Below are 72,089 nucleotides of genomic sequence, written 5' to 3' on the forward strand. Positions count from 1 at the left end.
GTACCCCCACACCGCACGGACCCCCATGCCCGCTCCCCGCTGCACCCACAAGGACGGGGGAGCTGGGGGCGTAACAATAGTGCCCACAGACCCCCCGGCGCCCACACTTAGTCAGCACCTCCACGCCACTGGAGGAAACCCATGTAAATGTAAGAAGAACACACAAAGTCCACACAGATAGTACCTTGGTCAGGAATTGAACTCATGACCTCAGAGCTGCAAGGCAGTAATGCTAACCAGTACACTAACCAACCATTCCTACTATTAAATAACTATTTATAGATAAGAAATTATTCAGAGCTAATATATTTATATCTAATTTGCAGATTCTTCATATGTGTAAAAGGTTATGACATAGTTGCTGCATTATTTAGTATAAGTTTGTGAGTTGTGATGTGTTCTCGTTGGCAGAGAACGAGTCAATATTGCTGTGTACAGCTCTGCGGCTGTTGGAGCTTTTATCCTCTCAGTGCAGTAACTGCTGATAGCACAGACAAGCCAGATTGCTAAGGAGCATAAAGCATTACCTCCCCTGGAAGATCCTGTGCTGCTGCTGCTGAGATGTGCAAGATGTCTTTCAAGGCAAGTAATGTTAATCTTACATTCAGAGATGCTGAAATAGATGGTAACTCCTGAGATAAGGGTTCTCCTGGCTCACAGGCCTTGTTCTGGAATAGCACAGTACAGAAAGAAGCTCTTGCAGGCCTGGCTGGAGTCACAGTCACTTTTATTATGCTGCAGAAATGACCCAGCAAATATCTTTAGTGTTATTAAAAGAAAACACTGGGAACACTATTGTGCTATCACATAAATGGTTAGAACTGTCAGTTTTGAATACAGTAGTTGTAATGTAGGTGTTTCTTTGTGTTTGATTCATTAGACCAGCCAATAATCCTCTAGGAATAATAATACTAATGACTTATAGTTATGCTGTTTTTATATAATGTTATTTATGTTATTTTATTTATGTTATGCCATCATTTACTAGACATATATTTCATTATTTGTCCTTTGTTTACATGCGTCGGAGTTGTCTGTAATGATCAAAGCAAAGTTTGCAGCAACATCATCATGCAGAAATGTATTGCAGGCATTTAAGCACTCCTAAACTCTTTCTGCCTGTTATTTTTCTTATTGAGTCTGTTTCTTCTAGTGACTTTTTATGGAGAGCAATGTGAAGTATTCTGGGTACTTGTGTATTATCACAGTGCCCACTACGGCATTTGCGTAGTGGGCTTTTCACGGTAGTGAAATCGCATCGCATGACATATTGTATGGCATGCGATGCGATTTTAATATATAATGAATTCACTGCTCTGTGTCAGTGAATCCATTAAAAAGATAGGGTGCGATAAAAAATCGCATCGCATGCCATTATTGTATGACATGCGATGCGATGAGATATCGGTTCTGATGGAACTATAATAATGCCATTTAGGGGGACATTTACCAAAATGGATTCGTAGAAAAAAGGTGTATTCGTAGGGAGAAATACACCTTTTTTTTACGAATTTGTATTTTCGGGATTTACAATCCCAAAAATACAACAATTCGTATTCCTAAAGATGGAACATTCGTATTTGTAGTTACAAATACGAATGTCTACACCATCGATAGAATACGACAGAAATCACCATTCAAAAGAATGGTGGTTTCTGATTTACTAAGCAGCCGTATGGATAATACGGCTGCTTAGTGGTGTAAAACACCCACGCAAATACGACAGGAAAATAGAACACCATTTTCATGTCGTATTTGCGTTTTTGCCTGCACGGATCAGTCAGATCCGTGCAGGCTTCGGTGTAAAAAAATAGAAAAAAAAATAAATTAAAAAAAAAAACGGCGTGGGGTCCCCCCCACAGCCGAAACCAGCACCAGGCTGACAGAGCCTGGAGCCGGTAATTAAAAATCAGGGAACCCGACAAATAGGGGTTCCCCGATTTTTAACAACCAGCCCCAGGCTCCTGCTCTGGGGCTGGTTCCCAAAATACGGGGGACAAAATGACTAGGGGTCCCCCGTATTTCAAGAACCAGCCCCAGGCAAAACCAGCCAGCGGGTAATGCCACAGCCGGGGGGAGACTTTTTATGCAAGTCCCCCCGGCCAAAGCATTAACCCTACCGACCAGTCAGCCTGGCCAGGGGCCCTGGGGGAGTGGGGATATTCGCAGCCCAGCAATCAGGTAAATGCTGCCCCACCAGAGCCAAGGGGGAAATCCATTCGGAAACACTCAGTATAGATTTACTCAGTGCTGCGATGACCGTGGGTAGATCTGGGCTGCTGGTGACATCAGAGTCCCTCCCTCCTAACGGCTGGGCCCACCTGTATTTTTTAGTGGAACCTCTCAGAACACACCAGGGTGCCATCTCCAAATGCTGGCTGGCTGTCAATCATCTTGCGAATGGCCATCGATGGCTAGCCATTGCTGACTTTGTTTGCATGTGCGTTTTTTTGATAATCAGCAGGGCTACAATTGCGAATAGGAATGAATAGGCCCCCATGTCTTTATAGTACTTCGCCAAACTGTTGCTATAAACTTGGAAGCATCGCATTGTTCAAAATGTTTTGGTATGCTGAAGGAATAACGGATCCGATACGTAATCCCGGCGGTCGGGATCCCGGCGGTCGGAATCCCGACACTGGAATCCCGACCGCCGAAATCCCGACATGGGGGGGACGTGGATCGCCCCCCCTTGCGGGCTCGCTGCGCTCGCCACGCATTGGGCCCGGTGCCTCGCTACGCTCGGCACGCTATTTTATTCTCCCTCTATGGGTGTCGTGGACACCCACGGAGGGAGAAAGTTTCGGGATTTCGGCGGTCGGGATTCCAGTGTCGGGATTCTGAACGCCGGGATCCCGACCTCCGGCAAATTGACCGCATCCCGGAATAACATTGCCTTTACTGGAGATAAGGAACACAGCACCAACCCTGAAAAACAGACCATACCTTTATTCCACCTCCACCAATTGTCACAGTCGGCATAATGCAGTTAGGCAGGTAATGTTCCCCTGGCATCTGTCAAACCCAGATTTGCCCAACTGACTGCCAAACAGAGAAACGTGGTCCACAGACCAGGTTTCCACTGCACCACAGTCCAGTCTTGGTGTGATTTACACCACTCCATCTGACGCTTGGCATTGGACTTGGTGATGTGAGGCTTGCATGCAGCTCCTCGGCCTTGGTAGCCCATTCCAATATGCTCCCACTGCACTGTTTTTGGGCTTACAATAATGTCAGCGGAACTTCAGAACTCTTTATCTATGAACTCAACAGAGTGTTGGTGAGTTTAATGTACCATGTGCCTTAAAAGTCCTTGACCCCGCTCTATGATTTTATGTGGTCTATCACTTGGTGGCTGAGTTGCTGTGGTTTCAGAATGCTTCTACTTTCTAATAATATCACTTCCAGCTGACTGGAATATTTTATATACATCTGTGGCAATGGGTCGGATTGAAACACCTAACTAACACCTGTCTAAAATTGAACTAGGAGAACCACAACTACTATTCTGAACACTGCAGCCTCGCTGGCCAGGACTCAAAGAGGAGTATCCTATTAGCCACTGCTATTAGGTTCGCTGGGGGCTATACATATAGCCACAATAAATGGCATTTATCAGGGATTATGCTTGTGGTGCCCAAGGCACCCTTTTGCAGCAGACAAAAACATCCTATAATTTGATAGGCCGATAGGCTGTTTGTATTGGCCAAAAAATTATTGCTGCTAATTGAATACCCCCTGTGAGCATGAATCAGCCAGGAACCAGGAGCAGCAGCAACAGACAGGACAACATCTTGCGCATTAGCCCACCCCTTGTCTCTGTATTCTATTGGCTAGTTAACTTTCTGCCTGACATGCCTGATGTGGAACTGACATAAGCACAACAGAACTGTAAAGCTGAGAAAATGATTATTCTTGGAATGTAGAAGTTGTGCATTATAACTTTATATACTGTATATAATAACTTTTGAAACAGGAAAATCAGTTTTTGAAAAGGACTCTTTAGTCAGAATCTTAAAACAAAACTTTCTTGAGGTTACCCTCCTATTTTAGAAAAATCTTCTGCATGTCCCGGGCTCCGACCACAGGTGAGCTCCCGGTAGCGGCATTACAATAGCACCGCAGACCCCGGCGCCCACACCTATAAAGCGCCTCCCCGCCACCGCGGGGTGTGTGGGGCTATTGTTACGCCACTGATATATATATATATATATATATATATATATACACAGGGCTATTTTTCAGCAGGAACCAGCAGGAACTCAGTTCCTGAACCTCTAATTAAATATGACCTCATCAGGAACTGGGTTCCAGAATCTGTTCTGGCCTTTCCTTAAGATAAGTTTTATTTTAAAGTCCCCTGTGAGGGCCTCTGTTTCTAAATACAAAGTTCCTGGACCTATTTTTCCAGAAAAATAGCACTGTGTGTGTGTATATATATATATATATATATATATATATATATATATATATATATATATGGTACTTGTGTAGTTTCACGGCGCCTGCATGGCGCCGTGCGTCTGAGTCCCCTTGTGGGGCTCGCTTCGCTCGCCCATGCTGCGGGCTCGGTGGCTCGCTACGCTCGCCACGCTATTTAAAATCAACTCCATGCCAACATGGATAGTGGAGGTATGAACTATCCATGTTGGCATGGAGTTAAGTTACTTTTTTGGACATATTTTGTGGCGAGCGTACACCCGGAAGTAGCATGGCGCCATGCTGGCGCCGTGAAACTACACAAGTACCATATATATATATATATATATATATATATATATATATATATATATATACAAGTCTGTGGGGGCGGCACTCCACTGTGGTAGTCACAAATATGCAGTACTTGCTGAAAATCTGGTGCCCTCCGTTGTCAGGGATGCTGACCATATGCAGGGTTTGGGGGGACGGTGGCACTCAGCAACAAAGAAATACACCAGGCAGGATTAGTGAGCCAACGTTTCGAGGCGCGGCGGCCTCTTTATCACCTTGATAAAGAGGCCGCCGCGCCTCGAAACGTTGGCTCACTAATCCTGCCTGGTGTATTTCTTTGTTGCTGAGTGCCACTGTCCCCCCAAACCCTATATATATATATATATATATATATATATATATATATATATATGATTTGCTCATTACCTGCACTGGCACTCTTGGAATAATAAGGATCTACATTTTTAACTATCCAAACAATTACATTTCCAGACTGTCTGCCACAGGTGCTTTTCATTATATACTTAGTTATAACAGCAATTGCCCCTGTACTTTGCCAGGCAGCGGACTATTAAAATGCGTAGTTTTTTGTTAAAGTTCCATGTGTTGCACATATTGTTTAATATTAGAAGCCTGTTATGTAATAACACAGAAAAGGAGCATACCGTTTACAGACAATAAACAAATGTGTCCCTAAAAAAAAATTAACCCCACAATTCAATACACATTACAGCTTAAATGTAAGTAGTGAGAACTTGATCAACGTACTACTAGGGGCTGTTGGCCAAAGATGGAGATGAGTATGCAGACGAAGATGGTAGCTGAGTGTTTGAGTATAGGAGAGCTGTGAGTGAAATGTGAAAAGAAGAGGGCTTTGACCACAGGAGGGAAGAGGGCCCTGCCCTGTAGAGCTTACAATCTAATAGGAAGGGAAGAATGACTGCATGAGGTGCAAGCAAGAGGGAGGTGGCTAGTAAGTAGGCAGAGATGGTCAAAGGCATGTGGCAGGGGTTGAAGGACAAGCCTCAGAACTAAGTTACGCAGCACTCAAAGGGTTAAACACAGGGGAAACCTTAAAGTTAGAGCTCCAGAGTTCTCAGATTCTGGAAGACCAGCTTACCAGCTAAAGACCTTTCTATTGCAGTTTTATCGCAAATGTAATTCAAATTATAACTGACTGACTGAAGCTGAGTAAAAACCTAAAGATTTATCTATCCAATCTGTCTGGTGGGAACAAAAATCTGATAATATAGGGGAGCAAATGCCAATCAACCATTTGCTCCCAAATGTGTGCGCAGCTTGACTGATTGGTGTATTGATTGATTAATTGATTGTGCGATTGATTAAGTAGGCAAAAAAGGACAACAGTGATAATAGAAGTGACATCATTTGAAATAAAAAAAATGCTATGGTTATGTACAGTAAGGCAGCAAGAGTTAATTTGTTTCTTCACTTTAACAAACATCAAAGACAATGTACTCCGAGTGGAATCAATGTGCAATTATGGCTCTCACAAGTAAACATTTATCAGGTTTTAACATGTTTATTTAACTAGGTTTAACTTTTTTCAAGATACAGGTTTGGTGTTCTCACTGTCACGCAAATCCTTAGCTTGAGTTTTACTGGCTCAGGGGAGTCTGTCTGGTCCGCGTGAAGTGGAACTGGACCTGTTCAGATCTGTTATAAAAAATAAAAAAAACTTGGACGAGCATTTTACCTTCCAGTAAATTAAGCAAGGTTTATTTTATAGTGATGAATGTCTCATTCTGAAAGTAAGGCATTTAACATGAACAAATCTTAAAAACCACCCATTGTGTGCCAAAATATTTTTTCTATTGTTTTGCAAATCTATTGAATTAAATGTTTTCTTTTGCCTTTTAAATCAGGATGCCATGAAACTAATATGGCGCTATTATTTTACACAGAAGGAAACGCCCCTTGCCAACGCTGCTTTCTGGGCTGCTCGGAAAGGAAACCTGGCTCTACTCCAGCTGTTGTTAAACAGCGGCCGTGTCGATGTGGACTGCAGAGACAGTGTATGCCCTTCACTTGTGTATGCCAAGAATTCCAGATCGCTATCTACATCTCCAGTATGGCACAGTGGCCAGACAACAGGCCTGTTATTATTCGTCCGGTGTTAATATATAAAAATGGTTACAAAGGCGCAAAGATATAATAATACATTTTTGGTTTATATGTAAATGAATGTAATGAGCAATTGACAAAAGAGAATGGTAGAACCTATTGCAATAGGATGGCCATTAGTAGTTCTTTTATCCATGGTAAAGGAACACGTACTCACGTTCAGGGACATGTATCAACCCTCAGAGAGAGAGAAAAGGTGGAGAGAGCTAGAGTATTAGCCAATTAGCTCCTAACTGCTATTGAAAAATATCAGCTGGGAGCTTAATGGTTGGTACTTTATCTCTCTCAACAAAGTTTGATACATCTAATCCCTTAAATTACACGTTGATATGAGATTTATAGAGGCTTCCATATTCTAGACAAGGCTTCAGATGCTTAATTCTTTCAAATATTCATTGATTTAACTGATGTATTCCTGTTTCCAGTTCTATGAATAAAGCAGATTTATTAAAGCTTGGAGAGAATCAAAGTGGAGAAAGATAGACTACCAACCACTCAGTTCCTACTGTAGCTGTCATTTTTCAAACATAGGGGCAGATGTATTAAGCCTTAACAAGACATAAATTCAAGGATGATAAGGAGAGATAAACGCCCATCCAATCACATACTTAAGGAGCCCTCACATACTTAAGGAGCCCATACACGCTCCATTGTGGTCCGGCTCCGTTCTGTACTATTCAATACTCCCGCGCATCACATAGTACGGTACAAAATGTGCTGCATATACTTTTTGTACTAGCTACACATCGTATCGGATCGCAGTGCATGCACAAGGCATGCAATCCGATACGATGTGTACTTTAAAAGTACATAATGGAGCCGCAAAACGGAGCGTGTATGGGCTCCTTAACTGCCATGTTACAGGCTGTGTTTGAAAAAAGTCAGTAAGGAGCTGATTGGCTGGACGTTTATCTCTCCTTATCACCCTTGCATTTATCTCTTGTTAAGGCTTAATACATCTGCCCCAATGCTTGTAACATGACAGAAGCTGATTGGTTTGTAGTTTGGGGTTTATTCACTTAGTTTATACAAAGCAAGTGGATATTAATATTTTCACCTCCATTTGTTTAAATCACGGATATTTCCGGATTACTTCTCAGTCCTAATCTGGCATACTGTTCCCATAGGCTAATGTAAAGTCCTAAATTCATTAGATTTTAAAAATATAAATTGTTCATAGCTTGACTGGTGACCATCTTTCACTCTCTGCCTTATGGGAAAGACTGTGAAAGACTACCATTTGCAAAGAGTTATCCCTCCGACACTGTTCAGCATCTTCAGTCTTATATCTCCATAACTGTCCTGATTTTTACGAGTCAGTCCAATTTTTTGGGGAACTTCCCACTGACAGGATGTTTGCTAGCAAAGCAGCAGTGAATCGATGTTGTGCACATGTGGCAGCATCTGTTTACGAGAGACAGAGGGGTCAATGTACAAAAAATGGAAGTTCTATTGAAGATGGGATCTATTATCTTCTAGACGTGCTTAATAAATAAGAAGTAGAATCTGATTGGTTGCCATCTTCAATAGAACTCCCATCTTAGTAAATTTACCCCAGAAGGGAATGACCAAGAGCTCACAGCGCATGGCATGCCTTCACAATGACTTAAAATGGATGTGTGGATTGTGACAGTGAATCCATGCCTCCTTGCATTTGGGTGGTTATTGAAGGAAACTTCAGTGACCTCAATGTGCGTAACTTGCATTAAACACATAGGGCCAGATGCACTAAGCTTCATAAGTGATTAAATGGGGAGTGATAAACAGCCAGCCAATCAGCTCCTGCCTGACATTTTTCAAACACAGTCTGTGACATAGCAGGTAGGAGCTGATTGGTTGGTTGTTTATCACCAGTGGTGTAACTATAGTCCCGCAGCCCCCTGCAGTGACGCGGAGGCGCTAAGAAGGTGTGGGCGCCAGGGGGGTCTGCGGGGCTATAGTTATCCGCTGCTGTCTGCCCCTGCCCCTACCACCGGCCAGTACCTCTTGCCACCGGCGCTTCTGTCGGGTCCCGGCTCCTGTAGCTAATAAAAAGGGACAGTCAGAAAATGGCTGCCCCCATACAGCAGACCATTTTTAAGGTTGCTAGAGGAGGCCGCCGCCTATTCTAGCATCCTCAAAAACTGTCTGCATTATGGGGGCAGCCATTTTCTGAGTGTCACTTTTTATATACTGCTGCAGGAGCCGGGAGACTGAGAGCCGGGACCTGACAGAAGCGCCGGCGGCAGGAGGTACCGGCTGCAGGGGGAGGGGGGTTTGGTAACCACAAAGAGGGGGGGGGGCACTGTCCGAATTGCGGCAGGGGGGGGTGCAAATTGAATAGTTACGCTACTGTTTATCACACTCCATTTTATCACTTTTGAAGCTTAGTGCAAATTCGGGGTGGGTGCTGACGTTATGTGACGTCAGCTGCCCGCCCCGAGCAGGCATCAATACGCCTGCTTTGCAGGGGTACAACCAGCATTTTCATGGGCACACCCACCATTTTTTTTGTGGGCGTGCCCATTAAACGCTGGGTGTACCCCATAACGAATGGGTCTGAATAGGCCCCAATGTTTTAATTTACCCCTATTTTCACTCAGGAGAAATGAACGTACAAATCCTGCTGTACTTTTATGTTATGTGTTCAATGATTTCAAAATGAATATTTCAGTTAACAAAGTATGAAAATCCTGTGTTATCATTATGCCTATGGAAACATACTGTATGCAGGTCCATTTCCTGCGGTAACCATGACATTTTTCCTATGTGTAATATGTATATAAGATCCAAGTGCATTATAAATGCATAGTTGGTTTACATTTGATTCTCATCATGAATTATTTTCAGGCTTGTATTCCAGCTGCATGAGTTTTCCAAGCTCTCAGCAATATGGGCAGCTGTAGGGATCGCAGGATAGCTGGCATGCTCTCACAAACACCTTTTGGAAAGGAAAAGGAGATTGAAATGTTTTGGCTCATAACGTGTTTTGTGTGAGACTGTGAGTCACAAAATTTCTCTGCCATGGAAACTCTATCCACCCATCTAATCTCACATGTTCTTCTTATCTCATAAGTGGGGAGGCTTTGTTAGCTGTCTCTGTCCCTCAGAACTCTTCTAGTGCTTACAGCAGTGACAGCGAGGTCTCTTCCGAATAATCTCAGCTGCAGCACACAGCACAGTCATTTTATAGCCCATGAGGGCACCTCACAGGAAGTGAGTGGGTAGGAGGAAATCAATCCATATCTTCCTCTTAACGTCCCCCTAGAGGCTTTTAGGGAGGTCCATTACTGATAAATTATGTTTTTGTTGGAAACTGATTCCTATTCTATTTCTGGGACCAGCATTTCTTCCACAGACCCACATATTGAGATTTCTCACACCTACATGCAAAGTACAACATTCTATGCTGTTCCATTCTGTTCTTTGTTCTAATGCTTTTTAATTGTATCCCAGAGGGCACTGACATGTACAATGCCAAAAGACATCAAGTTAATGCAAACCGCCATACTACAATATGGCGCTGATTGTAGGATCAGCAAATAGCATGACTCCCAACTGTCCTGTCCTGTCTTTTTTGGGACTGACCCACTTCCCGCCCCGGGGCCAGCAGTGCCTCTTCTTAGAGGCAGAGGGGATGGGGGCATGGCCAGCAGCTTACACGTCACTGGCGATGCCCCCCAAAGTGATGGGAAAAGAGGGCGGGGCTTGTAAGATCCACCTGGTCATGCCCCTCTGACATAGGTCACACCCTTTTTTGGCCATGCAGGTGTCCCGATCAAGGGGACCATAAAGTTGGAAGGTATGAAATAGGGGCTTTAGGTGATGGGCATATATGATCAGACATTGGGGGTTATTCAGGGATGAACGCTGTTGTGCGAATTCGTATGACAATCGAGTTGTCAATGACTGTACATGAGCGATGCCAAACAGCTACAAAAATCATAATTTTTTTATCTCAATCCCTTTCAACTTGACTGACAGAAAGCCGGCATTTGTGGGGGGTAACTACTGCTTGCGGGGAATGCCAGGAAAATGCAGGCGTTTTCAGGGAGGATGTGTGATGCTCCAGCCTCGATCAGCTTGTCTGTATCACACACTTGCAGAAGGGTCAGGGTTAAGCACAGACTGCACACACTGTACAATATCATTCCATGGTGAGTACGTTGTGAATGGATTTGCAGCTGTATGACGATCGGCTACTCCCAGACTTGCACAGGGCAGGTTTTCACTCTGTCTGGGCACCACCACTATCTGATCGCAGGCCCCTGCAAAACCGCTCAGTAATCAAGTCTGAATAACCCCCTTTGTTTGATTTGACCATTCCATAAGTAATGTATCTGCAGTAAATTACTCAATAACCTACACAAATGTAAACATCTATAAGCGCTGCGGAATCTGTGTGCGCTATATAAGAAACTGTAAATAAATAAATAAATAAATAAGGGTATTTTAATGGTGTGTAGTCCACATGACCTCTATAGGGGGGGAATTCAATTGGTGTGTGCATCAGTGATCACAAGATGGCGCTGGACAGAGCAAATCAAGTGTTGCTTCATCGGTGGGCTGACATTAATGTTATATTGTTCCATCATTTTGACAGTCTGGTAACTCGTTGTCACAAACCTGGTTATTTGTTGCTCTGACTATCAGCCTATGCATGTTTTCTTAGAGCATTCACAGCTTGGATCAGTTCAGTCTGCACCTATGCTGTCAATCATGGTGTGTGAGACTGTGCTCAGCTCCAGTCCAGTTCCTGGTCATTCTCTGGTCAGGTCTGCAGTACTCTGCAGTTCTCCAGCTCCGGTACAGTACTTGGTCATTTTCGTCAGCTCTACAGTACTCTGCATTTCTCCAGCTCCCATCCAGGTCTTGGTCATTCTCCGGTCAGCGCTACAGTAATGCATCTGTTCTTCAGATCTGCTCAAGTTCCTGGTCAGGCTCCGGTCAGCTCTACAGTGCTCTGCAGTTCCTCAGTCTGGTCCACTCTGCCTGATATATTCCGGATCCTATCTTATTGCCAAATCAGCTATCTTAAGTTTTCCAGTGTTATTTCTGGCATCCTCGGATCCTGCCTTATTGCCAAGTCAGCTATCCTATGCTTACCTGTATTATTTATGGTATCTCTGGATTCTGCCTTATTGCCAAGTTGGCTAGTTTTAGTTTATCTCGTATTAGTCTGGTATTCTTTGGATCCAGACCTCCCAGAAAGAGAGTTACTTTCTTCCTCTATCCTAACTGTGGGTACTTCTAACGGGGGGCTTTGACCTGTTGTCCAGATGTAGCTAAGCCCAAACTCCCTTGCGGGGGGGTCACTGATGAATACCGCTGGGCAGTTAGACTCGAAGACCCCATCAAGGAGACTATTCACCACCCACATCAGGTTAGTTTATGTATAAGTCCTACTTATTGTCTGCCATGTTCCCAGCCTCTCGTATTCTATGGGCTCCAAGTCAGCAACCAGAGTATACCCACTGCGGTCACGACTTAGTTCACAACATCCACAGTTGTGATACTCTGTTCTATAATACTTTGTAGGGGCTATTTATATGCAGCAGTATGGAATACCTTTTTTGAAGCAATTTAGGTACTTGTGAGTTATCCGGGCGTCCGATTTTGTACTTACGATTTGCATGCGATTTGCATGCGATATCGCATACGATATCGCATACGATATCGGATACGATTTGCGATTTACATACGATTTACATGCGATTTAGCATGCGATTTGCATAAGATTTGCTATTCATTTCATTACCCCACTATCCCCAAAGTGTGTCTATCAACGTGAACCCGAAGCGTGGCGAGCGCAGCGAGCCCGCGAGGGGCGGCGGTACGCGTCCTCCGACCTTTTCATGCCCTACTATCCACTAGGGCGTGGAGTGAGAATAGAATAGTGTGGCGAGCGCAGCGAGCCACCGAGCCCGAAGCGTGGCGAGCGCAGCGAGCCCCGCGAGGGGACGCGGACACCTGTGAAGCCCGCAAGGGCACGCAGATACCTGTGAAGGTGTCCGCGTCCCCTCGCGGGGCTCGCTGCGCTCGCCACGCTTCGGGCTCGGTGGCTCGCTGCGCTCGCCACACTATTCTATTCTCACTCCACGCCCTAGTGGATAGTAGGGCATGAAAAGGTCGGAGGACGCGTACCGCCGCCCCTCGCGGGCTCGCTGCGCTCGCCACGCTTCGGGTTCACGTTGATAGACACACTTTGGGGATAGTGGGGTAATGAAATGAATAGCAAATCTTATGGAAATCGCATGCTAAATCGCATGCAAATCGCAAATCGCATGCGATATCGCATGCGATATCGCATGCGATCTACTACCAAAATCGGACGCCCAGATAACTCACAAGTACCGCAATTTACCAATAGTCGGGTACCAGAAAACATGTTCTGCAATACAGGACACATCCGTGACGTAGAATCACAGTTGGAAGAGAGCCTCGTTTTCTGTAATGCTGGGATCCCGTAGTAGTGGAGTCTTATCATAGCGCCACCTCTGACATGACCCTCCAGAATGAGCTACAGTACTGCGCATGCGTGGTGTCACCACATGGCTTCAAGCTCCGCCCTCCATAGTGGAAGGACATTCCCCTAAAAGTTTCAGAATGTTAATGGTGAGACTGTTATATACTACTGTGCCACCTCACCACTGCTTGCTAAACCACATGCTCTCCACAACCACTGATATATTGCCTACATTACTGTATTTGTGTGGTTAATAAACCAATTCTGATTGAGTTATTCACTGTGTGGACTGACATCATCACACACCGCTGCTGACTATATCAAAATGTAATGATCTGCCAATAGTCTCTATGTTGATAGTAAAGATAGCAAATGATGCATACTTGCCTACTCTGCCACAAGTGATGGGAGATTTACAATTTTCGTGCAGTTCCCCACATCCGGTTGGCAGTGTACACTTCAGTTTACTTGTGTAGCGGACAGGATGAGGAGATCATACATTGAATTTGGTGCAGTATGAGGGGGTGGGGCTAAATTATACATTTAGCCTGGCTACTCCCTGTGGGTGGCTCCATTTTGGGGGCGGTGCTTAATGATGTGTGGCTTGGACCTGACTCAGGCACTGGTAGGCAGCATTTTCCAGAGAGATTACAATTGTAGGCAAGTTTGACATGATGTCATAAAAATAGCAATTTTTTTATTTTCTCATTTTTCATTTTCTTTTTTACAGACTGGGGCTACAGCCTTGATGGTAGCGTCTTATGCTGGTCATATGGAGTGTGTACAGGAGCTGGTCTTACAGGGAGGAGATATCAATCTCCAGAGAGAGGTACCGTAAGTAGGTCCTATACACAGTATTGAAATATATAGCAATATACAGTATGGTACAGGTACACCACTGATTTTCCAGCAACCGTCGGTCCGGAACCTCTTTTAATCCGGACAATATTGCTTTGTCCGGATTAAAAGAGTTTAAGGACCTCTTTTAATCTGGACAAAGCAAAAGCCGGAACACTTTCTGCGCATGGGCCTTATTCTGGTTGGTGCGGCCGGGCCGTACGCGTACGTTCCGGGGTTTTTCATGATCTGCGCATGCGTACATTCGCTAATGCGCAGGCGCGAACACTCCACAACGCTTACGGACGGGTCTCTCCGTGCGAAAAAACCTGTACGCGAGAGTACGGGCATTGGGGGCGGCATTGGGGCGTGTTGAGGGGAGCGGCCGAAATAATGAGGGAAAATGGGTGTAAACATGGGCGTACACGGGGGTGTGCACCAAAAATGAACGGTGCTACTACCGCACGATCGACTAAAGCACCGTTCATTTCGGACACAAAACAGGCGGCCGCCAACCGCCACCTCAGACCACCCCTACAGATACCGCATGCCAGCGTGCGCCTGGGTTTGCTAATTTACGCTGATTACTACTCAAACACATACACCTGAATGTAATAACCAATGCTGCAGTCTATTAAGTCCAAACCATGATTTCACTACCTGCAAGCCACACACACAGCACGCAAACACATTGGAAGCTTATCTTTCTATACTTCTCGACATTTAAAGGTTTGTTTAATTTAACGTAAGAATCTTTTTTAGACCTGCTTATATATGCTAAGGTAGGTATTTGTTAAACAGTTATACACATTCACTACGTGCTTTCATAGACTTTACACAGAAGCACACTCAATCTACACAAGTCGACATGTGTCAACGTGTTCACTCTAATACAAACATAGGTTTTGTATTTATGATACAATAACATAAACCACATCTAACACCTACAAAGGATGTTTCAGCAATGTTTTAAGCCCATGCCCACTATTTTGCACATTAATTAATTCAATCAATTAATTAATTTTCATAATTATAGTTGAAAGGCAAGATTTGCAGGTCCATATATGTGAAGGGTATGCCAGCGTACACGGACGTACGCTCACTCTCACGAGCGGTGACATAAGCTGAGTTTTCTATTGAAAACAATAGGGACCCGTCCGTGCAAGCTGGCGTACGCTCAGATAGCTGCAAGAAGTCGGTGGGAAGACGGACGAGAGACGTCCGTAAACGGTGGCGTACGCTCAATTGTACGCCAGTTGTCGGAGTGTAAGGGCTGGTCCGTCCGTGTACGTTGGCGTACGCTCAATTGTACGCCACTCCCCTTCGACGTGGTTTCTGCCCGTACGTATGCGGCTGATTTGTGGGTGGACTTAACCCCAACGGCCGCGTACGGATAGCGTACGTTAATAGCGAACGTACGCACGTTTGGCCGCTACGATCAGAATAACCTCCCATGTGTGTAACACGCAATAGGCGCAAGTGTTAGTGAGTACAGCTTCTGCGGACACTGCAGGTGACACAGGAAGCATCATGGCGTCTGAGGTCAAATCAAGTACCGCACATCGGCGGAACACACAGCATGAGCAAGTGCCACTGGGTACAGCTTCCAAGGCCCCGCAGGTGACACAGGAGGCAGCAGTGGGGCTGATATGGCGTCCAAGGTCCCGGCAAGTACCTCACATGGGCGGAACACACAGCATGAGCAAGTGCCACTGAGTACAGCTTCCAAGGACACTGCAGGTGACACAGCAGGCAGCAGTGGGGCTAATATGGCGTCCAAGGTCACAGCAAGTACCGCACATGGGCGGAACACACAGCATAAACAAGTGCCACTGGGTACAACTTCCAAGGACACTGCAGGTGATACAGCAGGCAGCAGTGGGGCTGTTATGGCATCCGCAGACAGTTCAAGTGACAGTAGTGCTGCTATGCCTTCCAAGCACAGTCGTGGTACAGGTATAAAGCGTAACACACGAGTCTATATTGGTGCAGGCAGAAGTTGAGATATTACGAAAACTTGACCGTGGTGTGTCAGTGAAGAAGCTGTGTGATACATACAGTCTCGGTTCCTCAACAGTGTATGACATAAAAAAGCAAAGGGAGAAAATATTGCAGTTCATTGCAAAAAAATGAATCTAAGAAGCAAATGAGCATTAGGAAAACTATGAAAACTGGTACAAGCACTGAGCTTGATCGAGTGTTGCTGGAATGGTTTCGACAACCTCGGAATGATGGTGTAGACTTGTTGGGCATAATGGTACAGGAACAAACTAAGTTGTACCATAAAGCACTAAAACTTGACTATTATTGTGATTACACTGAAGGATTGCTGCATAGGTTTAAGACACGTCATGGAATTTCGAAGCGTAAAGTGTGAGGAGAAAAACGGTCTGCAGACCATGAAGCAGCTGAAGAGTATGTGGTTGAGTTTGCAAAGCTTGTGGCTGACAAAAACCTAGGGCTTTAAAAGGTGTTAAAGTAAATCCTGTAATTTATTGTGCAAATAAAAATGGATGGATTACCACCGAGTTAATGCTAGAGTGGTTTACAAAGTATTTTGAGGCAGAAGCCAGAGCACACTGCACATCTGTAGGCCTACCAGAGGACTGCAAAATCCTTCTTATCCTGGACAACGGTTCAGCGCACCTTAGAGCTGAACTGCTACGCAAAAATAATGTTTTTACAGCATACTTACCACCAAACTGTACATCTCTTATCCAACCACAGGTCAATTATCGCACACTTTTCATGAAACACATGCTAGATGTGGTGAATTCAGGAAAGCCTATTCAGTCATTTATTAAAGACTTTAACATAAAAGATGTACTTTGGTTTGTTGCAAGTGCCTGGGAGAATGTAAATCCGTTAACACTAAAGAATGGGTGGCATAAGTTGTGGCCTGCCATGGTGTTTGAAAATGCACTTGATGCCTTCACAGGATGTCGTCTAGCAAATGATAAAGAATGTGTTCTTGATTCTTGAATGTGTTCTTGATTTACTTGAATATGCAAAAAGATGTACTGGAACTGCTGCCAATGATTTATCAAGTAGGCTGCACGAAGAAAACCTGGCAGAGTGGATGGAGGTTGACGTTGAAATACCTGTTGTACGTTACTGGTTTTGAATCCTGAAAAAATCATTGAAAGTGATGATGGTGACAGTGGATAAGATGTAGTTGAAATCCCCACGGGTATTGACAAACTGATTGAGATGACAAGTGAGCTAATCAAAGGACTAGAACAACGTAACTTTGTGACAGAACAAGAACTAATGCATTTTGAATTGATGAAAGAAAAACTGTACAGGGAAAGGTCAAAACTTATGTAACAACCTCACCTGTCATGTCATGTTTAAGAAGCTATGTACGAATGTGCCTCATAGCAGAACATGTACTCTAACATCTCCAATTCCTCCAAGTTCTACAACAGGTCCCTATTCCCCAGGCATCCCAGATGCAACTGTCCCACCTGAAATACTTCAAGTCCAAGCTGATGATTAGGTTGGGCTGTGGGAGGTTTAGAGTTGGACTGTGGAGGTTTTATAGTTTGACTATGGAAGGTTTACAGTAGGTTGTAATAGGAGTTGGGCTGTGGAAGGTTTAGAGTTGGGCTGTGGAAGGTTTAGAGTTGGACTGTGGAAGGATTACAGTAGGCTATAATAGGAGTTGGGCTGTGGAAGGTTTACAGTAGGTTAGAATAGGAGTTGGACTGTGGAAGTTTTACAGTTGGACTGTGGAAGGTTTAGAGTAGGTTGTAATAAGAGTTGGGCTGTGGAAGGTTTACAGTTGGGCTGTGAAAGTTTTACAGTTGAACTGTGGAAGGTTTAAAGTTCAGCTGTGGAGGTATAGGGTAGGTTGTAGTGGGTGTTTGGCTGCAGGAGGGTTAGAGTTACTGTCATGTTGTAGGAGGCTTAGAGTACTGTACCTGTAGTGACTTTCATTCATACTGCACTGTTAATGTTTGTTCAAAATGTACCTGATACCTGTTTTGCTTATACAGCACGTAGTACACTGTAATAAACAGTTTTGCATACATTACTGTGTTTATTCATTCATTAATATTATGCTGTAGCATATACTTTACTATTTATTGCTTTAGAAATGTGATGAAGGTGTAAATATTAACATCCTTCGTTAATCTGGCAAAATCGATAATCCGGCACGGCACTGGAACCGGTGATGCTGGAAAATCAATGGTGCACCTGTATATGATAAAGTATATGGTTACATAAAGGTCAGCAAATCTATAGAGATGCCAATAATTTAATTAAGCCAAAAGCACAGTACAAAATACATCTCCCTAATTTCTTGTGTAGACTGCCCATTCTTCTTTCTTTCAAACATTTGCTCAAAACTCACATTTTCACTATAGCAGCAGCCCTCGGGACACACTCTATATATATTTCTCCTTATGCGTAAGACACTGACAGGGAACACATGTATCACGACTGGAATGCATCCTAAACTAGGTGACACGCACGGCCATCTTGAAATCATACCCAAACGTGGGGTTACACTTTATAGTGACGTTTTGAAGGCAACTGAGGTGGTGTACATCTAACAGGAGCCTTAACTAACACCTAAATATCCAAACCGCCGCATAATATAAGCGCAACATGCCTCTAAACACCGGAAGAGCCGTTGGAACGCACCGCAAACCGTGTGGAACGCACGGCCATCTTTGATTCCCTGAGAGCAGTAAGAAACAGCCTATCGGATGACCCGTTTTGGTCACATGGTACGCTGTATAATGACCACATTAGGTACCCGTACTGCTTGACACAGCTGTGCATTATGTAATTAGAATTGAAGTGCTTTATAAGGAACAAGTTGAACTAGTGTCAGTGTATCCTGACTCTTGTACTGTGAGGATGTCAATGCTGACCTGTCTTGACAAAGGCCACCTGGTGGCCGAAACGTAGACCTACAATTTCTGATTGGTAATGTACCCTGAATAAACTTTTCATAATTTTGGTGAGTGCCCTTATTGGAGTATCCAACCTTGCTATATATATATATATATATATATATATTTGAAGAGACGGAGTCGGCACTCTGGAAGAGATGATTAGTGCCTAGGTGCCCTCCAGTAATGGATATACAATGTCAATCCGGACAAAGAGGTGGCACTCAAAGGGCTTCAAGTAGATGTTTATCAATGTGAAAAATGCATAAAAGACAACGTTTCAAGGCCTACATGACCTGATGAAAAGGCCAATGTAGGCCTTGAAACATTGTCTTTTATGCATTTTTCACATCGATAAATATCTACTTGAAGCCCTTTGAGTGCCACCTCTTTGTCCGCAGGGAGCACACCAGCAGCCCACGGATTGACATTATATATATATATATATATATATATATATATATATATATATATATATATATAGGGAGATGTTCAGCCTGGCACTCCGCTATCAGTGACAACTGCCTCGGGTGCCTCCAGGTAGATAGGTATAGCAAGTAATCCAAGCAGGCAGTGGCACTCCGTAGGACTTGGTGAAAAAGGTTTATTACTAAGTGTCCGACGTTTCGGGGACTGAATACCCCTTATATATATATATATATATATATATATATATATATATATATATATATATATATATAGTTCATAAAAAGTTCATATAGTTCATAAAAATAAATGCTGCTGCTGGCAGGGGGGTGGGAGGGGGGCTGGCGCTGCGGCTGCTGGCTGGGTGGGAGGGAGGCTGCCGGGTGGGAGGGCGGGCTGCCGGGCGGGTGGGAGGACAGGCTGCCGCTCGGTGGTGATCGGTGCTGTACTTAACAGCACCGATCACCACCGATCTCTGTGTTACCGAGCGGCTTAGCCGCCGGTAACACAGAAAACGCTGCAATTGGCTGTTCACTTTTGAACAGCCAATCGCAGCGATCGCCGACCGGGGGGGGCACCCCTGCCCCCCCTGGGCGGCGAGGGGGGATGTCTGCTGTCAGGGACAGCAGACATCTCCAAACTGTCACCGCGTCTATAGACGCGGTGACAGTTTAAATCCATGACGTACATTTATGCCATGTGTCGGGAAGTACTTCCCGACCATGACGTAAATGTACGTCAAATGTCGGGAAGGGGTTAAATTATGACAACAATAGCAATTGTATATAATATCAGTAGAGCTGCCACCACATCATGCAGTTTAGTGGACAGAGAAGAGCAGCTGCACATGCCCAGTGTCCCGGCTTCTTATACCAGTTTTAATGTATGTGTGGATCTGAATCCTCGAACATTGCATTGGACCAGAGAGCAGCTGCCAGGAGGAAGAGATAGGAGCCTTACCATGAAGTGGGAGATTGTGAGCTTAGAAAGTGCAGTACTGGTTCTATTATGTTTGTGTCTTTATTTTTTATGATATGTTTAACCTTTTCCTGACCACTTATTTAAAAGTTTGAAACAGCCTATACTATAGACCATATATACTGTTAAATATTAATAGTGTATTCCATGCAGTATCATGCATTAACACTCCCTCAGACTCCCGTACTTACTGTGCTGCAGAGAGGAAGAGTTTGGATTACAGTTGGAAACCCCCCTCTAAAAATCCTGCGTTTGCCACTGCCACTAGGGGTCGCTTGACAGACCGAATTACTCCTTTATGAAAGTGAAAGCAATTTTTGCAGGGACACTGATCTGTTTGAAATTTGCTGGATATGGAGAGAGGGAGCAATGGCGGGGATTGGAGACAGTAGCAGATATGTACTAAACTGCCACAGCTCAAAGAGAAAGTAAAAACTGTTACAGCTTAAAGTGAAAGTACATTACAGAACTGTCATTTTGACAGGCTTATGGTACCTACTAATTAAAAGCCTGTCAAAATGACTAGCATCCTGGGATGCAGCATCGGATCACTCAGTCATCATTGTTTAATTAGTAGGTACCATAAGCCGCTCAATGATGACTGAGTGATCCGATGCTGCATCCCATGATGCGGGTCAGATCAGTACTGACGCCTACTGCTGCGTTACCATACAGCGCTATCACTGATTGAACCGCAATAATTGTAAATGTACATGGAAGTGCTGGATAATAAATCTTCCTATAAATCACCACCAAGTAGCTGCATGTTTGCATTCATTAAAAGAGGATAATTAAGTTTCTGCTGGCAAAGATTTACAATGTAAACAAAGTGGATGAACTGACGGAGCACACATGGCATGGTCCAATAACTAGTGTCTTATAGGGGTTTAATTGCCCCAATTAATGGTCATGACTGATAAACAATATGCATTAGTTTAGTGAATGTAAACTTTAAGTTAGATTTGCAATCAAATGTTTGTGTCTTATGAATGAAAATATTTGTATAGAAAATGTTACTGTATCTGTGGTATTATCTGGATAATACATTAGCCATCCCTAATGTATTGTTATATTTCTCTTGCAGTCCGGTGCCACCGCCCTTTTTTTTGCTGCCCAGCAAGGTCACAATAATATAGTGAAATTCCTCTTTTCCTCTGAATTTGGAGCATCTACAGAATTTACTACCAGAGTAAGGAGCATTTACTGTCCACTAAGATGTATACACTTGCTGCACATGTATATATTTACCCCTATCATCAACAAGATGATGATAGGTATAGCATTGATGCATTGTGTAGCTAGAGATAGAAAAATAAATACTTGCTTGCTGGGTTGGGGGATCTTTATTCAGGGCTGCAACCAGGGGGTGACGGTTGGGACTTCAACCCCGGGCCCAGGCCGAGAGGGGACCTGGGTGACAGCAGTGTGGATGGAGCAAAGCCAGCCACACACTGGCAGGCAGCTCCTAAGGGACAGATCAGCCGCAGTCATTTTATTTATTTATTTATTTACAGTTTCTTATATAGCGCAACAGATTCCGTTGCGCTTTACAACTGATGACAACATTGAAAGAACAAACTGGGTAAAACAGAGAGACATAGAGGTTGGAGGGCCCTGCTGCAAGCTTACAATCTATAGGGAAATAGGAGGGAAACACAAGGACAGGCATCAGTAATAGCATAGCAGTCCCACCAAGTTACAAGTCCAGAAGGGAAGCTATATAATATATAAGTGCCTCTGAGGGTTATGTGGGTGGTACCTAAAGGGCCCATTTATCAAGTAATATTTGCTGCTAAATTCCCGAAAACACTCGTTTTTGGGGGTTAACCACAAATATTAAGTATCACCTAAATGTATTAAAGGGGGGCCGCAGCAGGAATCTCTGATCCCTGCTGCGCCGCCGGCCGCATCCCCCATAGGTTTCTATGGAGGATGTGAAGCTGCACGATGTATCACATACTTGCCTACTTTTGAAAAGTAGTTTCAGGAAGATTATGGTTGGTAGCATAATTTTGCATAGCGCCTCATTGAGGGGGCGTGTCATGATCCACCCAAAGGGCGTGGCTACTTCCATTTATGGAGAAATTGTGGAAAAAGATTGTGAACGTGGCACCTAGAAGCGTGGGTGTGTAATTTAAAATGACTTATATCCAAATGTAGATGAGCCCCCAAAGCAGTTAGTAAGGGCTACTATACTTGGTAAAGTGCTGGGAAATGGTGCTGATGATTCAATGTAAATGTATCTATCTCTCATTCCTTTTTTCCCAAAAAATGTAACAGTGTAATGTAGGCTAGGGGAAATGAGGGAGATTGCTAGACTAATGAGGGAGAGAGGGAGATTGCTGCTAAGTCAGGGAGTCTCCTGCAGAATGCAGGAGGGAAGGCAACTATGATGTATCAACATCGGGCAGTCCGGCTTCGCACCCCTGGGCTATCGCCATTCTGATATGGCGATAGCCCATTGTAGCCTATGGCTACACATCGCACTGCCTGTGCGGTCAGCGGGGTTGCGGGGGGGTCAGCGCATTACTGCGCATGCACAGACCCCCCGGCTTCCGGGTCAGGGTTTCGCAGGGACGGGCTCCTTTCGGAGCCCTGTCCCTGCGCCTGACAGATGATAAATCCTGGCGGTATTGCAGGGTACCGCAATGCGATGTCTGGCGATGTCACCGTGCCGGCATCGCTCTCTAATGATAAATGCGCCCCTAAATATGATAGGCTTGCCTGAAGAGGTGAGTTTTCAAGGAACGCTTGAAAGTTTGGAGGCTTGATGAGAGTCTAATTGTGTGCGGGAGGGCATTCCACAGGGTGTGTGCAGCCCTATGAAAGTCCTGTAATATCAATTTATTGACAGCCTATTGGAGCTTGCGGACCAGCAGCCAATCAGGAGCTGCTACTAGGCAGGGGTTCCAAGTCTTTTTTTGAATCACGTCACCCTAGAATATCAGCAGCATTTTTTTATGGCACCCCTATGATAAAAATTCTTAAGTTAATATTTTTTTGACAAATTTATCAGTAAAGTAAATTGGACCTGCCTGTCATCCCGAGGGTCAGATATGTGGTGGTGTACAATTGTTCACATGTTTTAGGGTTGGCTGTCACTAGGACTTTGACCATAAATAATTTAGAATTTTTCTGGACCACAATCCAGAAGAACCCTGCAAGAGCTTTGCAGCACTGGTGGGTGCTTAGGCACACAGTTTGGGAACCACTGTTACCACTTTCACATCGCAAATTCCTGGTCGCATCCGCAATTTGGACATGGGTCCATTCTGGGAGCGACCCGGCATTTTGCAAGGTGTAGATCCCCTCACGACCTTGCAATAACCTTGGCCACTGATATCACACGGGGGCGGGCAAGGTGGCAGCGCGTTATCAGGGAGTATCGGGGGCTGCCTGCTCCCTATAGTGTATAAGGGATCTGGGTCGCTCAACCCTGGTCACCCGTTTACACTGCCCAGGAATCCGGGTCCGACCACGGTAAAACCCATCTTGTAACCGGGGTCGGAATGCTGGTATGCTGGACCCTGTTTTTCTTTTTTGGCTTGTTTTCACACCGCACAGAGACCCGGGTCGGACTCAGGATATTTTCGCGGTGTGAAAGGGGTATTTATATAGTTAAAGTGTCCCTGGATGTGTGCTGATTTAACATAGTGACCACAGTGGCTATTAATGATTGTCATTGTAGTACTGCATTCATACAAGTAAGACATTCCAGTGGTAAGAACTTTATATATATATCTATATATATCTATATATATATAGATATATATATAGATATATATAGATATAGATATATATCTATTTATATATATATATTTATATCGATAGTCCAAATCTGCCGGCACTCAATGATAGGTATAAGGATGAATAAACAGCGGGCCCCGGTGCCCAGAGAAAAGATCCGTACACAAACTCCAAAAGAATGGCACTCCAGAGGCAAAGGTACAATATATGAAAAAAGCGTGTATTAGAACATCAAGCTTTCGGGGTTTGATCCCCTTCGTCAGTGTATCCTGAAAACCCCGAAAGCTTGATGTTCTAATACACGCTTTTTTCATATATTGTACCTTTGCCTCTGGAGTGCCATTCTTTTGGAGTTTGTATATATTTATATCTATATATATATATAATCTCATGTGTTATGCATTTCCTAAACCTAATGCATTTCTTATTGCGTTTGAGATACTGGGATTCTCTATCACATGTGCAGATAGTAATGGTACATTAATATGGTATATAAACATCACCGTAATCTGATTATTATCATACATACAGTATGTTACACTATATTTCCCCCCCAGAACTATGGTGTTTGTACTCATACAGTGCATTGCTTTTATTATTCTTGTACATTATCATGCATGTACTATACGGGGCCCAGATCATGTCCTTGTGGTGGTTCTCCACGCCCCCTCTGGTGAAAGGCCACTCCCCTTTAGCGTGGGCTCTGCTTTCTCTGTAGGGTCCCTTATGTCCCCATACACTGTTCCTTATTGTGTAATATATACATTTGATCAATTTAGGGATTTGAAGCAACTATTTAATACTGTACCAAAATATATTGTAATGCGCATAGTCTGCTATCACAGCCGCGTATATTTAAGCCAATGCAATTTACAGGCTGCAGAAAGTCTATAAAAGTAAATAACAGGCTGCCTTGTTCTACAGCTTGGTAACAAGTCAATATGTTAATTGCTAAGTAGAGGGAATCCATTCGTGGCTGAATGTGCGATCAGTGAGAGCCTGGCACCCATTCAGAATAGTGCTGACTTGGCTCTTTGGCACGTTACGGTTTAATGCTCGCATTTATTTCCGGACAGTGAAAGGGCATCTGAGGCTGGATTTCAGGTACTAGCTGGAAGATATTTACTTTGTGCCCAGTGTTTTTATCCCTAAAAGAAACTGTTTTTATTTCTGTGGGAAACACGCCGCTGACTAAGTGCTTTAATCAGACTTTAAAGCTACACTCCATTATAATCTGAGGTTAATGTTGTCTGACAAGATCCAATAGCAATGAGCTATCTAAAACTCTCTCTGGCCCATATCAATGTGTGCATGCCATTAAGATGAAGCTGCCAGGGCTGTGTCACATAACGAGGCATTCAGAGGCAATTTAAGGCACAATAAATTGAAAATAATTCATTTAAATAATACTTATTGTCTTGCTGCAAAAGTTTCTATTAATTGTATGTGCACTGTGGGCATATGTGGGTATTCTGATCTCATTACTCTGAGGGCAGTATTCAATGAACATATTCACGGCGTGCAGCGAATCATGTTTAGGATTCGCTGTACAGTCGCCGTGTTCCGGAGCCTCACTGTCCCCCTGCTATCCCCGTATTCAATGAGGCAGGGGCTCGCTGGTGGAAGTCTCCCTGCCTGCCCCAGAATGTATGTGGAGGGGAGGAGGGCTCCCCAGGACCCAGGATTGGGAGCAGTGAATATATGAATATATGAATATCTAATGAGCGGCTCTCGGCTACCGGCCCCCGGCCCCCTGCTGGCTGCTATCTGTAAAAAAAAATTTTTTTATGATTGTGCGTTCAGATGTAGGCAAAAGTTTAGTGAGGGCATGCTTGTGCCTATCCGGGCTGCGCAGTACTGGACGTAAATGAAACGACTTATTTTTGAGGTGTGTATATGCAACTAGTACAGTCTAATGTCCTCATTAGTGATATATATACAGATAGTCGTGTACAATCTGCGCAGGCGTAACCGTCACATCTAGAGAGATTAATACAATTCTACATCTTTTCTAACAAGCTTCTCTTTGAGCGATGTGCGCCCTATTTTCCTTACAACTCTGCTTGAGGTCATGTAAGTCATTTTACCATTTTGAATTATTGATAGAATCTCCATACTCTTTTTTTTGCCTAGAAATACGCCTTAAAATATGAAGTTGAGTAATATTACTCCACAGAAAAAATATTCTAGTGAGACCTATGCCAGTACTATAATATGGAGTAAACACCGAACAGGCAATCATAGTGGTGTTTACAATTTAACACTTAATTCATAAGTTCAGTTCTGTGTGAAATATAAAGATGACTTTATTCCTTCCCCCTGGCGTTAGAGGCTTAGGCTGTCTGGGCTGCAGGAAATAACATTTCCAGTGTAGCTTTAGGAATTTTGTTAGTGTATGTGTAGAAATCTCATAGAATGTAATGCGTAAAACTGACTGAAGTACAGTGTATGTCGTCTGCATACTTGGGGGGCATTTTTATCTATTGTTGGGAGGTCTGACAGTCGGGATTCTGATGGTCAGTACTCCGACATCGGAATCTTGAATGTTTAAATGCCCATCAGTTGGGATCCCGACTCACAGGGGCTATTCCCCAATGACCTCCATAGAGGAGGAATAGAACCTGTGGCAAGAGAAGCATTCCCATGGTAATAAGCGTCCAACTCTAACTTCATAATGCGTCATTTCTAGTATGAGTAAAGGTATATCCAGTGCTGTCAGAGTGTTGTACAGTACCTCTGTGTTTATTTCTCCATAGGATGGAGGCACGGCACTGCTATCAGCCTGTCAGCATGGACATTATCGGGTGGTGGAAACTCTTCTGAAAAACGGAGCAAACATCCATGAGCAGCTTTATGTATGTATATTATTCTCGCAGCCAGTCATGATGGGAATTCTATTGAAGATGGGATGTTGCTAATCAGAATCAGCTTTATTGGCCAGGTATACTTGTGTATACTAGGAATTTGATTTGGATTGCTGTGCAACAGCCATTTATGTTACAGTTAAAACAGTGACAGTACAGATATACATAACACGTACAGGTATATGCTCGATGTGTCCTGGGGATTGTAGACATAGGGAACATATATTTGCTGAGCTGCACCGCGCCTAGGCACCCATCAGCGACGCCACTGGTCATTGCAACAGCCAGGTAGGTAACAATATAAGCAGAGACAGTACAGTTATCACACAGGGAACACCTACCCGCCGAGCTGCACAGTGCCTAGGCAGCCAACAACGGCGCCACTGGTCATTGCAAACAGCCAGGTAGGTAACAGTTAAGTAGGGACAGTACAGTTTTAGGTTGCTATGCAGTGTGCGAGACAGGGGAGACACAGGGATACATATGGCTGAGTGGCACAGTTCCTAGGCAGCCATTTGCGGCGCCACCTTGTTCATGCTGCTCAAAGACAGCAGTAAAAATAATAAATTTATTTATACAGCACTTTTCTTCCATAGCTGGCACACCCTGCTAGCTTGTTGCTGGCAGGGTGTGCAACCAGTGATGGTACAGCATACAGGCTTTGCATACAGTGGGGGTGGAGGTACATGGTACAAATCATGATAAAGAAACAGTAAACAAAAAAAGTAATACATAGCTTCCATCAGTTTAGAGGCTGGGAGAGATGGTAATTGGTGAAAAATAAAAGTAAAATGATGCAATGTGCACGTGTAAGTCCAAATCCAGTCAAACTCATGCTTCAGCTGACATGCTTTCGATGCAGGCTAAGATGGCAGGCAAGCCTTGAACAGGCTTCCAAATATTTCTAATTTAAAGGAAAGTTTGGGTCAGCTGGTACAGGGGGGGGGGGGGGGGGGGCTGGTGTTTAAAAAAAATTGCTCAACAAGCTAATTAATGGTGGGGGAAGTTGCAGGCTCCCAGTAACAAAACAATTTACAATGCAGACTGTTCTTTAAATGAAGAGCATCAGATGTTCAAAATGGGATTCATGTACCTGTAAAATAGGAGATGAGATGGTTTTAAAACTTCTCTCCAGTCAAACTCATGCTTCAGCTGTCTTCGTAGACGATAATAGATAGATTCTGATTGGTTGCCCATAGCAACATCCCATATTCAATAGAACGTTCATCTTAGTAAATAAATCCATAAGCCCTGTCATGACTACAGTATTTACCCACATATGCCTGGGGGTAGAGAACTGAGTATAAAGAGAATGGCTAGTTAGAAGTGTCTAATATAGGTAGTATTTGGAAGTTATATAGTATGAAAAAAAGTGGGATGGTAAAGGACAGTAATTGGGAGAAAATAATTGATAGGGATATTGTTAGCAATTATTTATATCTCAATATATAAGTTACTGTAGAACCTTACAGAAGTAATTATACACAGCTGCAATAACATGGGTTGTTGCTGGGTCTACCTGGGTCATGACTTGGAGGAAAGGGATCCTTGAAAAACTGGGTAGCTATCAGGGTGAGACCCAAGAGAACACGGGCAGTGTACATAGTAAATTGGGGTCAGGCTAAAAGTATAGAGATGATGTCATCTCCAGGTACCTGCAGAACAGAGGCACAGATGCAGTCTGAAAGGGGTCTACCCACCAATATGCTGGGCCCATAACAAAGTGGTGCTTGACCTTTTTTTTTTTAAACACATTTTATTGGTTGGAACACAGCCAAAGTGAACATAATCAGATACAGAGACAAAAATTGGTATAAGAAATATAAGCAATAAACAAGTCTGCATTACAATGATGGCGTGATCCAGAAAAAAGTATTTTTCGTATATATATAAAGAAGAGTGAAAAAAGAAAAGGTAGAGAGAGAGAGAGAGAGTGAGAGGAAGACCTCGCAAAGGCAAGGTGGCAGGTGCTTGACCTTTTTTTAATTAAATGACAGAAAAATCCCTGACATGGATCACCTGGGAGCAGGATGGTGAACACACGGGCACATTACCTGCTATTTTTTGTTTTTATGTTTTAAGGCTATGGGGGGAAATCTAGTATAGTGTGATATTCCATGCATACACAGTTTATCATTGCACAATGTGTGTATAAATACAATGTATGATTTCAGTTCCTCCCCACAAACAAACCTGCTGCCTGGGGGAGAGTTGTGTGACCTTATTTAACCAGAACACTTATTGCTTTAATAATAAACTGCAATATTAACATTCGCCCATAAAGGAAAGAACTTGGGTGAGGTGGGTATAGCGTGCCAACATGACTAAAAATCCACTTACACTTGTAGATAGCTTTATATTTAACTTGTAAACTCATACATTACATGCAGGAAATCTTGTACCAACATGAAAATATCGTTCACTGCTGGGTACAGCTGGGCTAGGAAATACCTAATCTCTATGTGCTGTCTGCCTAACCTTTATAGGGTTAATCCATTGTTAAATTTTATCTCTAATACAGTTGGTATTGTCCCAAAAAATATCCCTATTATACAATGACCCCATCAAGGCAGCAGGAAGGGCAGCCTCCTGTGCCATCACATATCTGTGTGTGCCATAATGGGGGCAGAACAGTACAGCTACCGATTGTAGTACACAATAGTTCCGCCCTCTTCCCAGTATCACCAAGTTCATTTGTAGATAGGTTTGCATTAGTCATTGATGAGCATGGTGCGTGTAGCTTCAGTGGGTGCAGCCTGAGGAGCTATCGCTATGGGGCCCAGAGGTTTAGAGGTTTAATCTAAGCTGAGCAAACTGAAATTTGATGATCATTGGTAGCATTGGAAACCTGGAAGTGAATTTACCCCAGCATTTCTCCATTGCTTGAGGGTGGATACAGTAGGGCCATGATTAGGATTTCCCCATGTTACTGCTTTTTAACAAATACAATTTTCCTGAGCAGCTTTCTTAAATGAGCTATCACCCAAGCTTCATTTCAATATAAATGGCATTAATGGAGTGCCCCTTTGTTTCAGCCATGCTGTACAGTGGTACGAGGGGGCGCTGGAAAAGTCCTTGGCCTAACCCACTTCTAGGGTTACCAACTCATCCCTTTAATCCGGGACACATATTAATTACACAGGTTCTGTGGCTGGCTTTTACCTGGTTTTAAACTGCCACACTTCAAGACTCCATTTCACCTGGTTTTAAACTGCCACAGAACCTGTGTAATTAATATGTGTCCCGAATTAAAGGGATGAGTTGGTCACCCTACCCACTTCCTGTAATTGTAGCATTACTTGGTCCTGCAGCTACTGTAGAAGGAGCATATTTGTTTTATTTTAGAATTTTAAGACTATGGGCCTAATTATCGAACGCATATGCACGGCCGCAATTAGTGAATTTAAAATTAGGAGGCCCATCCAGGAACAGGGCATTGTGTCCCTCCTGGGAGAGATCATGTTTGGAGGTGAGAAAATGGCCTTATGAGGGCGACGTATGACACAAAAATCCTTTAGGTGCTGTCACGGATAACAGAGGAGGACACTACCTGTGTGAGAATTTGACTTTACCTGAGCAGAGACGCGGAGTCTAACCGTGCCAGGGGTTTTCTGCCAGTGACCCCTCCAAGCGGGATTTGGGCTTTTGCGGCGCCTGGCACGTCGGTCATGGCCCTCTGCCCAGGCTTCTCGTACAGGCGCTGGTTACACTGGAAGTAGCAGTAGTCAGACAAGGGTTTAGCAGGTGCAGGTCACAGGTATAGCCGGGTTGGTAGCAAATAACAGATGGCTGGAGGTACACAAGGATTGAGCAGGTTCTTTGTCACAGGAATAGCCAGGTCAGTACCAGATATCAGGGAGCGTAGTGCAGACAAGGATCAGAAGGCTGGATACACACAGGTATAATGCTGAAATGGTGGGAGTACCTGAGACACTGGACACTGATAATACTATGCAGCACTGGATGACTTCAGGTATGAGCTTTGAACCAACAAGCAGTGAACAGAGACTGAATGAGCAAACTGAGAGTGGATCTCCCCAGGTACTGCAGACAAGTACTTAGCTGGAGTGCAGGGAATTACAGCAACTGCAATTCTGGGCCAGATAACAGAATCTTTAACTTGCACATGAGAGACAAGGAACAGCATGTAGCTCAGGGAAGTAACACCTTGCTTCTGGCACCAGTGGGAATTCTCACAGGGAGTATCAATCAGCTGTAGGTGTGTGATAGGCTGCTGAGATCAGCTGACAAGGTGATGTCAGAGTACCAGGTATTCACACAATATAACAGAGTGTGACAGGTGCGTTCACACTGACATAGTTCATAGCTACCCCGCAATACTGTACAGTCCCAGGATGATAAGAATTGTACTGCCACACTCCCCCGCACTTTCCACTTTAACCAGAAGGGGGCAGCATACAAAGTAGGCGAGTATGGGTTACACTCCCAAATTCTTTCACCTACAAAGACATCAAAGATGGTAGATTGGGTTCTGAAAGTATGTTTTCTTATTTCAGGATGGGGCGACTCCTCTCTTTCTTGCAGCACAGGGGGGCTATGTGGACGTTGTTCGATTATTGCTCACATTTGGTGCAAAGGTGAATCAGCCCCGGCAGGTAAACGTATAACTCCAGCCGCCGCTCTTATGCCTTACCGAGAGGCCAGTATAACCTGTCTGGCCTGTGTACTTTCCTGCTCCAATTCCTATCAGCATTTCTAAGTTTAATGTTTTACCGCAGCAGCTGTTTCTGTGTCAGCTATAAAAGCAGGCTGTATAGTAACAAGGCGTGCCAGAGATCCGGCGCTACTTCTGCTGCAAGTAACCATATATCTGAAACAGTGCTACAGTCACTGAGAAACATATCAAACATATAAAACAAGGGTGGTCGACAGTATCTAGCGCAAATAATCCAACAATCTCACATGTGGCTCCAAAAGGATGATTGGCATATACATCGACATATGAAGCTCACCCTTTTGCATACCCAAAAGTGTAGACATCACGGGTGACATTCTATGGGATGAGATTTGTGTTTTTTGGCGAAATTTGCGCAAAAAACGTCCGAAATCCCGTTTTCGCATATTTAATGAGATGCGAAAAACGGCAAAAATCGCAGATTTTGCCGCGAGATCGCACTTTTACAAAGGGGACGCGTATAACTTCACAGGTATACGCGTCCCCTCGCCACGCTTCGGGCTCGGTGGCTCGCTGCGCTCGCCACACTATATATTCTCAACTCCACGCCGACGTGGATAGTAGGGGAATGAAAAGGTCGGAGGACGCGCACCGCTGCCCCTCGCGGGCTTGCTGCGCTCGCCACGCTTCGGGTTGCCGTCTATCGTGGTGTGACGACGGGGCCATATATAATGTGAAATGGGTCATATTGGCCCATTTCACATTTTTTCCTATGTGAGATGGACTGAATCAAGTCCATCTCATCTTGTGCCATTATAATGGCACAAGACCGACGCGATGCTCCCGATTTCAATGTTAAAAAATATTTCGGGGGCATCGCGTCGGTCGCGTCGGGACCAATGTTAATGGTCCCGACCGACGCGATGCCCCCGATTTTTCCTTTGCCGGCAAAATGGACCTGATTTCAAAGGAAATCGGGTCCATCGCGGGGATCGTGTACCTTAACTTAAAGGTACATGATCCCAAAGATTGTGGCCGTGCTAGGAAACAAGTACCAAAAGTGCGATAATGGGCGAAAAACTGACGTGCGAAAAACTCTCATCCCATAGAATGTCACCCCACATGTATCAGGGTATCTTTATATCCTCATATTTGTATTGGTATGCAGTGAGGCAAAACGGGGAAAAAACTCCCATGGTGCAGTATAAAAAGTTTTAATGTACCAATAAACACATATGAAATGTAAAAAAGAGGGTATTCTCATAATAGATTTAAGGTGTGGATTCTATTACAGCAAGTACCTGGACAAGGTACCTGGGGTCAGCCCTGGACAGGGTACCTGGGGGAGTGGGGACCTCCCCCCAATAAAGGGGTCCCCTCCTCCCAGGCTTCAGCCGTCCAGAGCGGTGGATTCTGGGCTGATACGTGTAAAAAAAATTATAGTTTGCCAAGTCCCAGCATGCGGGCGAGGCCTGCTTGGATTTGTAGTTCACCTGAAAAAAGCTTCTTTTTTAAAACACGTATCAGCCCCGCGTCCACCGGCCACTGATGCCGGGGACAGCCCGGGCTTCAGCTCTGGATGGCTGAAGCCTGGGGGGGGAACCCCTTTATTGGGGGGGTGTCCCACTCCTCCAGGTACCCCATCCAGGGCTGACCAGCCACGGTGCATATTGTACAGCCGGGAGACCTTATGTAAAAAGTGTCCCCCGGCTGTGGCATGACACTGCGGGCTGTTGGAGCCCAGTGCTAGTTGCAAAATACGGGGGGAACCCGTTTTTTGGTCCCCCATATTTTTGGAACCAGGACTGGTTCAAGAGTCTGGGACTGGTTTCAGAAATATGGGAGACCCCAACACTTTTGTCCCCCGTATTTTTGAAACCAGGTCATGCTTAATGAGCCCGGGGCTAGTTACGCCATTTAAAAAAATAATAATTCTAAGCCAGAACTATGCACAGATCTGTGCTTGGTTCTGTCAAATTCGCCAGTCAGAACCAGGTCTATTTTTTGGGCGATTTTTGGTAACGTTTACCAAAAATTGCACCCTATTTCATTTGCGAGTTGCATACTTTACAATGGGAAAACATCTGGAGGCGAATTAAAGTGTGACCAAAAATCGCCAGGTCAAAATGTGCGATTTTCAGGTAGCACTAACAAGCAGAAATGAGAACACATAAATCGCTATCATTACACTGCATCTGTTACAATACTTTTAACGGCATGTTGTTAAAGTTTATGGAAATTATATATAATTATGAATAATTGTAGTTCACCAGTATATACATGACATTTGTTTAAAGTGTTGTAAAAAAGAAGAGAGAAATAGGTAAATACAAATAAGGGCTTTTAAAAATTATTTATTTGAAAATGCATAGTGCCATCTAGTGGGAATTCGGTTACATCAACTGTTCACTGTAAAATCTATTATTTTAAACTTATTTACATAGTGGCTAAATATTCAGTGTTGTAGTCTAGATATCTTCATTGTTATAGGGATATATTGATATAGGGAAGCTTGTAAAGACTGTATATGTTTGTACTGAGCAGACCAGTCATGCAGCTAAATACGGGAAGAATGAATACAGGTAACAGTAGCAGTATTGGCATCTGGCTGTAGAGACCGTAAGGGAGCGGGTTGGGATTGTTTGGTCGAATGCATTATGGTCGAATGTCATTACATCGAATCCATTAGGTCGAATTGCTAAAAGGTCGACATGATTCTAGGTCGACATGGGAAAAGGTCGAAATGATTCTAGGTCGAAAGGTCATTAGTTCGACAGGTCATTAGGTCGACAAGGTCATTAGGTCGACATTGTCTAGGTCGACATTCACAAAGTCGACATGGGGTTTTTCACTGTTTTTTACCTGAATGTCAACACAGTCGACATGGACACAGTTTAAAGTGCACTGCATCCCCTCGCATCGCTCGCTGCGCTCGCAATGCGTCGGGCACGGTGCCTCGCTACGCTCGGCACACTATTTTATTCTCCCACCACGCCCTAGTGGATGGTAGGGAATGAAATACCGCCTGTCAGCACATGTCGGCTCAAAAAACAGTGAAAAACCCCATGTCGACTTTGTGAATGTCGACCTAGACAATGTCGACCTAATGACCTTGTCGACCTAATGACCTGTCGAACTAATGACCTTTCGACCTAGAATCATTTCGACCTTTTCCCATGTCGACCTAGAATCATGTCGACCTTTTAGCAATTCGACCTAATGGATTCGATGTAATGACATTCGACCATAATGCATTCGACCAAATGACCGCATCCCAAGGGAGCAATGATGTTACCTTCATTGTTATTTTACAAGAATTGCCAACAGGTTAGGAGAAGGTGCAGTGTTCGGACAAGAGGCATTGGCCCTTATTCTGGTTGGTGCGGTCGAGCCGCATATGCGGCTCCGACCGCACCAGACGAATCCCCGCCCACGCTACGGATCGCCACGGCCGTCCGTACACGGACGGCTGGCGATCCGCACGAAAATGGTGGAGGCGTACGCCTCCACCATGGTGGGAGCTGCCCCCTGCATTCGATGGTCGACGACCATCGAAGGCAGGGCCGCACGCCGCGGCAGCTCCCGCAAGCTGAGACCACACGGACGATTGTCCGTGTGGTAGCTTGTATGGGGGCTGAAAGCTGACATCCGGCGACGTCAGCTTTCCGCCCCCATGAGTGGCGTCATGCCCTCATTACCATGCGTACGCCCCGCGTTTGCATGGGAACGCCCATGAAACGCGGGGCGTATACATAGGGAAATGAGGGACTGAAGCCCCTCACGCCCCTATACGCCCCCTTTGCGGCGTCTAATTTTTTTAAACGGAGATTTCCCCTGCACATGCGCAGAGTGACCTCTGCGCATGTGCAGAGAGAAAACATCGGCGGTACGGCCGCATGCGGGCCGTACCGCTTCAATCTGAATAAGGGCCATTGTTAGGAGAAGGGGCAGTGTCAGGACAAGGGGCAGTGTCAGGACAAGAGGTAGTGTTAGGACAAGGGGTAGTGTTCCAGAGAAGTGATAATTAAAGCATAAGCCTTGAAAAATGAAGACATAGGGATATGTGACATTTAAGGTACATACACACTGGGTGTTTTTGCCCAGCGTGTATGCCGACCGATGATGGAGAAAATTGCTGGGCTGAAAATCGCTCCATGCATACACACTGAGTGATTTCCACCCTACCAAACGACACTATGGAAAGCCGTCCACCCCGACGCTCTTCTGCTGGTAATACCTTGGCCGGTGATGATGCGGAGCGTGCATCGAAGTTCACTGCTCATCACTGGCCCATACACACTGGGTGGCTTTTCAGCTGAAGGCAGCTCAAACGGCAAAAGTGAGCTGCTTATGCTCAAAATCGCCTACTGTGTACGGGCCTTAAGTACTGCTGGAGTCTTCAAAGATAAAGACATAAACTTCACAGTGTAACTGGCTGCCTATCAGATGGTGTCAGCACTAGTGAAGAGGTTTTCAGGAATATCAGTCTAGAATTCACATAATGAACTATGTCTGAGCTACTTTAGTAAAGATAGGCTGCTGAGTTGTTACTGCTATTACATACCTCCACATTTCGCTGAGGGACACCTCATGTGCAGCCCTGCTGTACGCCCCCATTTTTTTCCACTGATGGGGGCATGGCCAGTGCTCTGTGAGCTGCTGGCCATGCCCCCTGCCTTTGTGCATCACAGTCTATTCCTTGCTGCTTCTAACATAACATCACTGACTCCCAGCTGCCACCGTAACGAGGGACAATCCAAGCTGCGAGTGGGACGTAGGACAGTCCCAAAAAAGGGGGACAGTTTGGAGGTATGATATTGCATACCTCCCAACTGTGGGAGTATGGCCAGCAGCACTGTGAACTGGCCATGCCATGTCCCTTTGCTTCGGGCATGGTGCCTCGCTTTGCTTGGCACACTATTAAATTATCCCTTCATGCCCTAGTGGGGCATGGAACCTTCGGCCCTCCAACTGTTGTTGAACTGCACATCCCAGCATGCCCTGCTACAGTTTTGCTATTTGGCCATACTAAAACTGCATGGCATGCTGGGATGTGTAGCTCAACAACAGCTGAAGGGCCGAACGTTCCCCAAACCCTGCCCTAGTCGATGGTAAGGTATGAAATACCACCTGTTTGGGGAGGGGGGGGACTGAAAAACTCATGTCATGTCCATTTACATGGAAAATCATCTGACAATCCCTGGAATCATGGGACTTCGCCGATATGTAGCAGTACATAAAATGTTTCTCTCAATTTAAAAAACGTACTTTGGGGTAAAATGCATAACAACCTGTAAGGGTATGCACCCACTACCCTAGAGCATGGAACCATTGGCATTTAAAGTTCCCTGACTCATTCAGTGACTGTTGTCCTTCTGTTTCCCTTTTTGCCCCTCACAAGCACCACTTGATTATCATCCTTGGTCAGCTCAGGAAGATGGCTAAAGGACCATCGGTAACCCCTAGCGACTGTTTCCCTTTCTGACTCAACCAATATAAGAATGCTTTCTTTGTGTGTGTTTTTTCTGCGTACAACGAGATTGACTCTGAACAACAGTATAGTGAAAAATATCATCATTAAAAAATGTACACTCCACTTATATTTAACAAACTCTATTTTGGAACCAACATTTCCTTTTTTGTGAATAGGAAATAACATAGACAACATGTTTTCTGCCACAGGACGGGACCACTGCTCTCTGGATAGCTGCACAGCTGGGATACAGTGAGCTGGTGAGAGTGATGCTGCTGAGAGGAGCTGATCGAGATGCTGCTCGCATTGTAAATACATGGTGACTTCAATATTAATCAGTGTCATTTCCTTACTTCCATGACTGTAGATCTTCACATTAACACAAAGTATTGCCGTGTGCTGTAATTAGTCCAGTTCCTGCACTTTCCATATTGCACTGTGTCTTAATAAGCACAGATCCTTTACTTTCGCTATTGCAGTTTGCCCTAATTAGACCAGGGGGGAGATTCTCTATCACAGAAATGCGGTAAAAACCCCGTTATCGGGGTTTTTACTGCATTTCTGTATGCTGTACTGTCCCTCCGCAGAGACAGCTCTGCGGAGGGAATCGCCAGCAAAAGCTGGCGATTCCCTGCAGAAGCCTATGGGCTTCTTACCGCAGCGCTGTTTGAGGGATCCGTCACGGATCCCTCCCAGCATGCCCTGCGGCCGGCGCCGGGGTCTGCGCATGCGCAGATGGACTCCCGGGTCACAGACTCGGAAGTCCAGTGCCGGCACCGCATCGCAAGGGACAGCTCTTACCGCAAGAGCTGTCCCTTGCGTTAATAACAGCATATGTTACAACATATGCCGTTATTAATAATGCGATGTCCGGCGAGGGGGGGCGTCGAATTTTACAACATCCCACCCCAAGTCCTTTAACTTTGTTATTGCAGTGTGCCATAATTAGTCCAGGTCCTTTACCATACCTCCCAACTATTCTTACCAGGACGGAGGGACAGCCGTGAAAATAGGGGGCGTAGTTTACCAGCAAGGGGGTGTGGCCTATAATATGCATCATTCTCGCGAGGCCACGCCTCATTTCCGCCGCTCTTGGGGCCTGACCTGCGGCTCTGTAAGCTGATGGCCAGCCCTCAGCCTGTCTGCTGCGGGAATGGACGCTGTGCGCATGAAAATGTCCATTTTATCAAGCTCCAATTTTGAGCCCAACAGTTAACGCTGTCTTTAGATGTTGTTAGCTATAGAGACTTATAGGCCACATTGTCTCATTACTGTTCATAAAGGAATGTAAAGTATCCCTCTCCAGGACCTTATGCTTGCTCATGTGTAGACGATGGCGCATTATAGAAGCCAGGAACAAATACCTTTAAATAAAATGATAGTGTTAACTAAAAATAGCCTGCCGCCCCTTTCAGGGTGACAAAGAGCCCAGGCTATGATCACTAATTCTTGGGTCATTTTTGGAGTTTATTTGTAATTTTGATAAAACAGGGGAATGAGGCACTGATTAGCTCATTTATTAAGGTGATTTGGGGAAAGAAATATGAAAAGGATGGGTTTGTAACCCTTACAAGGAAGGGCTCTTACCAGAACCTATGTGGTGTATGCCCCTTGTAGTGCTGTATGCCCCCTTTTCAAATTTAAAATAAATAATAACACTCCATAACAGTGCAGTATCTAAGCAATGTTACCTTTTGAGACCTTTGTCTTCATATATATATATATATATATATATATATATATATATATATATATATATATATATATATATATATATTATATATGCCTAGAATGAACCCAGCCAAGAATTCAGAAAAAAACAAACATTTGTTTATCCACCCAATTCTCTAAGACACCCCCCCACACACACACACACACACTGTTTAAAATCTAGAGCTTGCTTCTTAATTAAGTCATCTTTAAAAATCTGTATGGATTTACAGTATAAGTAGACTCATTCAATTGCGTAGCCTGTAGTCAGCACAGAATGCTGAATAAAGGCAATAAAGAAAAGAACATAAAGGGCAGTGAACATATGTATTTGCTTTATATGTGACAATGTCAAGTTATGGACCTTTATATTACAATTCAAATGTGGCGGTACAGATGTGGTGTTTACCAAATATGTACATGATGGAGCACTGATCATTTATAACACAGTGCTACTATAGGTTGAGTGGTTACTGCATGCGGTATTATGACTTGAATGAAGATATAGACATTTATTCAAATACAGGCCTAGTTTGGCTCATCGGAATGAGCGGAACTATAGTCCCATACCAGTAGCGCACGTAGGGGGGGTTTCCAAGTACCCAGAAACCCCCCAGGAATCTAAGGGGCACTGTCTGAAAGCTGAGGGTCCCCTCTTTCCAAGAGTACAAGATTTTTTAAAATCGGACCTTGGGAACCGGAGATATCTGACTTCAAAGCAGTGGTCCCCATCCAAGCCTGGTAATTGCTGTTCGCAGTCAGATATTTCAGGTTCTGTCTGACTTAGAGTTTTTCTGAGGGTATATTCCAAAATCTGTGACTCTCCCCCTTTGAAGGACACTAGAAGCTTGTCTCTACTTTGCCCAGAACCAGAGATATCAGCCTTCCAGCAGCTGGTTACTGCTCCAGCTCCACACACCTGGTATGTAGTATTATATACTCGTGGGCAGATTGCTCTGCCTCCTGAACTCTGATCCCCTCATCCCCAACACCATTTGGTAGGTGGGATTCTCTAGTTTTTAATTCCATTAAAATCTAAGAAATCTATTTCCGGGAACTGGAGATATCTGCTGTCAAGCAAGCTGTCCTCCCACCAGAAAATTATGACTAATAAGCCCACTCCACTATACACCCCTCCTCTGCATATTAAACATCCTCTACCACCCTGGAAGTTATGTATCAGGGCCCCTTCATTCAGCCCAATGTCCCCTTCTCCCACCTCATCTCCCACCATATGTGCAGTAAAGGGGTAATTAGTGGAAATTACTGATCCAGGCCTACATGCTGAGCGGTTGATATAATACCCCCTACCACCCGTGGGACTTCAAAACATATACTGGATCACCTAAGTGTCCATCTCCGTACTTTGCTCCGCACCTCTGGAAACCCCCTTCTGAAAATCCTGCGTTTGCCACTGCATACACACTAGGCGATTATTTAAAATGTATCGATCAGAAGTGCCCTCCTGAGCGCTATTTAAAAGAATAAAAACTCCTGGTGTTTATACTCAATATGGTTTAGGATGCGCACTCCTGCACACCGGTAATGCCCCAAATGTGATGCAGATGATGGAGCTGTCACTCCTATTGCTGGGAGTGACAGCTCCATCATCTGCATCACATTTTTTAACAAAGAAATGATTAATCTATGATTTGGATAGATGCAAATATTAGGAGTATTCTTATCGTTTTTATATACAGTTATATCTAAATATGTGCATGTCCAAACTTTTTCAAATACGTGTTGTCTTTTGCTTGTCTAACATACCGGCCGGTTATTTATTTATATAGTTATGTAATTTTCACTCACACTGATGTGAGGTTTGTAAACCAAGTACTGTCATTTACTAAAGGCCAAACAAGGTTTAAAACTGTGCTCCCGAAGTTCGGTTTATGTGAGACAAGGTAGTGCACATGCTCCTCTCATTCACAATGTATAATGTAATGTCATTGTTCTCAGGATGGAACCTCAGCTTTGTTTAAAGCTGCATCTAAAGGCTTCAGTGATGTTATAGAAGAAATGTTGAAGTTCTCTCCTACACTTGGTATCTTGAAGGTAAGAAATCTGATAATGTTACACCACTAATCAATAAAGTCCAGCCTAAGGCATACTTATTGTTAAAAAAATAAGAACACCATGCCATAATAACCAGCTTCTTCTACCATGTGGGCTTCTAAAACCCCTTTCACACCACCCACCCGGCAGTTACCCAGCAGCTTTGAGTGCCGGGTCATTTTGCCGGGTTCAGTCTGACCCCAATTCACACCATCAGCAAATTACCAGGTTAACGCTTTTCAACCTGGGAATTTGCTGAAAAACCCGGGTTTTTCTGGGGTGTGAAAGGGTCAAACCGGGTTTTAAATCCTGGCTCACCGACCCTTTCACACCAAAGAAAAACCTGGGTTTTTCAGCAAATTACTGGGTTGAAAAGCTTTAACCCGGTAATTTGCGTCTTGATGTGAAAGGGGTTTAAGAGATAAGCCCTGTACACATGCATCGATTTTTCCAGATTTTCGATTCGATTTTGCTTATAGAAGCAAAAGCAAATCGAATCCTAAAAGAAACCAAATGGTTTTTGTGTCACTTTCGATCTACATTCGAATTGATGCGCACTCCCATTTTCACAAAATCTAACAGAAAAATCTACTGTGCAACCAAGGAAATATCGAATTAGATCTAGTAAATCGAATGTGTACAATGTACCATGAATGTATATGAATGTATATTGAATTTGATATTGAATTCGATATGTAATGCAAAAGTACAGATCTAATGCCAAATCAAATAGAAAGATCTAATGCCAGATCTAATAGAAAATCGAATCTAAAGCCCTGTACTCATGCATCGATTTTTTCTGATTTTCGATTCGATTTTGCTTATGGAAGCAAAATTGAATCCTAAACAAAATAGAATGGTTTTTGTGTCACTTTCGATCTATATTCGATTTAATGCGCACTCCCGTTTTCGAATTCGATATCTAATGCAAAAGTACAGATCTAATGCCAAATCGAATGGAAAAATCTAATGCCAGATCTAATAGAAAATCGAATCTAACATTGAATCAAAAGCAGCTCGATGTGTGTGTACAGGGCTTTACATCAAATCAAAAGCAAATTGATGTGTGTGTACAGGGCTTAATATAGTAATATATTGGTGTAAATGATGACAGACAGACAGACAGACCTCTATTTTCTAATTTTAAATTATTTTTCTAAATACAGAATCAGTCTATTTCCTTAATAGATGGTACATTATTTCAAAATACTTATCAGTATCTAAGGGTGCCCACACACGGTAATATTTTTTAAAAGATGTGGCCATTTCTGACCGATGGGAACGACCAATCGTATAAAAATTTATTGTGTGTGGGTCATTCATCAAACCTGCTGAACCCTTCAGCAGGTGGAAATATGAACGACCCGTCATGCTAGATTTGGCCACATCGTTCCATGTGTAGACATGATGACAATGAGTGCACTGAAAGTCAAAAAAATGTATTCAGAAATTAATCCATAAAATGTAACTTTAATGATATTCAATAAAAACGGTGAAATATTACAATATAGTAAGTAAAGATAGAAAGACAAATTTTTTTTTAAAGAATTTAAATATCAACGACCGCTGCTACTTCTATTTGTTCTTTACAGGGGTAAGTTGTCCCTGATTTGTAGTGTTCCAGGGACAGATTATCTTTGTATCACTATTTATAACAGAATAGTTTCTCTATATCCTCTGTTCCCTTAACTGCTCACTGGCTTTATATTTAGCCTTTCTGTGAGACAAAAGTATCTGTCTATTAGTTTCAGACACCGAATTTTGTTGCAAAAGGGTAGAGATTTATTTACGGTTATATAGTATAAAAATTATCATACACTTGTATCCTTTAATATTAATGTATTATTCTTATTTTACACCAACATCACATGCAATGTAAGATATTATGTGCATCTTCTCCCCTGCTCCCAGGGGTTGAAAATGTGTGGCAAATTGGTCAGATTTTAATGAGGGTCCATAGAGTCCCAATATGTCTAACTGCTTTAATTTAATTTTACAGAGCGGCTGTGAGGCATTTGGGTATTTATTGTACAGTCCTCACACATAAACTATTCCATAAACATTCTTATTGCTCAATTTCTTAAGCCCTTTATTTTTTTAAATAGTGCAGTGCACATCTCATGATTTGATCAACCCGGCTGCTCAATTATATCTCAGGCGTTTTACGCTATGGATCCGTGGAAGCACCAGTGATCTTACACTAGCATATACCGCTGGTTAATTCTGAAAGGCATACGGGGACTGCGAGTCGGCTGCTATTGCCTGTGTGTTACTCGCTTAGTCCGACTGCCCATATCTCTGGTTATGCTAATCTCCTGCTTTCTTCACTAAGCTCTATCAGCTCCGGATTCTGACAGACAGCGGGTCGGCTAGTGCCTCCGACGGGACCAGCACTGTCTGTCTGACCGTATGTACGCTGTATCTGCCTCTGCCTCTATAAATTAGCTATTCATTCTGTCTGAACAATACACATTGCATAGGATGACTGCACTGAATTTAGGATACTGTCACACTACATTTACATTAGCAGCGGTCATTGAACACGCCAACGACCATTTCACCTAAGCTTCATCTGGGCATCAAATGCCTTTGATGCTCAAATGAAGCTTAGGTGAAACGGTCGTAGCTTAGGTGAAACGGTCGTTGGCGTGTTCAATGACCGCAATTTTTTTTCTTTCTATGTTTACTTACTAAATTTTAATATTTCACAGTTTTTATTGAATATCATTAAAAAATACATTTTACGGATTAATTTCTGAATACATTTTTTGACTTTCAGTGCACTCACACAATACTCATCTTTTTCTGTTGTAAAATATGTCTATTACTGAGTAGTGGGTGGTACCTCCCTTATATATAAAAAATACCCCATGAAGAAATATCTAAAAAAGGAAAAATATATATTTAAGTGGAGATAGGAAAGTCTCTTGTACATGTATAGATAAAAATCTAAAAAGACTGGTGCTGGAGTTCTCTTTGTTTGTATGATGACAATGAGGCCATGGCAGCAGCAGCGGCATCTAACGCCCCCCCCCCCCCCCCCCCCCCATAAAACTCCTATTCAAATGAATAGGACGGGCGCTGATTGGCTGAGAGAGCTCTATCAGCTAATCACTGTCTGCCCTATTAATTTCAATAGGAGTTTTAAATTCTCCTGCCTGCCACCGGCCTCTCTCTCTGTCTGCCAGCCCTTGTATTTCAAGTGAAATTGGATAGATATCGGATTTGATCTGATATCTATCTGTGTGGGCATCTTAAGCCCCTGAAAAGATAAAAAAAACTCTTTTAACCTTTAAATGCAATTACTCCCTTATGTATCAGCTCCTACCTGTGAAATTACAGGCTTGGTTTGAAAAATGACACGTAGGAGCTGATTGGCCGGTAATAAAAACCAGACACTTTATCACTTCACAAAGCTTAATAAATCTGCCCCATAGGGCCTAATTCAGACCTGATCGCAGGTCACATGCAACATGTGTAGACAGAGTTAGATTTGGGTGGGATGTGTTCAAACTGAACATGGCTTTGCCCATTTGCTAATAAAATGTGTCTGGATTGGGCCCATAGTTCTCCAGTCTTTGGTTCTTAGAACCTTAAAGTCTTTACCCAGGTGTAATATTGAGAGTGAGAGAGAGAGAGAGAGAGAGATTCCATAACAACCTCTAACCTGGATTGTAAATTCCTTGTTTCTTTTACAATGACAATAAATCTTATATTACCTTATAATGAAACACCAGAGCATTTTTACCCAGGAATTTGAGAATCTCTTTTCTAGAACCAATAAGTAGATTTATAGGAAGTGACATGGCCAAAACTTTGTGGGCCCAATGGCATCATCGGGCCCACTAATGCCTCTAAAAAGAGACACATTTCTCTGCAGCAGTTGTGAAATTTTATGTCCCATAGTAGTTTCCAAGTTAATGTTGTGTCCCATTGTAGTTTCCTTTATCACTGTATCCCCCATAGTAGGGCGCTACAGGGGTTAAAGTTGGGGGGACGGGGTGGAATTGAGTTCCACCACCTATAATTAATGGTGAGTGGAACTAGTCCAACCTCTACCTTGGCCCTGCACACTAATTCTAACAGAGAAGCATTATAGTAGCAGAGGGCGGCATTGACTCTGCCTAATGGTAGAGGGGGGAGAGCTGGTAATTAGGTGGCAGAGGAAAATCAATTCCCCCACCTCTCTAGGACCACTTCAAACCTTGATTTCTTCGTTTACAACATACCTCACTGTAGTGCTGCCAGTAAACAAAATACAACACAGTTCCCCCAATTCACACTATATCATACATTGTCCCCAGTACATATTATGTCACATTTCAGTGTCTCTATATCATATTAAGCAACAATGTGGAAGCCTTAGTTAATTTTATACCATAGTGTTGTGCCCCATTCTATATTTTACGATACTGGTGTATCAGTAGCTGACACATTGCAACATTTCAGTGCCCCTACTTTATTTTATACCACATTATACTGCCCATTGATGATTTGAAATGCACTTTCTACAGGACATTTGTAAGAAAGGTATGCTGCACTAATTCCAGTGCTCTTATAAGTATTTCATTGGCTATTGAACAGAAATTCTACATACTGTATCATTCCTCTGCACAATCAGCCTAGCAATCTGATATTGGTTACTGATATTCAAAGAGCAAATAAACCTAATACTGGTATACAGAGTTGTATATTATCTAACTATTTACTGTACAATCCACTAGACCGGTATCAGGCAGCCGATAGAGATGTCACTTGCCTGACACTAATTCCACCATCCAATTAAGAAATTGATAAAATCAGAGAAGAAAAATAAATTAATCTCTACAATATACAATCAATTATTGCAATCAGAATGGGGCGGATTGGATGAGGTGAGAGAGAAATGGGAGTGTCATGTGGGACCGATAGAGATAGATGAATGGTCTAGCGCAGGGGCCGGCAACTGGCGGACCGCGGTCCATCTCCGGACCGCAGCCGCCAGATCTCCGGACCGCGCTCTTTGCTGTAATGACAGGGGAAGTGAGACATTATGTCTCCTTCCCCTGACGGGCGAGTACGCTGACGCGGCTCCCCCACGCACCCCACATGAGCCGTGGCTGACGACGCGCACCACGTGAGCCCGTGCTGACGTCGATGCCGCGGCTGACGTGTTCAGGGGCAGATGGCACGCATTGCAAGCCCGCCTCGCGTCGCTACTGAGCAGGGGCTGCCACCGTTTCCCCGTGTCCCCAGACTGGACCTGGTCTGAGGGAGAGAGGAAGGTGCATGCAACGGAGCTGGGAGGCACTTTTAAGTGCATTTGCGGGTTGTGGCCTGCACGCTCCCCATGTACTGAGTTCATAAAGGTGAGCAGATGTTTTTTTTATGTATATTGCCAGTTTTCAAACTAGTGGTGTGGCTGCTACTTTGGCAACACTAGAAGCAGCCTGTGTTGTCCTGTTATTATTATACAGGGGGAGCAGTCTGTGGTGTCCTGTAATTATTATACAGGGGGAGCAGTCTGTGGTGTCCTGTAATTATTATACAGGGGGAGCAGTCTGTGTGTGTCCTGTAATTATTATACAGGGGAGCAGTCTGAGGTGTCCTATTACTATTATACAGGGGGAGCAGCCTGTGGTGACCTATTATCTTTGGTATGCAGGGGGAGCAGCCTGTGGTGTCCTATTATCTTTAATATACAGGGGGAGCAGGAAGGTTTCCCAGCCCTCAGCCCCCCCACCCCTACCTCACCACTGATGAGCAAATGTTTGAAAATAGATGGGGTTTTTTGTCTGGTCGCGGGTTGCGATCATAGTTAAAATTCCTTTTAAGAAATGCAGTATGTTACTACTAAGCAGTTGTACATTACAAAGTAAGTAATAATTAGTATACGTTTCTGCATCAAAATAAAAACTAATTAGATTCAAAATATCTCATTGTGTGGTTTTGTGGACCTCGAACAAAATAATTTCAAACTTCCGGACTCCATCAAAAATTACTTGCCTACCCCTGGTCTAGCGCAATGTTATCAGTACCAAAAGCCACAAATTCATTAAGAGTGCAGCAAGTACAATTATTTATGCTACACAGGTCTTATTTAACAATGATAAGACTGATGAAAATTGGTGGAAGGATCTCTAATAAATGCCCAAAGTGTAAATGTGCCCCTGGCACATTCTATCATCTGATCTGGGAGTGCCCAATGGTACAGGAATTTTGGGTTAAAGTTAAACAAACCCTGGTAGACATGGGGATTAACAGGGAGAGCTTGACAAATAAATGCTGCCTCTTGAATATAACAGGCGACGGGAATATATATGCAGGGAGGAAAAAGCCTTTATTATTAATGTATGTGCCTTGGCCAAGGTAATGATAGCCAGGACCTGGCTGGCAGATACAGGCCTGGAGTTTGAAGGTTGGAAAGCACTTGTAGAATACACAGTGACACATGAAAAATACATACACTTATATCGAAACACGATAAGTAAATTTAATAAAATATGGAGTAAATGGCTAAACAGATAGTTATGAGAAAGAAAATCACAGACAAACACAAGATAATGCACTTAATGCTTCTTTTTTTATCTTTCTACTTTTTTAATTACTTATTTATTTTATTTGTTTCTTTCCCACACTTTATTTATTTATTATACATCGTTCTCTTTAAATATAAAGAAGAAACACAGAAATGATACAAGGGAAATAATTTAGATCACAAATAGGAGCTATACTCCTTGAAGAGCACAAGGCACATAGGAGGACAAGTAGATACCTGGCCGGGCTAAGAGATAAGGTTTTTGATGGCATAGCGAATGAAGCATAGCATAAATACAGCGTAAACAGGGATACAAACCTGGGGGCAAGTGGAAATGTAAAAACTACCCAGGTTAGACCCCTCCAGTACATTATGTGCCTAAAATAAGCTGATAAACTGAGATAAGCAGCACTAGAATCATCAAGGGATGAGTAGAAATAGGAAATGGGTATGGGAAAGGGTAAGGGTGGGCAAAAGGGGGCAAGTGTTGTTAGTTATGTGATGTCATAGTATACGCACCACTGGGATGAGCAGGACAAATATACTATATGAGAGATAACATGTTGTGGTGTCCGATCCCAGCGGTAATGTTTAAGTAATTGTGTATTGCTGTATGTGTATGTTATTTTGTATGTATGTTATTTTGTATGTAAAAGAAACTTAATAAAAAGTATTGAAAAAAAAAACAACTCCACCATTGCTTCGTTAATCAATGTTATTGCTGTGTTCTTTAAACTAGAATGGATCCTCAGCCCTCCACGCTGCCGTTCTAAGTGGTGACATGAAATCGGTGTCCCTTCTATTAGAAGCTGGAGCCAGCCCTACACTCAGAAACAAGGTACTCTAGGTTGCCGCTTCATTAAAATATAAAGTGGATCTGGTTAATGAACTGATTCACAAATTAACTATATGAGAATTGTTCATTATTTTGATTAACCTAGAACCAACATTTTATTTTGGAAATATACAGATTTCTAATGCCATTACATCGAAGGCAATAAGACATAATAAACTGCAGCATCTCTTTTGTTTCAGGCCAATGAATTACCAGCGGACCTGACACAAAATGAACGAATATTACGTCTCCTGAAGGCCACAGGAACCATCACGTGTGCTCAGCCTTGAATTGTGTCACGTTTCTAGTTTTGTAGAATTATGCTTTGTTCTACTATGACATCCAGCTGGCTCTACACTGTACTAATGTATCTTATTTATGGGGGGGAAGACTGTCCTTTTCAAGGTTTAAGAACCAGAAGTTGTATGTACCCCACCCACAAATGCCTTTACCAGCTCAACCTTAGGACACTATTAATGTAAGTACTGAGCCACGCCAATATTAATATGTCTAAAGGGTCACCATATGTGCCAGCATGTTAAATATCTGATTAGGAACAGTATATGATCTGTCACAGGCCTGATTTAACTAGATGGGTAAACTAATGTCAACTATGGTATTTTCAGGTATGAATGAGGGAACCTCTGCTTAATTACAGAGCAGCATCCCTTTAGTGCATGGCATTAATATATACGTGTAATATACAGGAAATATTGCTGTATTATTTTTGCATATATTAGGCAACAACAAAAAATATTATTTTGACATTAAATTTAATTTGCTTCAGGTATTTCTAATGATGTAATAGTGGAAAAGAATAATGTTCTTTCAAAAACTTCACATTTTTGAAGCCTCAATGGAGAATGCAGCCCCATTTCAGCTGTGTCAGCTTCAATAGATTAGCCTATGACATTGCAGTCAGACACTTTATTCACATACAGTAGTTATCTTCCCCACACAGAAATATTAAGAATTTTAACCATTTGAAGCTCACCTTTTACTTTGTGGAAAGAATAATGAGCCTTGCCTGAGCAGATCTATGTAGTGCGTGGCTGCAGGGGATTGTAGATATGCTAAATTGCAATGCTGATTATTTTATAACTGGCTTCATATAGTTAGAAAGTGCACGATTCGTACACAGGATCAAATAGTAGGGTGATCGACTGAAATGCAAAAGGTTATAACTTTGAATCCTCAGTGTGGCAGTATATTGAAATGTGTTATTTATTAATGGTATAAAAGAGAGTTAATGAACAACTAAATTTTCATGCAGGGTTTTATAATAACTGTGTGTATCTATATCATTAGAAACAATACTAACAACGCGCTAAATAACGATAAGGTTCAATATTGGAAGGCAGTCTGACCACATATATTCCCTGAAAATCTGTACGTTCAAACGTCTGATTTGTATTATTGGACTACTTACATCATATCTGCAGGTTTCTCTCCATATATATATATAGTCAATCAATGAACAAGCTTTTGCTCTGCTGGACCCCCTTGCGCTTGTCATTACTGGCTGCAAACTGCACGGGAGAATAGTACACTGTAAAAAACACAGAATAAAGGCAGTATAAACTTGGTCTTGGTAACTGCAGAGGGGGATTAATATTATATATATATATATATATATATATATATATATATATATAAACCAGTCCACAAGCTCCGGCACTCCCTGATAAATGCAGCAATTGTCCCGGTGCCCAGCCAAATGAAAGATGTAAATAGCCAAGGTGCGGGTGGCACTCGCACCTTGGCTATTTATATATATATATATATATATATATATATATACAGACATACCACATGAAAAGTCTGTGTTTGTTTGTCCCTCTGTACCTTACTCTGTAGGACTGTAGGAGACCTCACAGGCTCAGTGCTGCCTCTGATTAAAAACCCTCTCATGACGAGGCTGCTGCTGTCCTCCATGGGCTTGAGAAGCATGTGATGAGCTTCACCAATCAGAGCTCAGCACAAACCTCTCAGCCTCTGCCCTCTTGTGCAAAGTGTAATGGGACTCAGCATCATTAATCGTTGTCCCATTGGCATATAGGTGCAGCTGGAGCACTACCCTACTCCCATGCACAAAACAGTATTTCTTTAAATACATGCCGACTACAGGGGGCCCCTAGCTAGAGGGGGGCCCAGGGGTACTGACCCCCTGTGCCCCCTTCCCCCTTAATCTGGCCCTGATGAAACCATTTAATATGAGTCCAGCTATAGTTAAGTAGCCCAAAAACCAGCAACAGAACAGGCTAGCCATCACTGGCTGTTCACAAGTGGAGTGACAGGTGCTAGGCATATGGGGGTGTCACGCTAGCGTTTTTTGGGAGTATTCAACACAGAAATTACCATTGGGGCCAAACAGTTAAAAAAAATTCAACAAATAAAGCTAGTGCAGAAGTTTTCCAAGTTCCCATTTCCCCTTCGGAAAGCAACTACTGACATCATCAGCACCCTTCTTCTCTCTCCGTGGCCTCCTCCTTTCTCCATGGCCATCCCAGTGCGGAGTAAGTGTAGACGAGTGGTCTCCAACCTTTTTTTTGGGCATGAGCTACTCAAGACAAAATAAACCGCCTAAAGAGCTACTTAAATAAATATAAAAAGAAATGTGCATAATAATAAAAAAAATGACCTTTACACACTATGCCACACACTATAATGCCCCTGACACATTATGCCACATTCTGCAATGCCCCAGACACAATATACCTGAAATTAGGGGGCATGACCTACTATTGTGATACTCCTGTGAGGCCACATCCCCCATTTTATCTGCTATGGGGCATGGCCAGCGTTCTGAGAGCTGCTGGCCATGCCCCCAGCATCTCTGAATAGACACTGTGCCATATATACACATGCCACCAGCAGTGCCAGTTACACAATGCCCCCAATACCCGCAGTAATGCCATAAACACAATGCCCCTCAGCAGTGCCAGATTAACAATGCCATTGTGGTGCCATTCTTAAAGAATACTCTGGCGGTACTGCAGCGCTCGCCCAAAAATGGGTGTAGCCACATGCCACATGGGGTGCGGCCAATGAATATGGGGGGGGTGATACACATATACACATATGTCCCCAATAGTTCCAGATACACATATGCTCCAATGGTGCCAGGTATGCCCCCACAGTGTCAGAAACAGGTATGCCCCCATGGTGGTTTGGAAGAGGTATTCATTCCGCACTGAGTGTTCCTTTTGTACAGACCATATACAATTATTTTTTTCTTTTTGCTTGTTCTGTATTCTTTTATTGTTATTTTACACTATTGATTGTGTATTTGTCCTTTTATGTTTAAGCAACTGTGGTGCTACCCCCACTGTGCCAGATATGCCCCCACTGTGCCAGCTTTGCCCCCACTGTGCCAGAAACACAAATAGCCCCAATTTTCCAGCAGCAGCACAACTCACCGTTGTTGCTCCTGCTGCTACAGGGGAGAGGAGAGTCCGGTGTCCCCCTGCTGACTGGTTGTCTGTCTCCTCCGTCTCCGCCGCTGCTTCCCTTCTGAGAGCAGGAGAGCACAGCACATCGCGCCTCTCTCCTTCCCCTCATCCCCTCACTTCCCAGTGACTGGGCCGTCGGCTACTGATAGGTTGCCGGCCTGCGAGCTCTGATTGGCTGATGGCCCCGTCACAGGGATACACAGTGAGGGGAAGGAGAGATGCGCGATGCGTTCTCCTCTCCTCAGAAGGTAAGCGGCCGCGGGCAATGGAGGGAGGGACGGGCAGGTGGCTGCAGTGGTCGAGCCACCCAGATCACTATCACAAACTACCAGTAGCTTGCGAGTGACGGGTTGGCGACTACTGGTCTAGACTTAGTGACTGCGAAGAGGGGGAAAACAATTCGGTGGTGAATTACTGCTTTGACATATGTTTATTACCTGTTCATTTCAATGGTAAAAAACACCCTATACACTATACTCCTATATATTTCACTTTTTGCAGAACTTATATTTTGGGTCTGCCATGTACTACAATAAAAAAAATATATATGTTTCTATGATATTTCTATGCAATTCCATATTTCAGCTATGGCTTTACCCACAGTCTTATGCTGCTGTTGTAATAATATTTTTGAAAAATAAATATGCAATTGTGTGTATTGCCTGTCACCATGATATATATACGGGTGCTGTTCCCATTTCTGTTTACAAATAAACCCCACCTACCTGTCTGTCTCTGCTGTGGTGTACCTGAGTATTACACTAGTCTTCCTCTTCTATTTCACTCAGGTCAGCTTGCTTCCACATGGAGGTGTTATAAATCATGTCAACGATCAGAAGGTTGACATCTGAATGCCGACATGTACAAATCAATATTATGCATATCGGCAGTGAAAATATTGAAAGCACAATTTTACCCTAACCTTTACAGGAACCTAACATTGTCCATGCTCATAAAATACACTTTTTTGTCCATAACATCAGTGTCGACATTATGAATGTTGATATAGAGATACTAAATGGCACATGTCAGCACATATCAATGTATTCATTTCCTCACTTCGTACAAAGGTTCTATATTTCCCAAAGCTACAGTATAAGTAATGTTATCCTCCTACTACACCCACTAATACCGCTTTCACACCAGCTTAAATTCCCAGGAAAATTTGCTGGTATTTCAACCTGCAGGTTTGGTCCCAGGTTCAACCTGGGGTCCTGGCCGTTGTGAAAGCGGTGTGGAAAGGAGGTGGGCAGGAATCTCAAGAGGTGGGCCAACCCCCTCACTGCAGCTAGAGAGCTGCGTCATCTGCGCCCGCCGTCTGACCTGTCATCTGCGTCTGTCTCTAATGCAGATCTCCAACCTGCACGAGGACCGGCAACCCAGGGTGAGTACTGTCCACTGCCTCCACCTCCATCCCACCTCCTGCCCGCCTCCTTCCCACACCAGAAAATGCAGGGACTGGTGTGAAAGGGGCCAAACCAGGAATGCCCCGTCATGATCCCTGGATCGTATTTCTGGGTGGGTCCCTGCAGTTTCTGGTGTGAAAGGGGTATTCATTTTACCTTTGGGGACCAATACAGAGCTGATTGTATAGCCGCGAGTTCACATCGTTCAAGTAGACACAGCCCCACTTAAGTGAAAAAAGGGGGTGTGGCCTCATGTGGATGCAGGCCACGTCCCAGTTTTACATCACTTCAGGGGATGGTCAGCACTGTGTAAACTACTAGCTATGCCCCCAGCCACTCTGCCTCTTTCAGGAAAGAACATCTTGGTTTGGCGGATGGTGTAAATTATCATATTAGCGAGATCACACGTGTTTTCAAGTTACATTCCATGCAATACTCCTGTGTTTTTACTTCTGTGAATACCCATGCTTGTAAAAATGGCCAAACCCTCCCAAGATTGCCAATGCTGACAAACACGGACCTTAGTAAATTTACCCCCCAATCACTCATTCCGCCAGCACTTCATTTTGGAATTGAAAGTCAAGTAAAAATCAAAAATTACATTTTAACATGCATTTACAAGATAAGGGAAGATCACACCATTTTAGGTATTTTAGACCCGATCACACGGCCGCAAATTTGAATGGCAGGTGATTATCGATACCCTGAGCCCAGTGGCGGATTCAGGGGGGGGGCACCCGGGCACGTGCCCCCCCTGTCATTTCATTTTGTAGCTGAGGTCCAGGGCTTTCCAACAAACCCAGCCCCGTGTCTCTAGCCCCCCGGGAACTCGAGATATCGCCTGGCAAAGCTGTAACGTTTTTTCCCCATAGGATAATATGGGACCCTTCAATTCGGACCCCCACCCGGTTCCGACGGCTGCCAGTTCCGGCCCTGGCATCACAGAAGCTTGTGGTTGATCTCATTCAATTCCAATTGCTGGACCTTCAAAATGTTACCAGGCTGGTCCATATAGGTCCTCCCCCAGCCGCCTAGCAGTACCTGCGCTGGGCTGGGCTCCTTCAGCAGTCAGCAGGACCTCTCCCCCCCTCCCCTTTAACCGTGATTGGGCCACGCCCCTGCCTTTTCCTGTGCCCGGGTGAACTAGTGCAGCTGCAGTAGTAGTGAGGTAGTGCAGCTGCAGGCCACCTAGCAGTACCTGCGCTGGGCTGGCCTGGGCTCCTTCAGCAGTCAGCAGGACTTGAGGTTTCAAAAGCGGGCGTGGCCACGGGGGGTCCGTGATTAGGCCACGCCCCTTCCTTTTCCTGTGCCCGGGTGAACTAGTGCAGCTGCAGTAGCCCTGTAGCCTACTGTTCTGTGTCAGGCTCACAGGATGGCTCCTGGCTGAAACCTGAAGGTAATGTATGCAGAGATTGGGGAGTGTGCCATTTATTGTGAGGGAGTGGGCTGTGTGTGAGAATGTAGTGAGGGGAACAGGGGAACAGGGGGCCTGATTCAGGATCACTCACTAAGCATCAATCTTTTGCTGCCTAGCAAGCGGAACACCGCCCACGAATAACTGGGAAAACTGTACTGTCCCTGCTGTATTGTTACCTGCCTGGCTGATGCGGTGACCAGTGGTGCCGCTGATGGCTGCCTAGGCGCTGTACAGCTTGGCGGGTATTTGTTCCCTGTGTGATAACTGTGCTGTCTCTGCCTATAATGTTAACCACCCGCAGGTCCAGTGGTGCGGCTGATGGCTGCCAAGGCACTGCGCAGCTCAGCGAATATATGTTCCCTGTGTCTATATCACCCAGGGTACATCTAGTGTATACATATAATACATTAATAGTCACTATGCACTGTGTAATGTGACTATAGGTCACTACGTGCAAATATTCGTCACTGTGCTGTGTAATGTGACTATGGGTCACTACGTGCGAATATTCATCACTGTGCTGTGTAAGGTGACTATGGGCCACTACGTGCGAATATTCGCCACTGTGGTGTGTAATGTGAATATGGGTCACTACGTGCGAATATTCATCACTGTGCTGTGTAATGTGACTATAGGTCACTACGTGCGAATATTCATCACTGTGCTGTGTAATGTGACTATAGGTCACTACGTGCTAATATTCATCACTGTGCTGTGTAATGTGACTATAGGTCACTACGTGCGAATATTCATCACTGTGCTGTGTAATGTGACTATAGGTCACTACGTGCGAATATTCATCACTGTGCTGTGTAATGTGACTATAGGTCACTACGTGCAAATATTCATCACTGTGCTGTGTAATGTGACTATAGGTCACTACGTGCGAATATTCGTCACTGTGCTGTGTAATGTGAATATGGGTCACTACGTGCGAATATTGATCACTGTGCTGTGTAATGTGACTATAGGTCACTACGTGTGAATATTCGTCACTGTGCTGTGTAAATGTGAATATGGGTCACTACGTGCGAATATTGGTCACTGCACTCTGTATAATGTGAATATGGGTCACTGCGCACTGTATAATGTGAATATCTGTCACTACGCGCTGTGTAATGTGACTGTGGGTCACTGCGTGCTGTGTAATGAGAATATGGGTCACTATGTGCTGTGTCATGTGAATATGGGTCACTGCGCGCTGTATAATGTGAATATCGGTCACTAAGTGCTGTGTAATGTGACTGTGGGTCACTGCGTGCTGTGTAATGTGAATATGGGTCACTGCGTACTGTGTAAAGTGACTATAGGTCACTACGTGCGAATATTTGTCACTGTGCTGTGTAATGTAACTATGGGTCACTACGCACTGTGTAATGTGATTATGGGTCACTGCCAATGTTCCCTCTAATTTTACGAAGGCTTTGTGCAGAAAAAGATATTGGCTGTGCAACTTTGGAAGGAAATGTACATTTTTGTGCGTCACATAACGTATACAGGCCTAGGTTTCGAGTTCTGTTGAGTTAATAAAGCAATTTGAATGTTTACAGACTTCACGCACCACACATATAGACTATAGCAATGATTTTCAACCTTATTAAACTCGTGGCACACTAAAACAAGATTTTAACCTTTGTGCGCTCAGTTGTAATGTCTGTGCGCGGGCTCGGCGAGTTGTGTGTGCGCGCACACGCGCACAGCTTAGAGGGAACACTGGTCACTGCATGCTGTGTAATGTGATTATGGGTCACTACATGCTGTGTAATGTGAATATGGGTCACCATGCAGCCATTTTCCCAGTGGTCTTTACCGCTGCTCTGCCGGACCGATGATGAGGTGAGTAGAATTAAATGGGTGAAGGGTGTACAGCGTGTGGGTCCCCCAGCGACACTTATGTGACATCATATGTAATAGCCATTACAATGTGTGGTATAATATGTAATGGGCATTATGGCATGTGTCATAATGTGTACTGGGCATTCTGGCATAATGTACAATAGGCATCACGGTGTGAGGCGTAATGTGTAATGGGCATCACGGTGTGAGGAGTAATGGGCATAGTGGTCTGAGTCAATGTGTAAGGGGCATCATAGTGTGAGGTGTAATGTGTAATGGGCATCACAGTGTGAGGTGCAACATGTAATGGGCATCACAGTGTGAGGCGTAATATGTAATGGGCCTTACAGTTTGTGGCATAATATGTAATGGGAATTACAGTGTTTGGTATAATGTGTATTGGGCATTACGGTGTGTGGCATAACGTGTGTTGGGCATAATGGCATGTGGTATACTATGTAATCCCTATTATCCCTATTTTACAAAAAATTGTCAAGCCCTGGCATAATGTGCAATGTCAATTACTGTGTGTGGCATTATGTGTGATGGGCATTATGGTGTGTGGTATTATGTGAAATGGGCATTATGCTGGGTGGCATTATGTGGAATGGGCATTACTGTGTATTGCGTTATGTGTGATAGGCATTATGTTGTGTGGCATTATGTGTAATGGGCATTATGGTGAGTGGCATTATGTGTATGGACATTAGGGTGAGTGGCATTATGTGTAATGGGCATTAGGGTGTGTGGCATTATGTGTAATGGCCATTACTGTGTAAATTTTCGACGCGCACTGTCCCTGTTTCTGGTGTGTGTGATGGGAATAATTAATCCTGAAGCCCATATACATATATGTCACCTATTTAGTTTTCATTGATGCCCAGTAGGCAGTGATGGACACGCCCAGTAGGCTTTGATGGACACGCCCAGTAGGCGTGGTGAACACGCCCCTCCAATGGTGCACCCCCTAAGAAAATGGGCTGCGCACGCCTATGCCCCTCACCCCAGAAAATGCAGGGACTAGGCTGGTGTAAAAGGGGCCAACCTGGGAATGCATTTTCTGGTGAGAAAGGGGTATTCTGCAGTGCTCTGAATACAGCCAGGCTCTGCCACTGTCAGTGGCTATCACTTCTGACTGGCAGCGGCTGTCCCCCATTTACCGGGAGCATGTATTGCCCCTTTGCATTGAACATGTAATCCCACATGGCAACGAGCATGGAACCTCTGGCAATGAGCATGGAACCCTTGGCAATGAGCATGTAGATAAGCATCACTTATGTAGCATAATTTTTAATAGGCATTATGGTGTTTGGCATAATACATAATGGACATAATGGCGTGTAACTTAATGTGTAATGGACATTATGGTGTAAATGTTTAATGCACGCCTTTGGTGGACAATGTCCCTGTTTATGAAGCGTATTGTGAATTTTGGCTTAATCTGTGTGCCATTATGTGAATTCTGGCTCAATCCGTGTGGCATTCGGTGAATTTTGGCTCAATCCGTGTGTAATTATGTGAATTTTGGCTCATTCCATTTGGCATCATGTGTAGGGGAGAAGTATAATGGGGTCTGGTATATTGTTGCATAATGTGTAGAAGTTGTTTATGGTGTTGTAGACTACACTCAAGGACACACCCCTGTTGAGTGGCCACACCCCTTTTCCGGAGCGCACAACTACATCCTTCACTTTTGTCGCCATGGTGGGCCTGCGTACTTTAAATACCAGGGCCTATTTTTAATCCCATTCCCACCCTCTCTCTGCCGCTCTCTTAGCATGTACACTGGCACCACTGACACCGCCCTCCCCCAACCCAAACCCTCTTTTATCATGGTGCCCCCCCTGTCTTTTTATCCTGGATCCGCCCCTGGACAGGGTGAGCGGTGACTGCGAGCAAAAAGTCCTGCTCGCAGTCACCGCTCGCCCACGGCATTGAATATATGCCATTGAGTGCAAACCTGTCCAGCTATGTTAATTTAAAACTTCAAAAGCATGTAAACATATTAAAATCTGAAGGATTTCATTAGTTTGCTTATAGACCTTCATGAGACCCATTGGACTCCCCATCTAAAATGGGTGAGCATCAGGGTCGGACTGGCCATCTTGCTCTTCTGGCAAACGGCCTTGTAGGCCGATTTTGTGAAGACTGCAGTAGCGCAGCTGATGCCTCCTAGGCTTCATTGTGTGAACCCCTGAGCCCGCTGCCTCTGTCCTGGGCTCCTTGCTGTCACGCATGTCTTTTGCATTTGATGTCATGGCGCTGCAGCATATGCTAGCCAGTCTGAGGGGGGAGCTGAAGGGCCAGCCGCGTGATAGGACTCGTCATACGTGATACTTCATTAATTTCCTGTGGGCGAGAAAAGCTGCACAGCGCCACGGCGGGGTGCTATTTAAGCAGAGGGCTGGGCAGAGCCAGTCACGTGGGTGGTGTAGTCGGATCCATCCTGCTGTGCTGCCAGTGCCACAGACTGCAAGACTAGCTACTACTAGTAATTGTCCTGTGCTCTTGTTTTGTCTATGACAGTCTGTAATGGACATCATGGTGTGTGCCATACAGTGTAATGGGCATTACGGTGTGTGTCATAATATGTAATGGGAAATACAGTGTGCGGCAATGTGTAATGGGCATAATGGTGTGTTCCATAATGTGTAATGGGCATAACGGTGTGTTCCATAATGTTTAATGGGCGTTACAGTGTGTTCCATAATGTGTAATGCCCCCTTTTTGTGATGCCATGCCTCCTTTCCATGAGGCCATGCTCCCTTTTCCCTGCGCGGCTTCGCCACCCAAGGGTCCCGTCTGCTGCAGGTGGGCCTGTGTGCTCAAAATGCCAGAGCTGATTTCTGGTCCCAGTCCGGCCCTGGTGACCATTGACAAACAAGCATTTTATTCTTCAGTTCCACATACAGTATTGTTGAAAGCATTAGATAAAATGCTTAGTAAAGATAAAATTGTCAGCAAACAAAATAAAATGATCCTCATAGACAACGTCCTCTTTATATTAAGCACAATTAATTCAAATTCAAAGGAGAATTTTTTCTCCACCTATTGGGTAACGCTATGGGTATAAAATTTGCACTCTGCTATGCCAATATTTTCATGTGAAGGTGAAGGAGGAGTTTACCTACAATACAGATTTTGGAAAAATACTATAAAATAAATTACTTTTTTAATCTCCATAGATATGTATTGCAGACGACCTAATTTGGGCAGTGATCACATAAGTGTAGAAAATTTTATGACCATTATCAATAATAATTAATACAATTTAAAATTCATAGACAAATGTGATAATATGGTCATTGAATATCTGAACCTCAAGATGGGGGATACGAATCAAATGTAATTCACACATCAGCTTATTTTAAGGGAACTGATGTGAACAGTTACATACCACCAGAAATCTGCCGTTGGGGAAATGGGGGGAAATTTACTAATATGTGTATTCTACTTCACATGTGATGTTGCTATGGGCAACCAATCGGTATCGGTATGCGTCCTCCGACCTTTTCACACCCCCACTATCCACGTCCACGTGGATTTGAATTTATATAGTGTGGCGAGCTGAGTGATCCACCGAGCCCGAAGTGTGGCGAGTGCAGCGAGCCCCGCGTGGGGACGTGGAATACGAGCCTGAAGCGTGGCGAGTGCACGCGGATTACTTAACATGTATTTTGCGTGCGCTCGCCACGCTTCGGGCTGGTATTCCCCATCCCCTGGGGTAGCATTACCAATGCAGTGGGGCATTTGGGCTAATACACCTAATGGGGGGGGCCTGGGGGGGCATTTAACATTGCCCCTAAAGTGAAATCGGGTGTCAGGGACCATTTAGAACCATTTAACATTGATTCCTATGGGGAAATCGAGTCGATTGCGTCGATCGCATCGCATGCGCGATTTGGTCGCATGCAATGCGATCGACGCGATTTTACCGCAAAAATCGCGTCCATCGCATCTGATTGTATGCCTTAAGTTAAGGCATATAATCAATACAACCGGGCGCCCTGATAATACATAAGTACTGATCCAATTTTGAGTCTGGATCTACTTAAAAAACCTACATTAATTTTTCAGAAGGCTTCAAATCTTTAAAGTATTTTGGCACCTAGTAATTTACCTTATGTAAGCAATAATCAGAAACCAATTCAGAATATGTTCCTAATGAAAAAATTCAGATACCAACCCTCTAATAAATGCACGTTGCAAATTTATTTAAAAAAATCACTGAAAATCTATGATGAGACCATTAAGTGAGATTTTAAGTTGAAATAGATTGTCAGTTGTAGCTCTACATATAGAAACATAGAAACATAGAATTTGACGGCAGATAAGAACCATTTGGCCCATCTAGTCTGCCCCTTTTTTACCCTTCAGGTAAACTCAACCCTTTTTAATCCTTATTTCTTTGTAAGGATATTCATATGCCTATCCCAAGCATGTTTAAATTGTTCTACTGTTTTAGCCTCTACCACCTCTGATGGGAGGCTATTCCACTTATCCACTACCCTTTCTGTGAAGTAATTCTTTCTAACATTTCCCCTGAACCTACCTCCCTCCAGTTTCAGTGCATGTCCTCGTGTTTTATTACTTGTTTTCCTTTGAAGAAAATTTCCCACCTGTACTATGTTAAAACCCTTGATATATTTGAAGATTTCTATCATGTCCCCCCTTTCCCTTCTCTGCTCCAAACTATACATGTTAAGATCTTTTAGTCTATCCAGGTAAGTTTTGTGATGTAGGCCATGAACCATTTTAGTTGCCCTTCTTTGTACACTCTCCAATGTATTTATATCCTTCTGAAGATATGGCCTCCAGAACTGGACACAGTATTCCAGATGAGGTCGTACCAATGACCTATAAAGTGGCATTATTACGTCTTTTTTTCTGCTACTGATTCCTCTCCCTATGCAACCAAGCATCTGACTAGCCTTCCTCATTGCTTTGTTACATTGCCTCCCTGCCTTTAAGTCACTTGAAATAGTGACTCCTAGATCTCTTTCCTCCTCAGTAGTTTCCATTATAGTACCCTTGATACTATATTGAGCCTTTGGGTTTTTGAGTCCCAAGTGCATAATTTTGCATTTTTTAGCATTAAACTGTAGTTGCCATTCTCTTGACCAATTCTCAAGTTTACTTAGATCATCAGTCATTTGATTTACCCCTCCTGGTGTGTCTACTCTGTTGCATATCTTTGTATCATCTGCAAAAAGGCATACTTTCCCTTCAATACCATTTGCAATGTCACTGACAAAGATATTAAAGAGCACTGGTCCAAGTACAGATCCCTGGGGTACTCCACTGGTAACATGTCCCTCCATAGAATGCACTCCATTTACGACAACTGTCTGTTTCCTATCCTGCAACCAGGTTCTTATCCATTTAATTGTTTTATAATCCAATCCCACGCTTTCAAGTTTATTTAGCAGCCTGCGATGTGGGACAGTGTCAAATGCCTTACTAAAGTCTAGATATGCCACATCTACAGCCCCCCCTTCATCTAGTATTTTGGTCACGGAGTCAAAAAAGTCAATGAGACTTGTTTGGCATGATCTCCCTGCAGTAAAACCATGCTGTTTTGGATCCTGTAAGTTGTTTAATTTAAGATATTCCACTATTCTTTCTTTTAATAGTGTTTCCATTATTTTCCCTACTACTGATGTAAGGCTCACTGGTCTGTAGTTACTTGCTTCTTCTTTGCTTCCGCTTTTGTGCAGTGGAACTACATTTGCTTTTCTCCAGTCCTCTGGAACTGCACCTGTATCTAGTGACTGGTTGAATAAATCTGTTAATGGCGCTACCAACACATCTTTTAGTTCTTTTAGTATCCTTGGATGCACTCCGTCTGGCCCCATTGATTTATCCACTTTCAGTCTTGAAAGTTCTGTTAGGACTTTCTCCCTAGTAAATGTACCTCCATCTACCTTATTTTTATAAATGTCCTTGCAACTTAACTGTGGTCCCTTCCCTTCTCCTTCTATAGTGAATACAGAGCAAAAGTAATTATTTAGCTGATCTGCAATTGCCTTGTCTCCCTCCACCAAATTCTCAGTGTCTGTCCGCAGTCTTATTATTCCTCCATTTGATTTTCTCCTTTCATTTATATACTTAAAAAAAGTTTTGTTTCCTTTATCTACCGACTGAGCCATTTTCTCCTCAGCTTGTGCCTTGGCACGCCTGATCACTTTCTTAGCGTCTTTGCGTCTGGCAAGATACACTTCTTTGTCATTATTATTTTGAGTCTGCTTGTATGTCCTAAAGGCCATCTTTTTTGCTTTTACACTAGTTGATACCTCTTTTGTAAACCACACTGGCTTCCTTTTCCTGGTACTTTTCTTAACCCTTTTGATACAAAGGTCCGTTGCCTTTAGTATTGCACTTTTTAATTTTCTCCACCTCTCCTGCACTCCTTTCAAGTTCGTCCAATCCGCTAATGAGTCGCTTAAACATCTCCCCATTTTTGCAAAGTCAGCCTTCCTAAAATCCAACACCTTAGTTTTTGTGTGACTGGAGTTGGACCCTGACTTGATACTAAACCATACTGCTTGATGATCACTGGATCCCAGGTTCTCACCCACATATATGTCTGATATCCTGTCACCATTTGTGAGTATTAAATCTAATATTGAGTCTTTGCGAGTAGGCTCCCTCACCAATTGCTTGAGAGAGGCTCCCTGTAGGGAATTTAGAAATTTGCCACTTGTAGATGATCTTGCAAAAGACTCCTCCCAATTCACATCAGGTAGATTAAAGTCTCCCATGATTATGACTTCTCCCTTTAAAGCCATTTTAGTGACATCAAGCAATAGGCTCCTGTCCAAATCCTGCCCCTGGCCTGGTGGCCTATAGATGACCCCAGTACGAATAATGTCCTTCTCCCCCATTTCTATGGTCACCCAAAGGGCCTCAGTTTTTTCTTCAATATTTTGTATTAAAGTAGCATTTATGTTTTTCTTTACATACATTGCTACCCCTCCTCCGATTCTTCCCATTCTGTCCTTCCTAAATAAATTGTATCCTGGTATAGCTACGTCCCAGCCATGGTTCTCATTCCACCATGTCTCTGTGATAGCCACAATGTCTAGGTCATCCCTTGTCATTATTGCTATTAGATCAGGAATTTTGTCTCCTAGGCTTCTAGCATTTGCACACATAGTTTTAAACATTTTGCCTGTGCATCTGTTATTCCTAGCCATGTTCATACAGTACAAAATTGAAATCTAAAGTTGAAATTACCTGTTTGATGATGTTGTTCAATGTCTGTTTTTATTTTTTACTGTTCAGAAAAGCTGCAGGTCACTAATTCTAAGAATATAGTGAGTCTGTTCTGGTCAGGCTACACCTGAACACTAATGGCCAAATGGTCAAAGGAGATAATTTGCACTGTGTTTGAGTAGACATCAGGCAGAATGCAACACTAAACTATGCTTCACTGAACAACTTCACCAAACAAGTAATAACAATTACAAACAATTCATTAAATCAGAACTTTTCAAATCATACAAGAGTTTGCATAACACAGAAATAAAGAGAGCATATTGGAGATGAATTACATACTCTTGAGGTATCAATGCAGTCCATGTGTGTTTTTGTTGATTTGTAGTTGTTTGCCTTCAGTTTTCCTTCGGTGTAACGCAGGTATAACGCTTGTAGTTATGACTCTGTTTTCCCACTTTAAAACGGTCCACTTCAATACAGGGCCACAGCTAAAATATGGCCACAGCCGTATGCAATGAGAACTAATATACTCTAACAATGCCTTCTTCCCAATTTCCAATAATTGGAAGAATCTACACCCTCAGTCCCCACCCCCTGCTATACAGAGCAATAAAAGTGGCTTACAAAAACAGTTCTGGCATTCCAGGATACTATATCTCTTTTAGAATAAAAAATACATGCCTCACTACACACAGGCAAGGTACTGTTGTTATTTACACAGATCAGATATTTGGTTGAATTTACCTATAAGACAATCCCACACCCAAGGGATGCAATGTTCTGCAGTGAAGACACTTGCTTGCAAATGTACCCAATAGAGTTCAAAAGCATGTGGATGTTACAGCAGAGAGAGATAGTCTGCACGTATGCCTGTGACAAAGTTGAATTTACCTATAAGACAATCCCACACCCAAGGGATGCAATGTTCTGCAGTGAAGACACTTGCTTGCAAATGTACCCAATAGAGTTCAAAAGCATGTGGATGTTACAGCAGAGAGAGATAGTCTGCACGTATGCCTGTGACAAAGTTGAATTTACCTGTTGGAGACAAGGATAGAGGAGGGGTCAGATGAATCAACGCAGGTATAACGCTTGTAGTTATGACTCTGTTTTCCCACTTTAAAACGGTCCACTTCAATACAGGGCCACAGCTAAAATATGGCCACAGCCTATCCGGCCACAGCCGTATGCAATGAGAACTAATATACTATGTTATTTATAGGATTACCTGTAAGTGTGATCTATGCTATGTAGGAAGATCAAATGCACTCTACAACTTTGCATGCTAAAGTATCTGAGAAAAATTAAAAACAAGAAAACTACACTTATGCTGGGTACACACCAGGACGACTAGGGCCTGATTTTGTCAATTTAGATCCAATTCCTACTGGTTGTATGCAGATTGTATGTACTTTTGTGCATTTTTGTCATTTATTTGATCCGATTCCGATCCGATGCGCGTACACGCCACTCGTTTGGTCGCATCTCTGGTCCTACGTGCTACGTGCAGGTAGGATCCGTCAATCCCAGGCCGACCGACCGTCAATCGCATGCAGATCGTGAGTGTTTTTTGCCGCCTCCGTCGGCCGTCCATCGGTGTGTCCGTCGTTTGATCCAGCCTATTTGAGTGGCATTTCCTAAACACTCCCCCCGGCGCCATGTTTTTCCACATAGCAAATAATGCTGGCGCAGCAGTTGGACTCTCCTTCTTGTCTCATCTCCCAGAACAACAACCTGGTATGTTTGCACTCCCAATGCTATGCATGCCCACTGTTGCCACCAATGTATATAGTGTGTATAGAGCACTGGTTTGGCAACCGTGCACCCGACCATGTCACTGTTTGCTCGGGTGGGCCCCATGTGTGTGTATATATATAGATATAACCATTGTCTACCATTGCAGTATTCCATGCACTCCTCTCTGCTAGGCCCCATTCACCTGTTTGTGTGTGTGTGTGTGTGTGTGTGTTTGTGTGTGTGTGTGTATATAGATATATATAGATATATATAGATATAACCATTGTCCACCATTGCAGTATTCCATGCACTCCTCTCTGCTAGGCCCCATTCACCTGTGTGTGTGTGTGTGTGTGTGTGTGTGTGTGTTTGTGTATATATATATATATATATATATATATATATCTATAGATATAGATATATATAGATATAACCATTGTCCACCATTGCAGTATTCCATGCACTCCTCTCTGCTAGGCTCCATTCACCTGTTTGTGTGAATAGCAATCTGCACAATAAAATGTATAGTGGTTTTCATAAAAGTTTATTAACATTTTAAATACTTAAAACATATGAACTAGGTAAATTGGTAACTATAACTATGAAAATGTAATGGTTTTATCTTTTTACAGTCCCAATGTCCAACGCAAAAGAACAGGAATTTTTAGAAGGGTTCATCGAGAAGTATCGTTCCCATGAATTCCTGTGGCGAACCAAGTCCAAGGAGTATTCAAATAAAATTAAAAGAAACCAAGCCTTGGAGGACTTGTCTCGCTACAGTCTCCCATTTCACCCAGAGGCCAATGTGGAATGGGTGTGGAAACGCATCCAGAATCTGCGGACGGTTTTCTTGAAGGAACACAAGAAGGTGGAGGCTGCAAAGAAGTCTGGTGCTGGCGTCGACGAGATGTATCAAACATCGCTCTGGTACTACGACAGGTTGACGTTCCCCCTCAGCCAGGAGTCGATGAGGACTGTAGCCCTTTGCTGTGTGGCTTTTCTGCGGAGCAAATTGTGCAGGACACAGCACGCCGTGACAACCCAGTCAATTTTGTCCACCCTCAGGTTAATGGCAGTGTGGAAAATGCGAAACCGGTTAGCCAGGATGCCAAAAGCATTTTCCACAACACGCCGTGCCCCGGATAGCCTGTAGTTGAAGATCCTTTTGTCATGGTTCAGGCCCCTTTGCGCATATGGCTTCATGACATGCTCGTGCAGGCCAAAAGCCTCGTCTGCCACAAACACAAAGTTAAGCCCCTGTTTAGTTTCCTGGACAGACGGCAAGTGAAGGGTGTTCGCTATGAGCCTTTCGTAGAACTTTGTGTCCTTGAAAGTGCCACCATCTGATGCACGGCCATTCCTTCCTACATCCAGGAAGATAAACTCATAGTTCGCATTAACCACAGCCATTAGTACAATGCTAAAATAGCCCTTGTAATTAAAGTAGTAGGAACCACTATTGATAGGCTGGGCTATGCGGACATGTTTGCCATCAGTGGCTCCACCGCAATTTGGAAAGTTCCATCGCTGTTCAAACTCCTCTGCGATGACTTTCCATTCATTCACGCTGGTAGGGAACTGAAATTAGAAGTAAATAGAATTGATTAGTAAACATGTTCAATTTTTTTACAGCTTGCTGACTACTCACCTCCAACCCTGGACCTGTCTGCCCTATCAGATAATGCATGTACATCGAGCAAAGCTCCTACTCCGGCACGCACTCTGCCACCTACCCTGGAACCCACTCCACCACTCCCCCGTGCAAAAAAAATGCGTGGCAAAGGAAAAAAAGGAGAAGCAGCAGCACATGAAGAATTTATGATGCGGGCACAGCGAGTCCTGCAAAGAAACCCGGACAAACATGACAACTACTTCACTTATGTGGCAGAGTGTGTTCGCAACATGGCTCCGGACCAGCAACTTACTTTTGAAAAGTTATGCATGGAGTTGGTGTATAATGGCAGTTTAGGGTATCTCAACAGTGGCACTAAAATAGTTGGCATGGGTAGTGCACCAGACACACCACTGTCATTAGAATCACCAGTGCCTACTCCGCCTGCCACCATACCAGGCCAGTCGAGCACACTTCCAACACATACCCAGTCAACACCTACACAGCCTTCTCAACCCCCCCAGTACCGTCAATTCTACAGTTCTTTACTGATAGAAGATCCGGAGTCTCCTGTTTTTGAGGATCTGTCTTAAAATATAGGCTATTTTATCATTTACAGTACCATCGACATGGTCTCAGCTGCAGGTATGTGATGGCCACTGCTCACATGGCGTATGGCGCACATCAATGGGGCCGGGACCATTGCATCTGCGCCATGCGCCATGTGGGCCGCAGCCTTTACATATCTGCAGCAGACATCCTCTGCCACACAGTACCTTATCCCTACTGTTGTAAGGGCCTGTTTCATAAGTTACCAGAGTGTCTTTTTTCTTTGTTTTCTACATATATGCTGCTACCTGTACCTGCATTACCAGAGGGAGAACAGGATTCTCCTCAATCTGGAGAGCAAACTCAATTTATTGCCCTTTTTTCTTTGCCAATAGTATGGGGTACTGTGCGACAGACATGGTCTCAGCTGCAGGTATGTGATGGCCACTGCTCACACGGCTTATGGCGCACATCAATGGAGCCGGGACCATTGCATCTGCGCCATGCGCCATGTGGGCCGCAGCCTTTACATATCTGCAGCAGACATCCTCTGCCACACAAGGGCCTGTTTATAAGTTTACCAGAGTGTTTTTGTCTTTGTTTTCTACGTATATGCTGCTACCTGTACCTGCATTACCAGAGGGAGAACAGGATTCTCCTCAATCTGGAGAGCAAACTCAATTTATTGCCCTTTTTTCTTTGCCAATAGTATGGGGTACTGTGCGACAGACATGGTCTCAGCTGCAGGTATGTGATGGCCACTGCTCACATGGCGTATGGCGCACATCAATGGGGCCGGGACCATTGCATCTGCGCCATGCGCCATGTGGGCCGCAGCCTTTACATATATGCAGCAGACATCCTCTGCCACACAGTACCTTATCCCTACTGTTGTAAAGGACTGTTTCATAAGTTACCAGAGTGTCTTTTTTCTTTGTTTTCTACGTATATGCTGCTACCCAGTGGCGGATTCAGGGGGGGGGGGGCACCCGGGCACGTGCCCCCCCTGTCATTTCATTTTGTAGCTGAGGTCCAGGGCTTTCCAACGAGCCCAGCCCCGTGTCTCTAGCCCCCCGGGAACTCAAGATATCGCCTGGCAAAGCTGTAACGTTTTTTCCCCATAGGATAATATGGGACCCTTCAATTCGGACCCCCACCCGGTTCCGACGGCTGCCAGTTCGGGCCCTGGCATCACAGAAGCTTGTGGTTGATCTCATTCAATTCCAATCGCTGGGCCTTCAAAATGTTACCAGGCTGGTCCATATCGGTCAATTGGTTCCAGAGATATTGCGCGTAAACCAATTTTTTTATTTTTGAAATGTAATTTCATGGCTGTTCATGTTCTTTGAGGGCAGATTACTCTGGAACCAAACGTTTCACTTTTACTGGACCAAAATAATTCAAAGCCCACTCAAAAGTTCTTCAATATGATACTTGTCTCATGTAAATGGGTCAGCTGCTTCCGAAGATATAGCCGGTTAAATTAGATAACTGGTTAAAGGGGAGGGGGGGGGAGAGGTGGTTTTCTCTCCCCCTAACCATAGGCGGGCGCACAGGGGGTGCCGGGGGTGCACAGGCACCTCCGCACAATATCAGCACTTCCTAATGACCGGCAGTGGCAGTGCCCCCTCCCCCGGCCACCTAGCAGTACCTCGGCTGGGCTGGGCTCCTTCAGAAGTCAGCAGGACCTCTCCCCCCCCTCCCCTTTAACCGTGATTGGGCCACGCCCCTGCCTTTTCCTGTGCCCGGGTGAACTAGTGCAGCTGCAGTAGTAGTGAGGTAGTGCAGCTGCAGGCCACCTAGCAGTACCTGCGCTGGGCTGGCCTGGGCTCCTTCAGCAGTCAGCAGGACTCGAGGTTTCAAAAGCAGGCGTGGCCACGGGGGGTCTGTGATTAGGCCACGCCCCTTCCTTTTCCTGTGCCCGGGTGAACTAGTGCAGCTGCAGTAGCCCTGTAGCCTACTGTTCTGTGTCAGGCTCACAGGATGGCTCCTGGCTGAAACCTGAAGGTAATGTATGCAGAGATTGGGGAGTGTGCCATTTATTGTGAGGGAGTGGGCTGTGTGTGAGAATGTAGTGAGGGGAACAGGGGGCCTGATTCAGGATCACTCACTAAGCATCAATCTTTTGCTGCCTAGCAAGCGGAACACCGCCCACGAATAACTGGGAAAACTGTACTGTCCCTGCCGTATTGTTACCTGCCTGGCTGATGCGGTGACCAGTGGTGCCGCTGATGGCTGCCTAGGCGCTGTACAACTCGGCGGGTATTTGTTTCTCTGTGTAATAACTGTGCTGTCTCTGCCTATATTGTTAACCACCCGGGGGTCCAGTGGTGCGGCTGATGGCTGCCAAGGCACTGCGCAGCTCAGCGAATATATGTTCCCTGTGTCTATATCACCCAGGGTACATCTAGTGTATGCATATAATACATACATTAGTCACTTTGCACTGTGTAATGTGACTATAGGTCACTACGTGCAAATATTCGTCACTGTGCTGTGTAATGTGTCTATTGGTCACTACGTGCGAATATTCATCACTGTGCTGTGTAAGGTGACTATGGGTCACTACGTGCGAATATTCGCCACTGTGCTGTGTAATGTGAATATGGGTCACTACATGCGAATATTCATCACTGTGCTGTGTAATGTGACTATAGGTCACTACGTGCGAATATTCATCACTGTGCTGTGTAATGTGACTATAGGTCACTACGTGCGAATATTCATCACTGTGCTGTGTAATGTGACTATAGGTCACTACGTGCGAATATTCATCACTGTGCTGTGTAATTTGACTATAGGTCACTACATGCGAATATTCATCACTGTGCTGTGTAATGTGACTATAGGTCACTACGTGCGAATATTCATCACTGTGCTGTGTAATGTGACTATAGGTCACTACGTGCGAATATTCGTCACTGTGCTGTGTAATGTGAATATGGGTCACTACGTGCGAATATTCATCACTGTGCTGTGTAATGTGACTATAGGTCACTACGTGCGAATATTCATCACTGTGCTGTGTAATGTGACTATAGGTCACTACGTGCGAATATTCGTCACTGTGCTGTGTAATGTGACTATAGGTCACTACGTGTGAATATTCGTCACTGTGCTGTGTAAATGTGAATATGGGTCACTACGTGCGAATATTGGTCACTGCACTCTGTATAATGTGAATATGGGTCACTGCGCACTGTATAATGTGAATATCTGTCACTACGCGCTGTGTAATGTGACTGTGGGTCACTGCGTGCTGTGTAATGAGAATATGGGTCACTATGTGCTGTGTCATGTGAATATGGGTCACTGCGCGCTGTATAATGTGAATATCGGTCACTAAGTGCTGTGTAATGTGACTGTGGGTCACTGCGTGCTGTGTAATGTGAATATGGGTCACTGCGTACTGTGTAATGTAACTATAGGTCACTACGTGCGAATATTTGTCACTGTGCTGTGTAATGTAACTATGGGTCACTACGCACTGTGTAATGTGATTATGGGTCACTGCCAATGTTCCCTCTAATTTTACGAAGGCTTTGTGCAGAAAAAGATATTGGCTGTGCAACTTTGGAAGGAAATGTACATTTTTGTGCGTCACATAACGTATACAGGCCTAGGTTTCGAGTTCTGTTGAGTTAATAAAGCAATTTGAATGTTTACAGACTTCACACACCACACATATAGACTATAGCAGTGATTTTCAACCTTATTAAACTCGTGGCACACTAAAACAAGATTTTAACCTTTGTGCGCTCAGTTGTAATGTCTGTGCGCGGGCTCGGCGAGTTGTGTGCGCGCGCACACGCGCACAGCTTAGAGGGAACACTGGTCACTGCATGCTGTGTAATGTGATTATGGGTCACTACATGCTGTGTAATGTGAATATGGGTCACCATGCAGCCATTTTCCCAGTGGTCTTTACCGCTGCTCTGCCGGACCGATGATGAGGTGAGTAGAATTAAATGGGTGAAGGGTGTACAGCGTGTGGGTCCCCCAGCGACACTTATGTGACATCATATGTAATAGCCATTACAATTTGTGGTATAATATGTAATGGGCATTATGGCATGTGTCATAATGTGTACTGGGCATTCTGGCATAATGTACAATGGGCATCACGGTGTGAGGCGTAATGTGTAATGGGCATCACGGTGTGAGGAGTAATGGGCATAGTGGTCTGAGTCAATGTGTAAGGGGCATCATAGTGTGAGGTGTAATGTGTAATGGGCATCACAGTGTGAGGTGCAACATGTAATGGGCATCACAGTGTGAGGCGTAATATGTAATGGGCCTTACAGTTTGTGGCATAATGTGTAATGGGAATTACAGTGTTTGGTATAATGTGTATTGGGCATTACGGTGTGTGGCATAACGTGTGTTGGGCATAATGGCATGTGGTATACTATGTAATCCCTATTATCCCTATTTTACAAAAATTTGTCAAGCCCTGGCATAATGTGCAATGTCAATTACTGTGTGTGGCATTATGTGTGATGGGCATTATGGTGTGTGGTATTATGTGAAATGGGCATTATGCTGGGTGGCATTATGTGGAATGGGCATTACTGTGT

The 72,089-nt window shown here is 44.0% G+C and overlaps 1 protein-coding gene across 2 annotated transcripts; it reads left to right on the plus strand.

Annotated features, from left to right (window-relative positions):
• Positions 1–441: 441 nt before the first annotated feature.
• Positions 442–49,994, plus strand: ANKRD29 (ankyrin repeat domain 29). Of its 2 annotated transcripts, none has more exons than XM_083187513.1 (10): positions 442–582; positions 6,639–6,803; positions 14,034–14,132; positions 21,533–21,637; positions 26,952–27,050; positions 31,577–31,675; positions 37,378–37,476; positions 40,838–40,933; positions 48,190–48,288; positions 48,486–49,994. In XM_083187513.1, exons 1-10 carry the CDS (start codon positions 562–564, stop codon positions 48,573–48,575), a joined length of 972 nt encoding a protein of 323 aa, XP_083043639.1. In that variant the 5' UTR covers positions 442–561; the 3' UTR covers positions 48,576–49,994. The 2 variants fall into 2 exon arrangements, with proteins under 2 accessions (XP_083043639.1, XP_083043640.1); XM_083187514.1 differs by having other exon boundaries at positions 6,639–6,749.
• The last annotated feature ends 22,095 nt before the right edge of the window (positions 49,995–72,089 follow it).

This window comes from Crinia signifera, chromosome 5 (genome assembly GCF_055691185.1).
Source record: "Crinia signifera chromosome 5, ASM5569118v1, whole genome shotgun sequence".
NCBI lineage: Eukaryota > Metazoa > Chordata > Amphibia > Anura > Myobatrachidae > Crinia > Crinia signifera.

What these genes read in the sequence shown, in the direction of transcription:
- ANKRD29 (XM_083187513.1), top strand. Translation starts at nt 562, where the DNA reads ATGTGCAAGATGTCTTTCAAG. An exon ending in GATCGCTATCTACATCTCCA is followed by an intron (nt 6,804 to 14,033) that starts GTATGGCACAGT and finishes TCTTTTTTACAG; the next exon opens with ACTGGGGCTACAGCCTTGAT. An exon ending in GCCCTACACTCAGAAACAAG is followed by an intron (nt 48,289 to 48,485) that starts GTACTCTAGGTT and finishes CTTTTGTTTCAG; the next exon opens with GCCAATGAATTACCAGCGGA.